Source organism: Siniperca chuatsi, linkage group LG8 (genome assembly GCF_020085105.1).
Source record: "Siniperca chuatsi isolate FFG_IHB_CAS linkage group LG8, ASM2008510v1, whole genome shotgun sequence".
Lineage (NCBI taxonomy): Eukaryota > Metazoa > Chordata > Actinopteri > Centrarchiformes > Sinipercidae > Siniperca > Siniperca chuatsi.
This window is the reverse complement of record NC_058049.1, coordinates 22,637,921-22,698,059: the sequence shown is the minus strand read 5'-3', so window position 1 is coordinate 22,698,059 and position 60,139 is coordinate 22,637,921. Positions and strand designations below refer to the sequence as shown.

At 41.1% G+C, this 60,139-nt stretch overlaps 5 protein-coding genes across 10 annotated transcripts; 2 read left to right on the top strand and 3 right to left on the bottom strand.

Moving 5' to 3' along the window:
- Positions 1-1,519: 1,519 nt before the first annotated feature.
- On the bottom strand, positions 1,520-3,975 carry fgf20b (fibroblast growth factor 20b). The gene is made up of 3 exons (XM_044204251.1): positions 3,274-3,975; positions 2,877-2,980; positions 1,520-2,666 (listed from the first exon to the last, which is right to left on the bottom strand). Exons 1-3 carry the CDS (start codon positions 3,554-3,556, stop codon positions 2,421-2,423), a joined length of 633 nt encoding a protein of 210 aa, XP_044060186.1. The 5' UTR covers positions 3,557-3,975; the 3' UTR covers positions 1,520-2,420.
- Positions 3,976-4,245: 270 nt separating this feature from the next.
- Positions 4,246-23,219, top strand: micu3b (mitochondrial calcium uptake family, member 3b). Of its 4 annotated transcripts, none has more exons than XM_044204248.1 (15): positions 4,246-4,670; positions 6,528-6,675; positions 8,865-8,896; positions 9,064-9,142; positions 11,829-11,876; positions 11,962-12,044; positions 12,136-12,207; positions 13,674-13,715; positions 15,518-15,613; positions 16,134-16,222; positions 16,427-16,622; positions 18,083-18,191; positions 19,135-19,292; positions 19,974-20,042; positions 21,561-23,219. In XM_044204248.1, the coding sequence occupies exons 1-14, from the start codon at positions 4,416-4,418 to the stop codon at positions 20,040-20,042; spliced, it is 1,476 nt and encodes a 491-aa protein (XP_044060183.1). In that variant the 5' UTR covers positions 4,246-4,415; the 3' UTR covers positions 21,561-23,219. The 4 variants fall into 4 exon arrangements, with proteins under 4 accessions (XP_044060183.1, XP_044060185.1, XP_044060184.1 ...); XM_044204247.1 differs by having other exon boundaries at positions 4,398-4,670; positions 16,451-16,622; XM_044204250.1 differs by lacking the exon at positions 15,518-15,613 and having other exon boundaries at positions 16,451-16,622.
- Positions 23,220-25,872: 2,653 nt separating this feature from the next.
- zdhhc2 (zinc finger DHHC-type palmitoyltransferase 2) lies at positions 25,873-39,003 on the top strand. Of its 2 annotated transcripts, XM_044204243.1 has the most exons (14): positions 25,873-26,280; positions 29,890-29,916; positions 31,265-31,359; positions 32,100-32,220; positions 32,386-32,455; positions 32,568-32,600; positions 33,341-33,461; positions 33,616-33,654; positions 33,825-33,957; positions 34,583-34,709; positions 37,176-37,268; positions 37,562-37,677; positions 37,806-37,886; positions 37,967-39,003. In XM_044204243.1, the coding sequence occupies exons 1-13, from the start codon at positions 26,154-26,156 to the stop codon at positions 37,844-37,846; spliced, it is 1,143 nt and encodes a 380-aa protein (XP_044060178.1). In that variant the 5' UTR covers positions 25,873-26,153; the 3' UTR covers positions 37,847-37,886; positions 37,967-39,003. The 2 variants fall into 2 exon arrangements, with proteins under 2 accessions (XP_044060178.1, XP_044060179.1); XM_044204244.1 differs by lacking the exon at positions 33,616-33,654 and having other exon boundaries at positions 25,875-26,280.
- Positions 39,004-39,067: 64 nt separating this feature from the next.
- On the bottom strand, positions 39,068-45,804 carry cnot7 (CCR4-NOT transcription complex, subunit 7). 2 transcript variants are annotated; one of them, XM_044204245.1, is made up of 7 exons: positions 45,600-45,804; positions 44,790-44,913; positions 44,512-44,705; positions 43,859-44,020; positions 42,487-42,631; positions 42,209-42,319; positions 39,068-40,817 (listed from the first exon to the last, which is right to left on the bottom strand). In XM_044204245.1, exons 2-7 carry the CDS (start codon positions 44,904-44,906, stop codon positions 40,686-40,688), a joined length of 861 nt encoding a protein of 286 aa, XP_044060180.1. In that variant the 5' UTR covers positions 44,907-44,913; positions 45,600-45,804; the 3' UTR covers positions 39,068-40,685. The 2 variants fall into 2 exon arrangements, with proteins under 2 accessions (XP_044060180.1, XP_044060181.1); XM_044204246.1 differs by lacking the exon at positions 45,600-45,804 and adding an exon at positions 45,405-45,593.
- A 1,151-nt stretch (positions 45,805-46,955) lies between these two features.
- mtmr7a (myotubularin related protein 7a) lies at positions 46,956-59,451 on the bottom strand. The gene is made up of 14 exons (XM_044204241.1): positions 59,215-59,451; positions 58,752-58,874; positions 58,325-58,487; positions 57,738-57,895; positions 57,518-57,646; positions 55,178-55,312; positions 54,773-54,905; positions 52,550-52,659; positions 50,662-50,787; positions 50,177-50,226; positions 49,899-50,099; positions 49,494-49,628; positions 49,158-49,284; positions 46,956-49,041 (listed from the first exon to the last, which is right to left on the bottom strand). The coding sequence occupies exons 1-14, from the start codon at positions 59,236-59,238 to the stop codon at positions 48,700-48,702; spliced, it is 1,956 nt and encodes a 651-aa protein (XP_044060176.1). The 5' UTR covers positions 59,239-59,451; the 3' UTR covers positions 46,956-48,699.
- Positions 59,452-60,139: the final 688 nt, after the last annotated feature.

Genomic DNA, 60,139 nt, shown 5'->3' with positions numbered 1-60,139 from the left:
TAAGGCCGCTGCTGAGGAGGTGATGAAAGTCAGGGAGCGTCCATTAAGCGTGTGAGACGGCCCTCCAGAGTGCGTGCGGATGAGGGCTTTAAGTGTTTTCAGCGAGGAGCCACGGACCACCTGGAGGAGGAGGAGGAGTAGGGGGAACAAAAGCATCTGTCTCAGGGCAAGGTAGACTCCAAAAACATCGGTTAAACAAGTGCCAAAGAGCACTTCTGGGCATCAGGTATCACAAGTCAGGGTTTCCAGCGTGTTTAGAGAGATGACCTTCAAAATGTCAAAAGGGGGGCGGCGGGGGTTACGCTCTTAGATTTGCACAAAGTGTGCTTTTCATGGCCAGAAGGGTAATGGCGACGAGCCCTGCACTGAGACTTTTGTCTCTTTTGGAGGTAGTGCAACGACAAGAAAGCTGCAGGTCAAAGTCATGGACAAACTATTGTGGCAACACACTCTTGGAAAGATGGGATAGGACAGGAATGAATCACGCCCTGTCCATCATTTTCATGCTGGTTAACTTTTCTATGAAGCTACAGAAAGACGAGCAGTTGACAGCATCTTTTTCGTGTTGTAATAGGCTTGCGTGTGTTTAACCGGTGGACAGGGGATGCCCACGCAGGTTATAATACACTCTGGGATGCTGTCATTAATCGACGAAAGAAGAGTGTCGACGTTCAAGGTGTGCATGCGGGAAAGTCCCACAGTCTCACGCTGCAGACGGGAGAGAGTTGGCAGCAGGATTGACTCCCCGTATCGAGACACCCCCACTGGCTCGCCATCACACACACACACTCTGAGATCACAGGCTGAGCTTTCATGCTTCAACACAGATCTTCCCCCAACCGTGGAGGAAACTGTGCACAGATATGAGATAGTGGCTTTTTAAAAAATAAATGAGCAATTCAGCTGCTTTGTGCAACCTAACTCCAACTATAACATGCTTTCAGTTAGTTCTTCTGTTGTTAAAAATGACAGTAAAGCCATCTTTCCATTTAACACTGTTAACACAAAGAAACAGAAGCTGTCTGAAGACAAGAGAACGAGACATTACATAGAAATGTCTTGGCCACCTTGACTTCCATTATTTAATAAGACATTTCAGCAAGTCTACCATCCTCAAACTGTCAGCGAGAGAGGTTACTTAATCCTTATCGCTCTGACCTCCACTTTTATACAGCAGCTAAAGTTGCTGGGTCTGAGCTAAAGGTCACATTTTATTTGGCTCTGATCGTGTTGTTGCGCAGCATCTACATTCAGAGGATTCAGGAGGGAGGCTTTGAAGTTTTATGCGTGCATCAGGTCTAAGACTCGTCTCTCGGCATAATGGTGTCCATAAAGAAAGACAACATTGTCCTCGTAAGCGGGTTTATATGTTTAAACTCTGAAAGACAAAGGCAACCAGTAAAGTATGCTTCTCTTAAAATATTGCTCTGTTAAAAGTAAAAAAGTGGGTTGTTTAAAAGGAACATTGGTAAGAAGTGGACACATACTGAGAAACTAACAAAATACCTTTAAAAAAGCATTTTGATCACATTTTGAGTAATTTATTATTTGTATTGTCAGTTTGTTGACTCAGATTCGCCCCGTAACACATGTAACAGTAGTTTGGTTATAATGAATATGTCAACATTACAAAGATTTTTTTTTAAAATTGATTCACAGTTGCCATATTGTGATAAAATACATTTCAGATGTGGGGATCTTTTCCAAATTATGCCGATATGTTTCATATTTTTGGTCATATTACAGTATATCACTAGCTCAGCTTTTTTCAGAATAAAAGACAAAATGGTACAGTGTCTCAGTCTTTATATAATCGATACAGTTTCTAGTGGTTTTTCTATATTGCATATATCTAACTGTAAAAATATATTCTCAAATAAATAAATATATAACATAAATATATGTATCTAAAATGAATAAATAAATTGTTACATTTTTGCTCTTTTCAAACAGGTCTAGACACAGGTAAGAAAAAAATAACTGAATTCCTTCAAAGTCCTTCTGAACAAACTACGGCTCTCTGACACAGTACCCAAATTAAAAGTACCATTTCATGACAGTACAGATTCCCACGGACTCCACGTCAGCTGACGTCTCCGTCTGAGATGCTCTATGACTATTCAGCTCCGTTTCCCATTCGTCTCCTATTCCACGCAGGTCCTTTTTAGGGTCGTCCAGCCTCTAAAACAAACGACCCCCTCATGCCGAGTGTGCAGGCATTCTGGCCTGTCTTCCTGGCTGCTGAGAGATGGCCCGTGCATTCCTACAAGAGGCCCCGGTGCCTTTATCCCTGCTGGTCGGGCTGCTGTCCACCAGCCTGCACTGGCCACATCCCCATGCCTGCGTCCCTCTTCTCTTCTCTGCTCCCTGCCTGCCAGGGCTTTAGCAGCTATTCCCGAACTGGACCAGACCTCCAGGTCTCAGCTGTGTCCCAGGATATCCCTGTACAGCTCTGGCACACGGTCGGGATCCACAGGCCTGGGCAAGAAGTGTGTAAATTTCTGGTGCCGCCTGGATTTAGTCCCATCCCTTGGTGTTCCGTCTTTATTTAATGCCACAAAGTAACGCGTCCCTCTGTCTCCGTGTTTGTAGAGGTTGGAGGAGTATGTGTTGTACCAGTTCTCCTCAAACTGCTCCCTGAAGACACATTCAGCTGTGAGCTTCTCCTGAAAACAAAAGGTACAACATAAGAGAAGTCTCTCAGACTTATGATGCAGACATAGAAAAGCACGTGCAACATTTAATTATTTCTCTAAATTTATCTTCCTGAAAAACAAAATCTCCAAATATGACAAATGAAAAAAAGCTCCTTGTGGGTCGTCACATAGTCAAAAATGAGGATTTGGGCAATACGAATAAGCAAAGATGGTACTTACAGAGCCATACAGCTCTCCTTTGTCGTTCATCCCCAGGTAGAGTCCACTGTCCACCCCTCTAATGCTTATCAACCCAACAGCAAGGCTTATGAATTCCAAAATACCTGGAGAAGAATAACACAGTTGTTCTGTACAGACTTTAACAAAGATGAAAGAATATTATCAAAGAAGCTCAAAAATTCTAATTCAGCTCTGACAGCAGCCTTCTGGCACAATTAATAAATTTTAATAAAAACAATTATATCATAAGCTTGTTATTTTCATCATTCTTATTCACTCTTTCCTTGTTGCCGATTATTTTAATAATTATTTGTTTTATTATAACTGTTGGCCATTTTCCATTGCCTTATATATTTTGCTACCAAAATATATTAAAAATAATTCTCTCAGTATTTACCAGAACGACTGTGGTCCTTCCTCGTCCCTTGCACTGTGCCATCCGGAAGTATTTCCAGATGAAAGCCAGTTCTGCAGTATAACTGTCTCCTCCTGAGAATCCCTTTGAGGTGCGTTAAATCCGCCGTGGTGCTCCGGGAGAGCCTGTCCCCAGGTATGAGGTGCTCCCCCAGCAGCGTCGGACTGTCCCCAAGAGGGGTCAGGAAGAAATGGGACCCGACCTGTGCGACACCGTCGATGCCGTGCAAGACGCCTCCAACTTCTCCCAGAGCGGCAGCAGCCATCGCGTCAAAGCTCAGCGGGTAAAGTTCAGTGAGGAGGTCCGGAGGGAGCGCTCTTGCGTAGTAGACTACCTGGTTGCCACTGTCACTTATTGCATGTTTACGTCCACCTCCTCCGTTACTTAGCACATGTACAGGGACACGCGGACGCGCAGATTTCGATCCCCTGTCATGAAACACTCACCAGATCTCCGCTGCCGGCTGCACCGATTTCTCCCCTTTTTTTTTTTTTTTCACCGCTGCGTCTTCATCAGTTGGGGCTGGGCTGCAGTTGCTGCTCAGATAGCCCTCATGTTGCATACCTGTTCACAGCGGATGGTGATACCTCAGTGGAGCCGCGGGGCAGACAGAGGAGGATTCAGTAGTGAGGGCTGAATAAACGCTGCAGTGCAGGTACAGGAGCTCCTGGAGGTTTTGCGCTCAAAGTGGCAGGGGTGGTGAGGCAGGTGCAAAACCACAGGACTAGTAATGGGCGGGGCTGTCACAGTTCAGACGTGCCCTGGCAGGGATTTTTTTTTTCCCTTCTCCCAAGGCATAAAATAAGAGATACACGGGGGAGGGAGAGAGAGTTGGTGGTGGGCGGTGTGCTTAAACTGAGCACTTACTTCACTTAAAATTCTAATTAAATCTCTAAACACAAAATATATGACACTTTAAATCAACCCGCGAGAGGTGAGAAATAACTAAGTGTCTGTTTCTATGTTTATCCAAAGATTTCAACATTTCCTTCCCTCTCACGCCCTTTAATCCCAGAGTGAGTTGAAATACCCACGGCATGTCTCGCGAGCTCGGAGCAGCGGGCGGCTCGAGCCGCTCTGCTCTGCTCTGTAGGTTACGACACAACACCTCAGTGTAAACAGCCATGGCTGCCCTGCGCAGGCTTATCCCTTCACTCACTAACAGCTCTAAAACAGGGACGTTTACGTCGCGGAAACAACAAACATCCTCGAAGGCGACGAGAGCGCTGAAAGTTATCGCAGCTGGGGCGTGCGTCACCGCCGCGGCCGGTGCTGCTTATTACGGCTGCTCGTTTGTCGGCAGGCGCTCCGGATTGAAGAGCCATGTGGAGGCTCGACTCGTTCATCTGGCGTTGCCATCAGTTTCTGCCACCGATAAGGTACAGTGGGACATTTGTCAAGCTGCGCGGCTGTAGTGACAACATTCAGCACGTACAGTCTGACTAAAACACCTGCAGTCGTTCAAAATGAACAGTTTTAGTTTTTCTCATGTGAACATAGCTGTAATGACGGCCAGCATCGCGTCGTGCACATGAAACTACAGTAACGTGGATGTGTCGTCACCATAAGGAGCTATCCCCGACCTTTGGTGCTGAAATGGCAAAATGGTCAAAGGCAGTTCATAGATCACGTGCCCCAACTGCAGCCATAACTGAGGGGTTTGCCTGCTTTTTTCTGTATATATGTTGCATGATTAGTACTCACCTTAAGAAAACTAAGAGACGATCCTATACTACTTATGTATGTATTGTTCTGTATTTACATTTTTTTACGAGGTGGACAAAATAACAAAAACACCGATATAATGTAATCCAATACAATAGCTTAGCAATGGCTTGTGGCTTTGGGAAGCCTTTAGTGTGTGGTTTGTGTTCATACTTTATCAGTATCACTTGAGTTTTTGATTCAAGTTTCTGGTAGTTTTTGAGACCATACCTGGATGTTGGTGCTGGATTTAGGTTGTTCCTATTATTTTATCCCCTAAGTATCCACAGAGGTGGACAAACTACAGCTACAAAGGGCTCCAACTAATGAGTATTTCCATAAAGATTAATGTATTCCTTATTTGTTTAAATAATTGATTAATTGTTTAGTCCAAAAAACATCAGAAACTAGCGGCATCACAACTTCCCAGAGGTCAAGGTGACATCTTCGTGTTGCTTGTTTTGTCCCAAACCCAAAGATATAGAAATTTACAGTGATATATACCAGAAAAGCCGAAAATCCTGGTTCCAGTTTCTTTTCTCTATTAAACATCATTGTAGATAAAAAATGTGGGGTGGTTTTGGACTCTTAGTTGGACAAAACAACGTCGCCCACTTCCAAGGTGCAGGAAGAAGGTAAATAATGTTAAAGTGTCAAAATTCCAGAAACAAAATAATCGCTAGTTGCCGCCCTGGAGACCAGAAAATGTTGGAATATTTTCTTGAGAAATGTGTTACCCAGTTAATTGATTATTGAAGTGGTGTTGATGAATGTTCTTTTGATTGATTAACCAATTAATTGATTAATCATTCCAGCGGTAATCATTAGCTATTGTCAGTTGTTCAAGTTATTTTGTCCGCCTCCTGTACAATGTGTATTTGGCCCTACTAGCCCACATACCAGCACTTCTACAGTAAGCCTCTTTAGCTCAGACATGTGCTGACATTGTTGACGAGATTTTCATGGATCACAGGGGATGTAAACAAACATGTAAACCATGTAAACCAGGTCTGCTTTGCACACTTCTAGCTACAGAAGATTCCTTGTTTCATATCTGCGGGTAGGAGGGAGGAAACCTTGACTGGTGTTCACAGGCAGCAGGAATCCAGGGACACAGGAAACTGGACACTGGGACTTGGCGGAGGGGCTGACATTTGATGAGAGGCGGGGGTGGTTAGAGGGGGTTTAATGGTTAAGCAGAGGGGGGCACACATTCCCTGGGTGTTTGCTCTGTGCCCAGTGGACCTGGCACTGTGCCACCTGACAGAGAGATCCACTCTGTCTTCACCAATCCAGCCTTCTGATCTGGCTGAGTCTGAACAGTTGTAGGGACATTATCTGGTGCACAGAGATGAAAAATAGGGCTGACATAACATGCGCCCCATTACTGAATTAAAGCTTGGGCCTCTTTGTTGTTCCATGTGAGCGAGGCTTTTCGTGACAAGAAAAGCTTCTGTGGATTTCATAAATGATATGATTTGCAATATTTCATGATTGTGTGTGTGTGTGTGTGTGTGTGTGTGAGTTTACAGGCCAGGACCTATGGTCTGGATGATGGAGATGTGTACATGTCGTCCTATGAGAACAGGTTTCGCCTGTTCAGTTCGGTGGAGTACGAGGGCCAGCTCTACATGACGCCACTCAACTTCATCGAGTCCATCATTTTGAATGAACCCAAGAGTGAGTGCACTACTATTACTACTACTATCAGCTCCTTTCCACAATACTAAACATCCTTTGGAGGAAGGAAGGAAACATTAGTGATGTTTAGAGCTTAAACAGTTAATTGACAATTTTGACAATCAATTAATTGTTATAGCTTCTGAAATGTGAGGATTTGCTCGTTTTTCTCTTTTTCATGGTCGGAAATTGAATGTTTTTGTGATTTTGGGCTGGTGATCTGACAAACAACTTTTTCTGTCATGTCACAATTAATCAATGAATTGTAGATCAGTAGATGAATTAATAATGAAAATATCAACACAGAGTCATTGAGCCTTTCTCTGTATTTACTATTGTGCAACTGAGGTTGAATGTAATGAATGGATTCAATGGAGACATGCAGATCTTGTTTCTGTCTCCAAAGCAGACAAACTGCTGAGTGTTTTACCTTTTATTTATGTCTTTAGGGCATAACTGCATTGACTCAAATAGCAAATTAAATTTAGTTTCTCTCCTTCGCTTGCTTGTTGTCTCACAGTTTTTATAGTCGACTATGTAAACGTCAATAATCTTTACAAGAACTCGTTCTAATATTGATTCTAGTGGCACTCTGTGCTTGCTGACTGTGTGAATATATTCTGTACACAACTTGCAGCAGCCTGGACTTTGTGTTTGACCAGTGAGCGACATTCAGCCCCACAAACTCTGCCCCAATAGTTCCTGGGCCATCAGAAAGTCCTATCCCCAGAGAGAGGGTTTTTTTGGGGTCAGGAACTATGGGAGAGGAACTATATTTAGACCGTGGTTTCTCTCAAGCTTGACTTCCTAAGAAGGTACCTAAAAGTTCCTGCATGGGACCAGGCTACTTCAGTAAGTCTAAAATGCAGAGGACACAGTCTCTGATGTGCTTTCAATACTTGAAGGCTTAAGTGTCTGTATATTTTTTTGTGCTAAAATGTTAAAATTAGTTTCACATTTTTGCTATCAATCATTTTGTAAGAGAAGGTAGCCTCCCATTTTCCTTCATGAAGACTGTAACAGTGTGCTGCACTGCAGATGCTACACTGCCTCTATAATCTTTGCAGCTCTGTGGAGAAATCAGCCACATTTGTCAGCAGCCATTTGCTTAATTACACTTCCGTCAAGTCATCAGATAAATCCCTGCTCCTTCACCCTCCAATTACCTGAGATTGGAAAAAAGTCCCAGTGTTGTTTCCTGGAACATTATCTGTTGCTGAGGGCCTGTAAAGTGTCATCGGACAATAAGTTGTGGCTTGAAGAGCTTCAGTCATAACACCTGCATAAAGATAGACATCTTTACCAGCAACCCCACTTTTATGGCTCATTTATGTGGCAACAAACTCGCTGAGACCCGGAGAGACCAAACAACTTTGTATGAATATCATAAATGTAATGATAAGACATTCTGATTACTGTGGTTAATTATGATTTAAGGTCAGTGGCTAGCTGTAATGTTTTGGACAGGGATTCACTGGCATCTAATGAGGAAGGTAAATTAGGAGCGTCACTGTTCTCTGGTGGCTAATGGCTAATGTGTTGCAAAAATAGTAATCATGGTGTTTTATGGTTATATTGTGGCTGTAAAAAGAGCTGTGTTTTTGCCATTCCTATGGATGTTTAGGACCTCGGACATGACCATTATGTAACACTGATGGTTTCATTTCAGAGACAGCCCATGAAGCAGAGGATGGTGGAGTTACGGTCATTTAGAAGAGAACCATTTGAGTCCATGCTTAAAGTGCTAAATTATTCATATCGGATCCATAAGGTTTGCTGGTTATGAAACATTGATTGAAAGCATCAAATACATACTAACATCGAGGACAATATCCCCCTTTTATCTTCACATGCTCACTCAGACGCTTCGCACATGGCAATCATAATCCCAGCTTTAGACACAGGCTTTAAAATGTGTCAGTGGAGGGTTATTGTCACTGTTATCGATGTGATTTCCCGGCCAGTTTTTTTTTTTTTTTTTTTTTTTTTTTACAACGCCTCCATCTTATCTTCTGCTTTATTGACCATTGGCATGCGTTCACGGAGATACGCAGCTTGTGTTTCTGTCCACATAAACACTTGTTTTCACTTTCCCAGGTCCACATCCCCAGTACAGAAGTCACTATTGGAACATATTATTATAAGTCAGACATATATCATCCACTAACTGTTAACCTTGTTTTGTTTAGGTAGGAGAGTATGGAAGTCCCTCACAAAAAAGGTGAGTTGTTCTGTCATCAAAGCACTTGCTGCTGTTTTACAGAATCTCCTCCTCATCTGTGTAAAACCTCTGTAACTACTGCAATGCCAACAAACACTGCATTACGTTGTGATTACCCAGGATTTAGAAATGAACGAGTGATTTGGGATTTTCTTCTATTCTCTCAGGAATTAGACAACATGCTGGCTGATACCCCGCCTGTTTGCAAAGGATCATCTAATTTGTTTAGAAATCTTCGTGAACAAGGTGAAGTAACCCACTTGATGTACTACAGCTCTACACATAAAGCCATTGAATTTAAGTCGTTCCCCTTTATGCTCCATGTGTTGTTCAGAGTGTGTCTGTTGTGCATGTCAACCTCGTATAATCCAGAGCAGTGAGTATGTTGTAAATACTTTCTTATCTTCAGACCATCAGTCTGGTAACATGTTGTAGATTTATTCTCACGTAACCTCTGCAGAAGGTTGATAATATTGATAATATACATATGGATCCCCCCGGGTTTCTCGGTATAAACCATATAAATGCGATAACTATAAAGTTTCCTGATAAGATCTATATAATTTGGTACTAATTGTAGAGAAAGTAGGAATTTCCTTGATAGAAAAGGTCCTTTTAAAGTTAATAAATCATGATTTTGGAAACTTTATTATCATATATGTTGAATTGTATGCTTGCTTATAGACAAATTTCACATTTTTGCATGTTCATCTGAGCTATTAAGACTCTCTAGGTTACACTAGCAATGCATTGGAATTGATAAATTGCAAGGGCAATTAAACACCTTCTCTATTTTCCCTATAATTAGTACCAAATTGCAATAGTTTTTTTTCTTTTCAGAAAACTAGAAAAACAAGATTGTAAATTATTCTAAACTTTTTGACCCTTAAAATAAAGCGTTACCTAAAAGGCTAAAAATGGCACTGATTCGACTTGAGTAAAGTTTTTGCATCATTTTGCGTCACAAATCTCCATCGAACCTTGGATAGGAAAGGTGAAAATGCTTGCTACTGCTAATGAAAGTATGTTTTTTTTTCTCCTTTTCCCATTTTTACTTATGTGCATTATACTATGCACAAGAATTTTTTTTTAGAGCTGAAGTAGTCAGACCACGGTCAATCATTCGATTAGTCGACCGTTTGGATAACCGATTAATCTTTTCAGTAATTTTTCTCTGGTTCCAGCTGCTGAAATGTGGGGATGTTCTTTGTCATACATGAAAATTAACTGAATGTTTCGGGGTTTTGGACTGTTGGTCGGACATTTGATAGTTGATAGACAAAATGATTAACTGATTAATCGAGCAAATAACGCTAGTTTAATTGATTGATTTGATTGATCGTTAGTTGTTGCCCTAAACATTTTGACAGACCTATTAGGCTGTGTGTCCTCTATGCTGTTGCTCATCCCGACTGCTTTGGGAGGGAAGGGGTACGACTTGGCTTGAGGACTTTCCAATCTGTCACTGTGTTAATTGACATTCACTGTACAGACTTCACATATGAGCAATGCACTTAGAGTCCTCATGGGTGTGATAATAACTGCACTCTTCACCTGCAAACCTCAGTTCATAGTAACGTTGCATGGAGAAAATGAAGTTGTCGATGTCAGTGAAGACCTTTTTAATTTTCCCACCTGGGCCTGCACACTCAGTAGGTCATACGAGCCAGTGGAGCATCAGATCTCACTGTTCTGCTCTCCCCTCTGTTGCTTTAGCTAAGTGCCAATGCTGGGATTTGGGGCTTTTAATCCTGCTGTTAAACGTTGCGGCTTTGTCAGGGAAAAAAGGACTGGATTGATCTGTGAACAAAGCGTTGCTTTAGAGAATGAGGGAGCTGTTTGAACCCAGCTATGTTGAGACATGTCCCGCTGGCCACCCCCCTGATCACCATGGACATTATGAAGCCTAAGAATGGCATTGGATTACATCTCCGGGACTGCCACTCTGTATGAAGTGTTTCTGTGGAATTCTTTGTATTGTCTAACAACATCTACTTGAGCTCAGAGACTGAGCTTGGGGGGGCTCCCTTCAGGAGAGAAGGTGTGTGGTATTGGTGGAAGTTTTTTCTCTCTCCTCAACTCATTTAAGCTTTAAAGGCTTTGAAGCTAGAGATCTGTTGTCATTATAGGGCCGTACCTGCCAAACAGAGAGAGCTCGGGTGAGAAGATGGAGCACTTTGTGATTTTTAGATGAACTCTGTCTAATGGCACGCATAACTAATTCTCTTTTCACACCTCGGTTTGAATAAAAATGACATCTTTGTTTGCCAGTTTTGTTTTTTTCCCCTTGAGTGTTCCTCTCTTTGGAAATATCTCCCCGCAGCAAACCCTGTACCTGAATTCTTTTCCCATAACACCAAGAGCAGTCACCCAGAACTATCTGTGCTCGATTCTCTATCTTCCCGAGCAAACAAAAGCTTGGGAATGCTTTCAGAGTCAGAGGGGAGAAGCCTCCTGAGTCGACTGAGCTGTCTCCTGACACTTACTCTTCCCTTCTCCGTGTCACACAACAAAGGGAGCTGAAGGACGCGACACAAAACCTGAATCGGCCATTCTCAATCAGTGACAGATCACTTGAGAATGTATTACACCTTGTTACCCAAATGCGATCAGAAGCCGTAGGCCTTAAATTTGTTTGGGTTTGTGTCCAGATAGGTCAGCTCAGTTGTAAAGCCTTTGTTTGTGTGAGGGGAACACCAAGCATGAAGTAAAAGGCACCTTTTAAGATGTTATCAGTGAGCGAGAGAGGATTACTCTTGTATGAAGGCGTGCACTGTTTCTTTGGATAGCCTATTCATCTCGGGCACATGACTTTGAACATCTGTAAACACCTTCAGCTAACTGCTTAATGCTATTTGATGCTTTCTTGTGTGGAAAAGGGAACATTTAGGTTTTTGTTTCTCCGCTTGACAAATCTTTCTCTTTTTTACAGGTGTCATCAGTTACACAGAATACCTCTTCCTGCTCTGCATTTTAACAAGTAAGTATATATTTTAACTGACTTAGGCAGAATAATCTTGAAAATTATTTAGAGATTAAAAGGTGACTTTCCAATGTGATTTCAGAGCCCCATGCAGGCTTCAGGATTGCTTTCAACATGTTTGATGCAAATGGGAATGAAATGGTGGACAAAAGGGAGTTCTTGGTGGTACGGCCCTCATCTTGATAATCAGAGAAAATAAAATGCATTTGATCCATTACGTTGCATTCTGCATAATAACGTATCATCTTCTCACCAGCTGGAAGAGATTTTCCGTAAGAAAAAGGACAGAAAGGAAGTTGCTGAAGACGTGCAAAGATTTGACCAGCAGGTATGAGGTGCTTTCAAATGCCTGTTAACGGTTATTAAAGCTACTGTAATCAATCTTTTTTAATATTAATGATGGCCCAAATCACTATGCGTAATGTAAAAGACGTTGCTAATAATTATGAACCCACAGAGGGTTAATGCCAACTTTGCAGTTTCACGCATTTTTTAGCTTTATAGCCTCTTAAGCTCATTGTTTTGGTTTTCTATTGCCTGCAAATTACACTCTCAACATTGTTTCCAGCAACAGCAGGCAGATGTTTTCAGCAAAAAAGCTCAGATAAATCTACTGTACACTGCTTGTCCAGTACCAAATGCCAGACAGACAAAGTTAGCAACTAGCAAGCTAAAGGGCAGATATCTTTCTCAGGAGTTGGTGTAGACTAAAACAGAGTTGAAAGAAGAGTGAATATTGGACTTACATTGGTCAGGTGGCAGAAACACAAGACTAAATGAATGCTAATATGTCTGCTAGATGTGTAGATAAGTAACTGTTGGCTAACACATTCCCTGTAACAACTTTATATGTCAGGTGTTGTGTTTTCAGCTTGGTCTGCTGCCCCCAAGTGGTCAAAAAATCTCTTGATTTAATTTAAACCTGCTTTAATTAGTTTGGCCACTTGGGGGTAGCGGAACAAACTGTAAATACAACAAGGACATGTTATCACGGTATGAAGTTAATAATATGGCTAACGTGTTAGCAAGCAGTTGCCTATTTAATCGTCCAGAGTCATTTATAGTCGTGTCTCTGCCACCTGACTTTTTTCACTGAAAAAAGCTGCCTGTTGCATCTGTTGGAAATGAGGCTGATTAGATTCATGAGAAGGAATCAAAACAGTAAAGTTTCAGGCCGGAAAACCAGAACAATGAACTGAAAGTCACTCCATTGTTAATAAAAGAAACTAACGATTAGTGCAGCTTGATATTGACCTGAATCTTAAATTTAACCAATGTCTAACATGACAGGGTTTTTGCTTGCAACCCTTGCAGTGTTCCTAGAGAGAACACAGGCTGCACAGAGGTGAATGTGGTCATACAGGGTAAAACATGCCTGAGGCTTTCATCTCTTTAGGGCTGTCTTATGCCGCATGCAGGTGGATGTAAACAGGCAGAGCTGAATTGAGCGATAAGAGCAACTCTTTGAGGTCTTATCGCCCAAACACAACATGGAGGACCTTACTCTGCCGGGACAAACGTTTGCATCTCTGGACAGTCTTGCATTAATCTGAAGCCCGTATAACCATCAAAAAGATCATTAGAATGGGTACTCTAGATTTGGAAATATAATGAAGCTTTGCAAAAAGACAAAGACTCTGGGTGCATTCACAAAGCTTAAGAATAAGAATCTTGGATCGCTGGTAAAGTCACGTCATATATAAACTAAACTAAACTCATAAACTAATTTCCTGTTCTAAAATACTTAGTGAATTATGAATGAATCTTCTCTTTCTGCTCTCTTTTGCATTTCAGAGCCTGCAGCTGTATGGTCGTCACAAATCCCAGCCGCACACTGTATGTATTGTTCCCTTTCCCTGAAGGAAAATGAACTGTTCTGCTTGTTGCATGTATTTTTGGCATGTGCTCCTTTCTAACCTGAAAATGTTTAGCACAGAAAACACACATGCATCTCAGGGGCTGACACCACCCGTATTTGTGTCTGTTCACACCAGATAACCTTATTCACACTCACTGGAATTGAAATACACCACTGAGTACTTCAACATTATCTGACATATTGTCTTTGTGTGTGTGTGTGTGTGTGTGTGTGTAGTGTGGGGGGTGCACCACAGATGATTTATGTACTCGCCTTTTGTCAGTGTTGGGCGAGAGATTCCACTTCCAAAAAGCTCTTACCTGAAGACTGACAACGACCCCCATGTTTTATTTTTACAGTTTCTTGAGGAGTGGTATTTGGGCTCAGGTTACCTTTTGTAATTGGTTTGACCATGAAGATGCCAGTCAGAGAGGACTGTGAAAGCACTCAACACACACACGTAGAAGAGCCCACAGCTAACAGAGGGGCAGACCCATCTTTTCAGAGTGCTGTTTGAAGACTTTACCTTTAGGTGTGTCTTTTTTGTTTTGGTTTCTTCTGCCGTACTGTCGGTATCGTTCCAGCAAAAAGTTCAAAAGTCGAATCTTTTCAAAAAACACATAACATGCACGTCTTCAGTGCTGCGGTTGGGCTTTCCCCGGCATATTCTAATTACAAGTGTATCAGGACCTTTTCATGGGGATGAGATGGGAACAGCGCGGTGCATTAAAGAGTTGTTCCATAATTAGCTGTGGGATCATGTCGTAAATCTCTCTCTCTGGTGAAAAGCGATGAGGCGCAGAGGAAGAGCTGTTTTATCAGCTGTCTCACATTCCCCCTCAGGCTTGAGAGATGAAAAAAACGGAATAAGATAAATAAATATTATGAAATGAAGCAAGCCATACTTAAGAACACGTGTCAACGGCGGCTGGCTGTGTGCTGGTTGTTGCTTTCGAATGAGGTGATGTTGAGACTTGAGAAACATCTAGACTGAAGAAATGATAGGTTGAAAAAACAGAATGAGAGTGAGAGAGACACCAACATGGTTTGGTCTCTAACTGGGAGTTAGAAATCCTAGTTTTTCTTAACTACTGACAGATTTCCTGTGATCTTTTTATTGCACATGACACCACTTACAGGAAAATTGTTGTTGACAGTTGCGTTTCAGTGTAGCTGTAGTTATAGTAGTCCCACAGCAGCTGGGAGAGTGAAGGGAGCAGCGTAAACTGTAATAATAATAATGATTGGTTAATCCCAGATCAGGAGCATGACCTCATCGAGAAAAATAGCAGAGAGTGGCTTCTTTGTTCCAGACAACATTGAGCAGGAAATGCGTTTGAGTTTTTGTGCATTTTAGCGTATTGCTATCTTTCATATTCACCCAAATTCTTTCAGAAAATGTATCTATTTGAAATCTGAACCTATTTCACAGCAGTAGATGAAAGGTGTCTGATAACCTGCATTTACCTCACAGCATAGCATCAAATGATGATGTATTGGGTGGATTCAGTTACATAGTTAACCTGGCATGAATCACCCTTCAGGTCTCACTCCCTGCATGCTTTGGACATGTGTTGGCTGTGTTGGCTCGATGTCCTGCCAAGAGGCTGCATGCATCGCTGCAGAGCAGGCACATGTCAGGGCTGATGGACCTTTCAGATACTCCGGTGTCAGCCCCAGTCTGTTTCTGCCTGTTTGAGTGTGGATGGATGTCAGTCTGTCTGTCCCTCTGTCTCTGACTTTTTGTTTTCTAACAGCTGTGCTTCAACTGCTGCCACAGGTTCTTAAAAAAGACAGTCAGCATGTGGAGGCCCGGGGCATGTGGGATGTTCTCAGACGTGGCACAAGTCAAGTTCTGTTTTCTGATCTCCCTGAGGTAGCCATGCCCTCGTTAAGATGCTTCTTCATTACTTTGGTTATACAGTAATACTATGCACCAGGTTCTGACTGCTTGGTTTCTCATAGAAGTTCCTGTAGCTTCCGTGTTAGCGAGCACTATTGAACAGGTTCTTGATTAAAGCATCTACCTTCTTGTTAGTAAGAGTAAATACTCAAAGAGAGCTCCTCTAATATTTCCTCTGCAGCATGAATCTGTTGCATGGCACGTGTTCGTGTCGTGCAGAAATGAGAAATGTTGGACCAGTGGCAAAGTGAAAAATTAACCATTAACTCTGAGCAATTATTCAATAGCAGAATCTGGGAACGGGTATTAACTAACATCTTTACTTAAAGCTTTCAGCATGGTTAAATAAATGTCATTGTTAATGTTTACCTGGTGTTGCCATGACACACTTTTTTTTTGCAAATTTGCTCAATGTTTGGCCGAATCGTTACTGAGGTGGACACTTAATTTCTATGAGGAGTTATAATGCAGTCACTTTTTCCCCCTCTGATAGCATGTGGATGAGAAAACAGAGACAACGCTGCTGGTGCATTTCTTTGGGAAAAAAGGCAAAGCCGAGTTGAAATTTGAAGATTTTTACGAGTGAGTTGAAAACCCTTTTGTCTGCTGTGTGATGCATCATGATGTCCCGGAGAAAATGATTATCTCCCAGTGTAATATGGCCATTAATGATTTTCATACCACAGTGAACCTCCAACAGCTCAACCTTTAGTGGTTTTGTTTGTGACTATGTGAAGTGTTCCTTTGTGCATGTAAGTTTCTGCTGGTGGCGTTTCCTGTCAGCAGCTGCCGTCCGTCTCGCTCCTCCAGGTTCATGGACAACCTGCAGACAGAGGTGCTTGAGATAGAGTTCCTCTCCTACTCCAAAGGCCTGCCCACCATCAGCGAGGAAGACTTTGCTCGGATCCTCCTGCGCTACACCAATGTGGACGACGTCAGTGGGTATTTGGACAATGTGCGCCACAGCATGCCGGACGAAAAGGTTCGCTGTTTTTTCCTTGTCATCACATATTACCTCTGACGGATCCCATTCCTCGTCTTTAGGTACAAGGGGTAGACAAAGTAATAGGAACGCCATACAATATGATGTAATCCAATACAACATCAAAAACTGGAGCCTCAAACAATGCAGGAGAGATTAATCAGCTCCTCTCTTCAGCATTATAAGATTGACAAAGGTTGTAGGTCAATTAAATTGGACCTCATTATATTGGTGTTCAGGGTATTTTGTCCTGGGATATTTAAAGGAGTAGTTCAACATTTTAGGAAGTATGCTTATTTGCTTTCTTTCTGAGAGTGAGATGAGAAGATCGATATCAATCTCATGCCTGTGCGCTAAGCTGAGGCACCCTCAGAGAGTTAGGCTAGCTCTCTCCCCCTGTTTCGAGTCTTTATGCTAAGCTAACCTAACTGCCTGCTGGGTATAAATCAAGCTTGTCATCTAACTCACTAACTAAATGAAATTTAGCTTTCAACAGACTTTGAAACAACAAAGTTTAGTTTGTCGTCCCCCAGTGACAGCAACGATAAAAATGCTCGAACAGAACTAGTTCGTAATGCGTTCGGCCGTCATAGAAATGTTTAAATAATGATAACAATAACAAATATGAGGGTAACAGCACACATTTTCAGACAGTCACACCTTGAAGGTATTTATTGTGCCGTTCTTGGTTGTTTTGTGTGAGAACGGGAGTATTTTAGTCCTCTGTTTCTTTTGATACCGCTCTGTGAATAAACTGTTGAGTGAAGCATCCTCATTTTAGCTTTAATTTGTTTTTCCTCTTGGCACGGCGACCCGCTCCTCAGCCACCTTGAGTAGCCTGTTGCTAGATCTCCATTGATTATCAAGTGGGTCTCATCGTTAGGCTAAGAGATATTTTATGGCCCTCACCTTGTTAAAACAGCAAAGCGTCACAGATTAGTCATTACTCCAATTGTTCGGCTGTGTGTGTTGCCAGTTTGCCGGGGCCCCCGGTGAGAGAAGGAGCTAGTAGCAGCGGGATGGTTGAGTGGAGATCAATAGGCTCAGTGTTTGAGTCATCAGCCAAGCCTGAGATGTTTGGGGATTCATCACTTTTGTTGTTTTTGTTTATTCAAGCATCAGGTTAATCTGCCTTAGAAAAGTCTGCAAACGGCCTGACCTCTTCCCAAAAGCTACAATCCTCCCCCTGCTGCTGACAGCTCAGCGTGTCCATACTGCGCAGGGAAAATCCAGCAATGTATACTTTGTCTGTTTGGGTGTGTTATCTATCTGATGGCTTCAAGGTCCCACACACACTAAAGGATTCCCCGCAGGATGAAAGGAAGTAGATTATGTGTTGTGTGAATTGTAGCACTATCCTTTGCTGGAGTGCTGACACATGCAGCCGTTTTTTTTATGTGGCACTTTATAAGCTTTATTTAATAAAGCCATTGTTTTATTGTTGTTATATCTCTTTGCAGGGAATCACATTTGAGGAGTTCAGGTCCTTCTTCCAGTTCCTAAACAACCTGGAGGATTTTACCATCGCCATGAAAATGTACAACTTTGCCAACCGCTCCATTGGTCAAGGTAAAGTCTCACAGTTTGTAGTCACATACTAGTTGTACAACACTTAAACTTGTGCCTGATCTTATGAACACATTTACTGTTTAAGGAAACTGAATTTCTATGTCTCCAACTTGCTTTGGGTGATTCTTCGTGGTATCATGCACATGTCTTCTGTAGAATCTACACTACATGGCCAAAAGTACGTGGACCCCTGAGCATTGATCGATTGTGATTGTCAGACATCTCATTCCATGAACATAATATGCCTCTATAACAGCCTCCACTCTTCTGGGAAGGATGTCTACAAGATTTTGGAACCTGGCTGCAGGGATTTGCTCCCATTCAGCTACAAGAGCATAAGTCAGAATCAGAATCAGAAATACTTTATTGATCCCCGAGGGGAAACCTCAGTGTCAGACACTGATGACGGCCGTAAAGCCCCTTAAGGTCAGGGCTCTGTGCAGGCCAGTCAAGTTCTTTCACACCTGGTTTGTTCATGGGGGCATTGTCATGTTGAAACAGGCAAGGCTTTCCCCAAACTGTTGCCACAAAATTGGAAGCACCTTATTATCTAAGATATCATCGTGTGCTGTTGCGTTAGGTTTTAAGATATAACTTTGTTGCTCAAAACACGAAAAACTAACCCCAAATCAAAAGTACACAAAAGTATGTGGACAGGCGTATGTGCATTTGCTGTCATTTATTTGTCAGATGTCATCTTATACCACAAAAATGTCTGAAATAATAAATCATATTTAACATGTTGCTATAAGTATTTGAAAGTATATGAAAACAAGATTGTTTTCCAAAAAAATAATCACCTTTCAAACACTAATATCACTTTGATTTTAGTTTTATTTCAAGCTGAATTGTTGAAGACAGCATTTAATCCCGCAGGGGTCTAAAGACTACTCCCCGCTTCGATGGGGATTTATTGTTCACTTCTGTTTTTCTTCCCTCTCAGATGAGTTTACCCGGGCGGTCTACGTGGCTACGGGCATCAGGCTGACCCGCCACTTGGTCAACACAATCTTCAAGATCTTCGACGAGGATCACGACGATAAACTCAGCCACAAGGAGTTTGTCGGCGTCATGAAGGACCGGCTGCACCGCGGCGGCGGGGTGAGACAGCAGAGATCATTTAAATGCCATCCATCTCTCTTTTATGACACAGAAGGTGACAATCTCCTCCTCCCTCGTCAGTCTGGGAGAGCAGCTTCTTATTGGGTAAAAAACAAGGGAAGCAGCACAGAGGTGTTGGTGTTTGGACTCCACAGCAGCAATGACTGATGTGAAAGATACCAGCATTGTCAGTCTTTGTCAGCTACTTCTTAATGTTTAATCTGATTTAACAGGATGAAGGTCAAAAAGGCAACTATGGGTGCTGAGCACAGAAATACATGTTTATTTTCAAAACAGAGTACTTTTACACAATTAGGCCTACTTAAGCAACTATTAGCATCACAAACACCACCTTTCCTGTTTAATCACAACTTTGAGTAAGCACTAATTATGTCTCTTTGTTCTTTAGTTAGTGGTATACTTAAATACCTCCATACCATAATGTCTAAATTACACTACTGCCACTTTTTATTACTGAAACACATCTCACCTCTGAGTTGGAGATTAGTGAAATTATACTGCCATCTAGCGGGACATCATGAAATTGGTTTTCTCATGGTATTCCTCTTTTTCGATTTCCCCCACTTGCTCTCTCTCTCTCTCTCTTTCACACACACACACACACACACACACACACACACACACACACACACACACACACACACACACACACACACACAGGGCGTCAGAGTGGAGGAGAAGTTCACCTCTTTTAAGTCCTGCATGAAGAAGGAGCTCTCAGGCAAATAGGTAAAGTCTTTTCTCACACTGTCAGCTTTCTCTGTTTAATGGGGGAAGGAATAAAATTATACTAACAATGTTTAATGTGAGGTTGAAAAATATTTTTTTAAACTGTTCCCTAACAGAGTCTCCCAGGCACACTATCCTACTATATAGTCAGTCTTTTCAGATGTGTTTTGAGGCCCACACTTTGCTCGCCCGTAGCATTGAGTTACACTGTAATATTAACGCCTGATCAACTGCCACCAGATACCAGCTTAAGTCTGCATACATGAGCAGTGAGCAGTGCAGTTTAAAGCTGTATAAATGTTTCAAAGGGAATGCACCTCTTGGGAAAGGGCCTGATAAATCTTAGGAAAGGAACTGATCTGTATGTTTTTGCAGACAGTGCTGCAATATGAAAAATGTCTGTTTTGAGAGAAAAGAGAAAATTTGCCACTATTTAGCCCCATTACTGTGAGATTTTGATCAGGATGAAAGTGCAGTGAACAGTAGATATTTCACTGCGGTACAGCATTTATATTTTCTGACATGAATGTTACCTTGTCAGCAGTTAAAGGAGTAGTTCGACATTTTGGGAAATACACTTTCCTGCCAAGACTTAGGTGAGAATATCAATACTACTGTTATGATACTGATATGTCTGTTGAATAAGAAGCTACAGCTGGTTAGCTTAGCTTAGCACAAAGACTGGAAACAGGGGGAAACAGCTAGCCTGGCTCTGTCCAAAGGTAACAAAATCCAAATTACCAGCAACTCTAAAGCTCATTAATTAACATGTTATATCTCGTTTGTTTAATCCGTCCAAAGTGTAAAAAGGACAAGTTGTGGTTGTGCGGTGGGTTATATGCGTCTTGTGTGGGTTATTATTGTCTTTACATTTCAGTTTTATCTTATGCTGGGCTAAGCTAACTGGCTGTAGCTTCATATTTACCGTACAGATATGAACCATGGTATCAATCTTCTCATCTAACTCTCGACAAGAAAGCGTATAAGCGTATTTACCCAAAATCTTGAATTGTTCGTTTCAGCATAAGCCGCCACAATAATTCGCATTTTCTACCAATTATGATGATTGTATTAACCTCTGCTATTTTCAATAATTTTACATATGTAAACTAACTTCTGTGCTGGAAATACTTCCCATGTTATTTTTTAGATTAAAGTAAATTAGTGAAATCTGTAGATATTTGGGAGAACTTTAGCTGGTTGCTGCCTTGCCTGTATGCTGAAAATCCACAGCTGTAGTCACTGCAGAGGACCCAGTTTTTTTTTTCTTCTGCATACTTGCAGAACTACTGCAGGACTCTGTGATTAAGAGGTGTAAAGGTTTTTGTTTCTCTGTAGTCTAATATATTGTTGTTTTTCAGTATTTAATTTCTGCCATGTAATATACAAGAAAGAATTGACTGCAGTTCTAATGTAAGAACGATACAGATTATTCATGGCAGCACAGTGTTTTAGTTTACATGTACAAAGTGTCACACTGGACTTGTATTTATCATTTTCTCTCTGTTTTGTCACCAGGTGAAAAACCTATCATCAGTGCATGTCTTACAAACGATGATGAGCCGTGCCTCCTCTTTGCTTTCTACCCGGACAGAAGGGTTAATGCATGTTGCAGCATCTTATTGCGCTGTTAGAAGTTTTAAAATAAACAGGATGTGGTACAAACAGGATGTGGTCAGCCTAATGGGAAGCTGTTGCAAGTGGTTGAACAAACAAGAATAACCCATTATGAACCTACAGAAAATCCACTTTTGTCGCAGGAAATTGGACTAATTAGTTTGTCCAACTCTTGCCTGCTCAATAGATATTTAACTATTTATTGATTCATCTACTTGTAAATATATTTATTGGTTTACGATTGTTAACACTGATGTTATTTATTTACCTAAAAGTCCAACGTTGTCTTACTACTGCTCTGCCAATGTGTATATTGTTCAGTTTGATTCTCCTTTTGTCCCGAGCCTTATTCTGTACGGCATTGCTCACATACTTTGTCCTTCTGTTGGCTCTGCAGCCCCCTGCACAGATCAGCTCAGGACAGCACCTCCCCTTCTCTTTATCCTCCTCCTCTCCCTCTCTCCCAAAGCGCTGCAGCTAAAATCCACCAGGATCCTCCAGAGCCAGCAGGCCTGAACAAACTCAGTCTTTTTCACTGTTTAACTACAGGCAGCTAACATTAATGTTAATCATTTCTTGGCTAGTAAAGACAAGTGCTATTTTCATGCCACTGGCAGGGACAAAATATTGAAGCCATATGTTTGTTCTACTCTTGGGACACTTGCTGGTTTTAAAAGGAGCTATATATATATATATATATATATATATAAATAAAATCACACATTCAGTTCAAAAGGAGGACCCAAATGCAAGACTCCAGGCAGGCAGGTTGAAGAACCAAAAACAAGCTTTAATAACTAAAGCTAACACAAGTCCCAAAAATAGGCAGGCAACAGAACAGACGGAGCAGACTGAGGCACAATCCAAAAACAAGGAGACATACAAAACTAAAGTAAAGACAAACTGGTAGGCACTAGGAACACAGGCAGTGAGGTGCATACACAGGACTGGGGATCAAACGCAGGGCATACGGTACAACAACGATCTGACACAGAACAAAGGAAGAACCCAGAATAAATACACTCAGGTAGGGGAGACACCGAGACGCAGGTGGAACCAATGAAAGCAATCAAAGACAGGAAGCAAAACTACCAGACACAAGAGGGAGGGAGAATAATACAAAATAAAACAGGAAATAACAGGACAAAAACCCCAAACCATGACAATATATATAATATATATACTTCCCTTTAGGCTCTGTAAGTAAGAGTTTACACTTTATCTTCTTCTTTACAGAAATCCTCACTTGTACTACTGCACAGTATGTTACTGAGGAATTCATGATGTCTGTTTCCTGGTGTAATGTTTGCTTTGGTTGGAGTTACTGAAAAAAGAAGATATCAACATGTTACATGCTAATATTATTATAATGATGATATTACCCAGACTAATGCATTTGTATTTCAGTCAGTCTGTTTTAATCTTGGATGTTCTGATTAATTAGTCTATCTCTTGAAGAGTTTAGGAAACTTCTGGTCATATGTCATTCTTTGAAATCAGGCCTTGACTGTTACACATGTCATTTTTAATGACATTGTGCAATAAATATAATATAAAATATTTGGATTCTTGGTTATTTTTGTGACAAACACACACATGCCAACAATGTCTTGCTTTGTTGCCGTTACGGCCACTGTTTTTCACACAAGTCAGCTAATAAACTGTGAACTGCTCACACCGTCCTCACCAGGCAAACCGCTGCTACCTTCTTGTCTTTGTAACTACAGTGGACTGATGGCAGGAGCACAGAAGAATAAATTAGCTGTTTTATTCCCAAACTGAAGGCAAATCATTAACAGTATTAATCATCAGGAACCTGGAGCTATGTGGGTGTTCGGGACTCTAATCAGGGACTTTTTATCTTTAAATGATTCATTCAGCAGGGTAATAATTTGCAGTCTCACACTCTAATCCTGCACTGCTTGAAATAAGATCCAGGAGGCCCGTCACAGACTCTGTAAAAGACCCTTGAAATGTAGAGAAAAGTTTCAGTTACAGCTGCATTAAACATCACTGATACAATTTTCTGAACTTTGCCTGTTAGTTGAGTGACAGGAAAATGAATGGCCCGCTTACTTGACCATCATATCTGCACATTGCTAATAATTTTCCCACGGACATCACATCACCCACCCCTGTTTTGTGAGAAAGTACTGGTAGTTTCACCCACAATTGCCCAGTTCTAGTTTGTTTTGAGGGAACAGGTTTCTCTTTCCATTCAGTATGAACAATCCAGTTCATATCAACGACAATAATCTCTGAAGGGAAGTCTAAAGGGGCACACCAGCAATTCAGCATTTCACCTCCATAAAGTTGGCAGACTTACAAGAGACAGATTAAAGAAAGAATTGTCAAAATTGATGCAGCAGAGGCTTTTTTGTCCTTGTTTTGGTTGAAACTCAAAGGATGCTGGATCCTACAATTCCCATAATGCAACTCAATAGCGTCTTTCATTAGACCCTCCCGACCTGGTAAATGCCCACATCTTTTGATGACATCATCAGGGTTATTTTCTTAGATTTAAAAAAAGAATCCGTTCAGAGCCTCAGAAGACACCAAACAGCTGTTTTCACAGGCTGGATAGTACTCCTTATGACAAGTGAATCAATCCTGATGTGTAAAGTCAGTGACGTGGCCGTCAGGTTAGCTCAGGTTATAAAGGTCTGTCTGTTTTGGACCCTTTTGCTCAGTAGTTTCTGAACAACATCGAAACTAGTTGAGTTTTGACATGTTACTGAGCCTTCTGTCCTTACTGTAAGGCTGAGATGTGCGTATTATTGGTGGTGTACATTGTTAGTTTGCTGCAGCATGCCACCCACCCACAAAGTTGGCAACAGGTGGAAAATCATTGCTTAAATCTTTCACACATTCAGACAGCATTTATGTTACGTTTGAAAGACATTTGCAATCAGACAGTAGAAGTTAATCTGTGAAATGTGATGGTAAAGAACAGTTAGAGTGTAGCTTGGCAGAGGGAGACTTGTTCAATGTTTTGTACTGCAGGATTGCAAAATATTTTGCAGGTGCAGTTCTGCATCAAGCAGCAGAAGCAGGTGGATCTTGCAGACCTCCGCCTACACTGTCAAGTAATGATAAAACACAATATGCAAGCAAAATGTATTATGGCCTGGAAAACAGTAATCAGACCAACCACTAGTTTAATATAGTCACACAACAACTATTCAAAATACGGTAGAAGGGGAGAAAATACTAAGAAATGGTTCAAAAAATACTTAAACGTAAAGGTCCTGCATTGAAAATGTTAATTAAGTAATAGTATATAATCAGGAAAATGTACTTAAAGTATTAGAAGTAAAAGTACTAAATGCAGAAAAATGTCTCCTGTCACTGTTATACTTACTATATGTATCATTAGATTATTATTACTCATGCATTCATGTAAAAGCAGTATTTTACTGTTGGTTGATGTGGAGCTCATTTTGAACCATTTTGTATCAGACTGCTACTAACGATTATTTTCATTAAGGATTAATCTGCTGATTACTTTCTCCATTAATCGATTGATTGTTCGGTTTCTAAAAATTCAGAAAATAGTGAGAAATGCCGTCACAATTACCCAGAGCCCAAAGTGACTTCTTCACAGTGCTTGTTTTTGTCCAACCAATAGTACAAGCCTCAAATATAAAAAAACCCAGAAATATTGTAAAAAAACCCCCAAAGTAAAATAACTAAAAGGAAAAGCAGCAAATCCTCACATTTGAGAAGGTGGATTAATAATTTCAGCTGTACAGCTGTTTTGTATGCAAAACTCTTAATTTGTAAAGTAACTAGTAACTAAAGCTGTCAGATAAATGTCCTGGAGTGAGTACAATATTTCCTCTGAAATGTAGCGGAAGTATAGGCATACAAAGTGGCATGAAAAGAAAATACTCATGTGAAGTACACGTACCTCAAATTTCTACTTAAAGGCAGTACTTGAGTAAATGTAGCCTGCTTAGTTACATTCCACCACTGGTGTGCGTGCGTGTGTGTGTGTGTGTGTGTGTGTGTGTGTGTGTGTGTGTGTGTGTGTGAACAGACCCCTGTTTCAACACTCGCCAGTTTGAACTTATTGAGCCTATCTGCTCGAGGTGAAAAATGTGCCAGGCTTGCAGCATCCCGCGGACGTCATGGCAACCTGTGGGGAGGCAGCAGGGGCGGTCCTGCCTCTGTACGTGTGTGTGTGTGAGCTGTCTGATATTTTGTTGTAGTCTGTGCTAGTGGCTGAGCAGGACGGTCAGAGGGGAGCAGTGCAGCAGCAGCAGCAGCAGCATCAGAGGCGGGTGGGAGGCTGGTAGGATGTTGCGTCTGCGCTGCCGATTAGGCTGATCATAGCCGGAGCAACGATGCAGTGACAGTCTACAAGAAGACACGGGCGCGCGCGCACACACACACACACACACACACACACACACACACAGAGAGAGAGAGAGAGAGAGGGAGGGAGGGAGAGTAACACACGATTGCGCACGAGAGATGATCCGCTCCTAGACTATGGCACCGTCGGGCTCGCGTAGTATCAAGAAGGGCTGTCAGAGAGTTTTGTACTGGATCCCGGTCCTGTTCATCGCCCTCATAGTCGCTTGGTCATACTACGCCTATGTTTTGCAGCTTTGCATAGGTAAGAAACCAGCTGTCTGGGTAGTATGAGGAGGAGGTGTGTGTGTGTGTGAGAGAGAGAGAGAGAGGGGGAAATGCCTCTGACTGGTGTGTGTATTTTTTTTTTTTTTTTGTAATGGGGTGGGGAGACATTTCTGTTTCAGCAGTTTGTGGTCCAAGCTGATTTTTTGGATGCAGAAGACTGGCTTGTTGTTTATGCAGTGTGTGGACAGTGTCAGTCACATGACAGCAACAGTTCAACCAGGAATTGTCATCATATTATTGCACAAAGAAGTGGCAATGATGTCTTTTTGCATGAAAAACAGAAGTTCAATATTTGCAAATCCAAAGTATTTGACAACCTGCTTTTATTGTGAAGGAGCTTTTATGGCACATACATTATCACAGGATACAGAATATGATTAGGATAGGATCCACCACTGCCACTCTATCAGCACTATCTTAAAGACTTACTGTAATGCCTTCAGGCTCATGTAGTCGCTGAGTTTCATTATCTGAATTTATACCCTCCACCACAACACCAGCAACTTTATCTTTTGGCAAGAAGTCTGACTGTAATGGCTTTTGAGCCAGGTCTGCCTCCTTCCTTCACGATGCCTCCAGCTGCTGAGCATTGGATGGTGCGGTTACAGACAGTGAGCCTTCTCGGTGAACGGTGAGCACAGAGTTGACCTGGATAGTGAGTAATGGTTTCTAGGATGTCTCAGAGGAGTCTCAGCAGCCTACTCCTGTGCTCCATTTGGCAGCTTGTCAGACCACTAGGAAAGCAGTTCGCTTCTGTCAAAAGGGGGATGAAATGGAGACGGTTTAATGAGACCAAACAGAGGAAAACACAGGGAGGGAGGGTTTGATGTTCAGACTGTTTGTTCCTAAGTCTGATCTTCTCCAAATTTAGCCAGACATGCGATCCAGCTTGAACTGAAAGGGTACACCTTTACATTTGCCTTTACACCTAATCAGTGAGACTTAAGTATGCTGCAGGAGTCATAGTGCCATGTCACTGGGTTCACCAGCACGGGTGGGGCCAGAGGGGTGGAGCCCCCTGAAATCTAATCTACCAGAGTCAGAAAGTGATAGGTTGGTATCATTAATGGATGACTAAAAAGGGCCTACTGGGTACAGGCCCAGGGCCCCTGGACCAGAACCTCTGTATGACTGTTAAAATTTCTTGCTGTAAAAAGACCACAAAGAGACGCAAAATGACCACAAAGAGATGCAAAACGACCACAAAGAGATGCAAAACGACCACAAAGAGATGCAAAACGACCACACAGAGACAAACAGCGATCACATAGAGATGCAAAATGACCACAAAGAGACAAAAAATGACCACATAGAGACTCAAAAGAACCATAGAGACAAAAAACAGAGATGCAAAATGACCACAAAGAGACAAAAAACAACCACAAAGAGACAAACAGTGATCGCACAGAGATGCAAAATGACCACAAAGAGACAAAAAACAAACAGAGATGCAAAACGACCACAAAGAGACAAAAAATGACCACATAGAGACTCAAAAGAACCATAGAGACAAAAAACAGAGATGCAAAATGACCACAAAGAGACAAAAAACAACCACAAAGAGACAAACAGTGATCGCACAGAGATGCAAAATGACCACAAAGAGACAAAAAACAAACAGAGATGCAAAACGACCACAAAGAGATAAAAAAATGACCACAAAGAGACAAAAACAACCACAAAGAGCCAAAAAACGACCACAGAGACGAAAAACAGCAATAAAGATGTGAAAAAGACTATACAGAGATGCAAAGCTACCAAAAGAGATGCAAAACGACCCCAAAGAGACAAAAACTGACCAGAAAGAGAAGAAAAACAACAACAAAGATGTGAGAAAAGGCCACACAGAGACGGAAAACGACCACAAAGAGAAAAAAAACAACCGCTGCGTTTCTCATAATCCATCCATGACTGAAAGCTATTTTGAGTTACTATAATAAATAGCAGCTATTTATTGATATTATTTCATGTTAGAGTATTTAAAGTTGTTTATTTGGCATTCAGTTATTAAACGCAATGAACAATGTAACATTTAATAATGTACAATTTATTATTGCCAAGAAGCAGGGCTTTAAATGTGACTCGTAACACATTTTTACTAATTTTACAAATGTGTCCCTTTTCTTTAAATCTGTGCCCTAGTCTGACCCCTCCCCAAATAAAATCCGCCCCTGTTCACCAGAGAGGGCAGCCAGTGTCTGTTCCAGGATGAACCTCTTCTAGAGTTACAGGACGCCATGTGTCTGCTGCCACCCATGAGATATTGAGGCGTCCTTCATTACTGCAGGGTGACAGAAAAGCAAAATCAGTTTCGGCAGGCTTTTTAAAAACCATCTTGTTTTGTATCCTGCAGAACAAGAGCCAGATTGTGATGCATTCGAGTCACATGGGAAGGACAGATGAAAACAGCAGCAGCAGGGCAGGATAGCGGTTGCTCAGGGGCTAGCATGTGCTCTGCAGACAGACACACAGACAGTTGTGTGAAAGTATCAGCTGATACCTCTCATTCGGCAGCTCAGTTAATCCCATTGTCTGGCTTACATAATTCACCCTAAGCAATCTGCCGTTGACCCACTTTCTTTTGAAGCACCGAATGTCAGCCTTTGAACAGTTGGTCCTTTTTTGTTAAAAATGTGAAATCAGGTGGTCACCTGATTTCACATCCATGAAAATCCATGTATTGTTGGAAATGTACCTTGCAAGAATGCAGAGGGAAAGAGAAAGAGAGTACGGTCGTGACCATAATGCTCTCATAGACACTTTAATATATACAGTACATCCTTGCACAAGCCCTTAATCACACACACACTGTCAGACTCTGGAGCTTTTATGCTGGCAAGGAGGCATGCACACGATTTTTGGCGGCATGCCTTGATTCAGCATCTTGGCTTACCTTTCCTCAGTTCCTGCTGTGTGCATATGTGTGTGTGTGTGTGTGTGTGTGTGTGTGTGTGTGTGCTGCTTTACAGGCTAATTGCTAAAGATGGATGATTCTGTATGCTCAACTAATCATTGCTTAGGACAAATATAAAACAGTGTCAGGTCTCCACGTTTATCTTTTTATGTTTGAGTCCAGATCTTTAGGTGTGCGTTTGGGAAGATTTTGGGGTGCTCATCAAGTGTGTGGGTGCTGATGTCGGCCTGCAATCAGCAGCTTCGCCCGGTCCCCTCTGTGGGAGTTGTTGCAGCTGTCAGCATTCACATACACACACACACAAACTGTGCGCGATGTTCCTGTTGTTTTCAATGTCTTTTGTCAATGTACAGTAATGCTTATCTATATGAGAGGAACAATGAGTCGAACTAGTGTGCTGTACATTGATTTTGTGACTAGTGTGGTATTGGACACTGGGATTAAGGGTTTACGGAGTCAGCATTTCCCAGTTTTTCTAATTTGAATTCAGACATTGACTGTCAGTCAAACACATGTCATGTAAAATACACCATAAAATTAAAAGACAAATAAAACAAATTTTCCCCATGTTGACCTACAAATTTGGGAACATCCTAAAATGCTCCACAGTGTCTTTCACCTTCTTTTATTCAACACAGACCTGACTGCGTCTTCTCATTTTTAATTTTTCAGAGTCCATTGAAGACACAGGAGAAAAGGGTAAGTGTTGCTGTTTAACATCAAGAGGAATCACAAGTGTCTTCAGCTGTTCTGTATCTGTTAAGATGTGGAGTAGAGTTTAGGCCAGAGAGGCAGGCAGCCCACATCAAAACACTATAATCAGCCTGTATCAGCTGGAAGTGTGTCATAAGATTTGTTTTCATTAACTCAGTTATATGTTTAAATGCAGGCTTTTATTCAGTGTGCATTTTGTATCTATCTTGAGTCTAGAGATGCATCGAAAGAGACCAAACCACAATTATCTTTGATTTTCAGACATGCTAGCAGCATGGTTCCAGCAATGTCAGTCTGACAGTCAGTCAGCAACAATTAGATGTATTTCCATGAAATTATGTACAGACATTCATCCCGACATTCGTCCCAGGAGGATGAATCCCAGTGATTCTGGTGACCCTCTGACTTGCCACCATGAGGTTCACATTTGTGGTTTTGAGTTATTAGACAACTATTGGATGGATTGCCACGAAATCTGGTCTAACACTGTCCCCCTAAGGATGAATTAGAATCACTTTAGTGATCTGACTTTTCATCTAGCGCCACCATCAAAGTAAAATTTCAGTTTGTCAAATACTTTTGGTTTATGACCAAATACCTGCAAAAATAACTGTGTTTAGTGCTAATTAGCAAATGTTAGCATGCTGACATGGTAAACATTGTACCTACTAAATATCAGCAAGTTAGCATTTGTCATTGTGAGCATGTTAGCGTGCTGACGTTAGCGTTTACCTCAACGCACCACTGTGTTATCCTAAGTGCAGAGCCGCTAGCATGGCTGTAGAATATAAATGAGTCACTGTTGCTGCCTTATCGTGCAAAAAAAGAGAACTAAATGTAACATGTAAACTTCATTGTCCTGGTCAGATAGGAGTGCAGTTACACAAAACGGATGTCTTTACAAAATAGTGTACAAATCAGCACCAAAATGACACCAATGCAACTGCTCAGTCTGAGATACCCTATATAAATATTTGTCCCACCCCACAATTTAAGAAATGATTAGATTCTAATCAAAGTCATGTTGATCTCAGTGAAGCTGACTTTGTGCATTTGGTCCTGTTTCTTTTTTCGGACCCTATTTTTTTCTTTTTTTTTTCTTTTTTTTTTTTAGATTTTTACACTGACCCAGCGTGCATAACATGATTGGATACTGATTTTGACATAATTGGAATATTTTTCATTTGCCAGTGAAAACAAAACAAATTACATTGAATCACACCAATATTATTAATATTCGATGAAGCTGCAAACTGTGAGTAAAAGGTTAAATACACACCACTCATGATAGACGATAGATGAGGATGACTTGTTTATGTTTTTCTGCTTTCAGTTGTATACTTGCTGGTGTACCATGTAATTTTCATCATGTTCGTGTGGGCGTACTGGCAAACCATCTTCACCAAGCCCATGAACCCCCTGAAGGAGGTTAGTGTGTCTGACTGCGACGCAGCGTTATTGCCGGCTGGGATGATGAGGCATGGTGGGAAGTGCAGATGTAGGTTACACAGCCTCCCTGTGTGATTGAACGCTGCATTTAGACTAATAATACTTTCCAGTGGAAGCGCCTGGAGCTGCATTGTAATGGTTTTGATCCTGACCGCAGCACTTCAGCTCTGCAGGGTGAACACACGCATGCATACATCTTGGAGTGGACACTCAGAGAAAAGCCACAATTGCGTTTGCATTTCAGTTTGAACTGAGGCGAAGCACACATGCAGGCAATAATCACCTCATATGAAAGGTTTCCTTTAGGAGATGTGATCGCTGGATCACTCGAGGTTTTGAAATTGTAATAAAAGTCGAATTTCAGCTGTGCTGTGCTGTTTGTTATCAGCAGAGTTATTTGTTTCCGTTGTTCAATCATAAATCGCCTGAGCGGCTGAAAGTAATATCGCAGCTCTCTGCTGCTTTGCTCCCATTTGCCTGCTGGGGCAGAAAGACCCCAAACAAATGGAAGATACAGAAATACCCGTCACTGCCTGATGAGCTGCAGCTTCACAGTAACAGACATCACTGCATTAGACACTAACACAGCTTGTTTATCTCACAAACAGTTTGAATCTGTGTTACCTAATGTAAGGATGTGATTAATCAGAAATACAGATAGAGCTATTGATAAATCGCAAGCGTTGTTTGTCTTTCCCTCTGTGTTCTGCCCTACATAGTTTCACCTGTCCTACTCTGACAAAGAGCTGCTGGAGCGTGAAGATCGGGGAGAGTCTCAGCAGGAGATCCTGAGGAGGATAGCCAAGGATCTGCCCATCTACACCCGCACCAACTCTGGAGGTACAGTACAGCACACGCTGCTGCTGATGCGGAACAACAGGAGCAGTCTAGACTGACATGCAGCTCTCAGAGCTCATTTCACCCCCGTCACCTTGTTAGTGTGGTCAAGTGTTAGGAGAGGCTGCTGCTGACGGCTGTGTGATTGAATTGGCTGTGTCTCCTCAGCAATCCGTTTCTGTGATCGCTGCCAGCTGCTGAAGCCTGATCGATGTCACCATTGTTCAGTGTGTGATAAGTATGGCTCTCTGCTCATGCACCTATAGAGAAAAGACCACACCATATATATTGCATTCTGGCAGGCAGAGTAAGATTCAATTACACTGACGTCTGACCCTGCTGTGTTACAGATGCATCCTGAAGATGGATCACCACTGCCCGTGGTATGTAGTGGCACTCTTTCATAAACCAGCCGATAGCAAATATCAGTGACACTACCAATGTATCACTCTACTCGCATGGTGTTGTTAGTATATCCTTGTGATTACATCATTTCCTTTTCATTAAAGGGCCCACAGTATTCAGGTTTCATGGTTTCATGGAAAAGGTTTTTTTTTTTACTTCAGCACCACACTGCCCAGTGACATTCAAGTCAACGGGGCTTGTAAACATATGGAAACACAAAGAGCTTGTTTACTGGACACAATTTGACACAGTAACCTCTCATCCTGCCAGATGACAGATTTTGGCAGCAGAGGGAGACAAAACAAATTTCACTTGGTGTAATTTTTTTGTTCAACATGATCGGTTTGTCTGCTCTCTGTGCAATTATGTACCGTGTCTGGGAGAAATTCAGGAAAAAAAGCTGAATATAAGAATAAGTCACAATGCAATATGCCATTGGATCATAAAGCAATAAGATCCAGTTGTTTCCTGTAATGCTCTCCAAAAATGCCTAGTGTGAACATGTCCTTAGCCTTCTTACACACAACGTAATCACTACTGGTCCCTGATTGGCTGAAAATACCTCTAATTCACATGAAACAAACCTTCTGATAGAAATATTTCTTGTTAAGTTCTGCCGACCAGTTGTGATGCATTTACCTGTTTTCCAGTCTGAAACGGGCTGTATTAATGATGCCGTTTTCCCACACTGACCTGCATCCTTTCATTCTTGTTGCAGGGTGAATAACTGTGTGGGATTCTCCAACTACAAGTTTTTCATGCTGTTCTTGGCATATTCGCTACTCTACTGCCTTTTTATAACTGCTACAGATCTTCAATACTTCATTAAATTTTGGACAGTAAGTATGGCTTCTCCACCACAACGTGAACCACTGATTATATGATGCCATTTTTTTTGTGTGTTAGCACAAAATATCCCTAGTCGAATCTGAATGGACATCTGAAAACATGCATTCTGTGTTAAATATGTGTTATTTGATTTCTTTTCACAAGGCTGGAGGTAGAGCACATTTCCGTCTGAAAGAATACCTGGTATGAGCCAACCAACTAGTTAGTGGCCCTGATATACAAACAGTTTACTAAGTTCCCCTAGAATAGTTGAGTAGAAATCTCTCAGCTCCCACTCAGTCTCAGAGTGTCTTAGTGTCCCGCTCTGTTTTGGTGCAGTTGTGTTGATTGTTTGTTTGTTGTTTCCCCCTCAGAACGGCCTCCCAGACACTCAGGCGAAGTTCCACATCCTGTTCCTCTTCTTCTCGGCCTCCATGTTTTCAGTCAGCCTGGCTTCGCTTTTCATCTATCACTGCTGGCTCGTCTGCAAGAACAGATCCACCCTCGGTAGGTGGCGTGCTTCACGCCTGCATATGCGTGTGTGTTTGCGCGTTCCGTTTGGGGATGCAGTAATTATACAGCCTCTGTTGGACGGCAGCTCTCTCATCTTTGTGCACGTTATGTTTCTGCTCTCAGTTATGGTGTCGTCTTTGCGCTAACGATGAAGGATGTTTCATTGCATTTTTCCCACCGTCAGTCACCGTCCTCATCAGCGCAATGACTTGATGAGCCTCTCTGGGCCGTTATCAGACAGAGCGCTTTCTCATTATGTGTGCACAGTGGCACACTTTGTCTGTGTGTTGAGGAGGGGGGATTATCCGGAGGAGTATGTTACAGTGTAATGCAAAGACACAAGGCTCAGAGCAGTAAGCAGCTTAGTAACAGACACTGCTAAGAAGAGAAGTCACACATGGCGGCACAGTCTGAGATCTGCTTTTCCTGTACAACAAAGACACTTTCATTCAGAGTCGTTCCATTGATGCAGCCGTTCAGCAGGAATCGTTCGTGTGTTGATCCGTTGTCTGAATGAGCTCCTGTTAATAGTCTGAATAATAGATTATGTAAAGGCTGAGAGGGAGTGCTGTATTTATTCATCTTCATGTCAGACTGACTCTTCTTCTTCTCCTCGCAGAGGCCGTGCGTTCTCCAGTGTTTCGCCACGGCACAGATAAGAACGGTTTCAGTCTGGGCTTCAGTAAGAACTTCCGCCAGGTCTTTGGTGATGAAGCTAAATACTGGCCTATTCCCATTTTCTCCAGGTAAGGTCTTATGGGCGTTTGTTAAAGGCAGTTCAAAAGAAAATCATCTAAATTATATATCAAATAAAAATTAAGAAACATAATTAGACTTAAGGAAAGCAAACTAAAGAAACAAATCCAATAAAGCAAGTCTGTGTGTTAAGAAATGATTTATAACTTTCTACTGGCAGTTTAGGAGCCCTGATGTCATTTTTTGTATGTTCTGTTTATTCTCAAAAACACAAAAAGCACAATCATACACCATACGCGTAATTTTCCATTTTCTCCCCCTCAATCATTCCCCCAAACACAGAACTAATCACACTGCCTCAAATGTCAGCACTTTAGCAGTATTAATACCTCAAGGAGTATGCACAAAATAAATAAAGAAAGAAAATGCAGGAAGGTATTAAAGATGGAAAAACAGATAAACAAGTAATGGGTTAAAAAGGAGCCTAAGGTAACAGAAAAGAGTTATGAATCTAGAGCGAGAGTCTTCAATTTATCAAAGTATTGTATGGTTGGACCCCAAGTAGATCTGAATTTCTCAAGATGCCCCCGCAGCAAAAACTTTATTTTCTCTAGTTTTAGAAAGAACACTGGATCCCTCAGCCACATAGAAGAATTTGGGGTATGAGGTGACTTCCGATCCATTAGGATTTTCTTATGTGCCAAAAGGTTTGAGAAAGCAATTATGTTTTTGTGTTTATTTTTTAAAGTCTGATCTTTGTCCCCCTGAACGCCAAAGATGCACATCCAGGCGTTGGGTTGAAGATTTAGACTAAAGGACTTTGAATATTGTATTCCAGTAATTTGTTAGTTGTGGGTTGAAACCACAACAGGTGCAAGATCTGCTGGTGAATTGTGATGACCTGTAATTTTGTGTCTAGACTGAAGGACAATCAGGTCAAAGACTTCAGGCTCCACAACTCTGCAATGTGGCTGATCTAAAAATTAGATCAGTAAAATCAAATCCAACTCATAACCTGTGGAGAAGCTAAGATTTGGGTTATATGGTGTCTTAGATTGTAAGACCTGACTGTAAGGCGTCTAAAAATGATGTCAAGGGCATCCTTACATCTCTCTACTGTCAACTCTAATAAAGGCATAAAATGGCCAAAAAATATATGTATAGAAAATTGTGTAAAAGAAATCTGAAGCAGAGAACGTGTGAATTGTTTAGTGCACACTGATCACCTGTACAGAAGCACATTATGTTGATATGTACAGTTTATGAGTTATATAATGCATTAATATTTGTGGAGGCCAATTGAGTCCAGTTGTATTTATAACACAGCATCTGTATACAGTACAAACTCCATTCAGATTTCAAAATGGTGTCTATTGCTCACTGATCTATTGTAAATAAGGTCATTATGACGATGTGTGTGTATATATATATATATATATATATATATATATATATATATATATATATATATATATATATATATATATATATATATAAGGTCAATGAGTTTTCACATTAATTATACAGTCAGCATCGATGTGCAGCAATGGCACACATTTTCTTCAGAAAATGCTTCTGTAGTTCAGAGAAGTCTTGAATGAATGAAGTCACCATTCAGTTTGGGGATTAGTGAACCCTGTCACTTAGTCTGAAACAAAGTGGTTCAAAAGAGGGAGCTGTCCCAAAGGAGACGAGAGAGTATTCACTTCAGTAAACAACAACATCACCACTGTGAATTAATGCAGAAGCTCCATCTTTGCAAAATGAGTAATTCATGCTGACAGAATGACTAATATTATGAATATACATATATACTTTTTGGCAACCACAGTCGCATTATTAGAACAGAAACCCCCAAACGTTACATTTGTGAGTGTGTAAACAAAAGACTGTTGTTGCGAAGAACAAAAATCAGAGACAGTTGTGATTGGATACAGAAGCCCATTTTGTTCCATTATTTGCAACAACTAGTTACTACGTATGTATTTATTCTGTAAACTAAACCACTGTAATACTCAAACACATGGAAAGGTTTTTTTTGGAGTTGTTTTGCAAAACTATTTTTTTGTGTGGAAATACTGACATTACAGTGAGACTATGTGACATTTAAAAGACGAAATAACACAACCCTCCTCTTATAAATGAAAAGCTAAATTCATAAGCAACCTTACTTGGTCTGGTATGACCAGTAGCTTATGGGCTGATGTTAGCTAATCTTAGATAGATATTGCTGTATATGTAACATTACTGAGGCAGTTCACTCTTCTCTACTTGTGCTACTGTTACACTATGTTTTAGCATTTACCATTATCCCATAATTGCCACTGGTAGTTACATAGACTTGCATTAATATAATCTGCAGTCTTTATTAGCCATCATTTCCACATACATAAAATAAAATACATCAATAGAGACTTCAATAATTCTGTTGACGTTTAAAATATCCCCTACATTGAACAGATTTATTACCAGCTAGTTATTTAAACATCAAGCTGTTCTTTCTGCTGGCTCTCCAGTTTAGGGGACGGTTGCTCGTTCCCAACCTGTCTGGTGAATCTGGACCCCGAGCAGCCCTCCTCACCCACTGGCTCCAACCCTGCCAACAAGGGGTGAGTAAAAAAAAAAAAGAAGAACACACACATCCATAAAAAGGTAACTATAGGTACAGCGCAGAAACAAGTCAGCCCCTAGTGGTTTATTAGCCCTGTTGGTTTAATGATGCAGGAAAATCACCTTGCAGCAGTTATGACCTTGCAGTTTTAAATGAATCATCCAGATTATGGGGGTTAAAGGATCTAGGAATATTTTATTTAAAGAAGGATGTGAGCCCAGAAAAACTCCTCAGTGGGCCCAAGATTCCTGGCTTCATCCCTGCTCATGTGTAGGTTTTGTGTGTTTCCAGTGCAGCAGAGGGCCGCCAGTTCCCCTCCAAGCCGCTGAGGGAGTCTCAGAGCCGACTGCTCACCAGCACCCCCTCCTGGACGGAGAGTGACAGTGCAACAGACAAAGACAAGAATGGTAAAATAATCTTATACTCCTTAGAATGGGTTTCTCCCATTACAACCCTAAGAAAACAAATTACAGAGTTAAAACAGATTTCTAATTACTAAAATGATGGCTTTTATTCCACCTGTGTGTTTGTTTAGGTGCCAGCAACCAAGGGATGACCATAGAAAATGAGGCGTAACCAGAGTTAGAGATACACGTGACACCTTCAACCCAGAAAAGTAAGTGTACAGTCATATAGACACTATCCACATATCAACATATAAAATCAACATCTGTTACTATGTGTTTCACCCAACAGGTCTATGCTGCCCCCTCCTCGGTGTTTGTGCCTATCAGAACGTAACGTGGTGGTGACATCATCAGTATTTGTTGTTTTCCATACTGCACCCTGCTTCTGAGAGGTTTACATGACTGATATCACGTACAAAATGACTATTATCACCAGTATTGCTGTTATTGTTATAAGCAACCATATCTGCTGCTATCTGAAAGTACAAGAACAAGTGGATTGAAATTGCTTTCCAACAATCACGTTTTCTTTTGTTTGCATATGAATAAGCACAGAGCAGCAATGGAAGAGACGTTTTTTCACTTTGTATACTACAAGATCAATCCGAACTTCTTTTGTATGTTACAGTAGAATTACTTGTTTTATGTTGTTTTCATAGCTTAGCACAAAAGTAAATGCTGTTATGAGTTTGCCAAATGTTTGCAGATTAAGTATAGATTTGTAGTGGTGTTAATGTGACGTAACTGATATTCCTTTAGTCTTTTTTTTTTTTTTTTCCCAGTGGAGTTTTTTTTGTGCAGGGTGGCAGGTTTTCCACTCACCATGCTGAGTGTCATGGAAGTTCAAATGATGCATGCTCTCATCTCAGGATGTCAACACAAACACACCTTGTTGTAGTGATCTGTACCACAAGATGTTCTCTCCTTTTGCTTGGAAACAACAAAAAAAAAAAAAGTGGATTAATTAGTCATTTGAATAAGGGCTCTTCTGACTTGTTATAGCATGAGTGAGGATGTTGCTGTCACACTGAAACACCTGTGACAGCGTGTCCCTCTGCCAAATATCTAAACTGCTGTCTGGTAGCATGCAGCACACGTCAAACTGCCGGCCAAAAGCTTCCTGACTGTCTCTGGATGATTAAACCATCACTGAAAACTAGTTGGGAGAATGTATGCTTGTTTCAAAAAAGCTTCATGGGGACAAGTCAGTGTCAATCTATATTTTTCTATTCTTCTGTCTGTATGACTGAAGAGACAATATGGATGTGTGAGGCAATGTACTGTACAGTCGTGATGCCTTATAAGAATAAAAGGAGCTCATCTTCAGCCTCTTAATTCAGCTCTTTGTTGCACGTCGAGAGTCATTAAAGAGATGTGATGGCCAAGAGCATTTTATGGTAGAAAACTTTCAAGCCTTTATTTACAAAATAATCTAAAAACAATCCTCTTGTATATTGCATATTCTTCTTTTACTCCTTTAAAGTGTGAAAGATGTGCTGCAAAAAGAAAGAAAAGTGTTTCAGTTATCAGCTTTTGTCACAGACGGAGGTTAATAAGTCGTGAACCTACACTTCAACACACACCTATGGAAGTTCAGGATACTATTCAACAACACAGCATTTATTCAAACGTTTTAGTACATGCGGCTGTTCTACGCAGCATGATTTAACTGGAAAGCAATTCAAAACACAAATAAATTAAAAAACAGCACAAAAATGTCATTCAAAGGCCAGAACTACAAGTGAAATGAACTCCACTGGAACAAAATTTTGCTTGTTAAAAGGCAATGTTTTTTTTTTCCCCCCAATGAGAAAAAAGTTTTTTCTTCTTTTATTACAACACTAAAACTACAGAACCTTAATATGAATTAAAAATGAAAATTTACTCTCAACAGAGTACTGATTAACCTCAGAATGTCTTGCAGCAAGCGAGCATTATTTTTTAAATACATTTTAATTGTGTTTTAAGGTCTGGTGAATTTGGTTGAAACCAGCGCACGACCATGTAGAGAGGTGATGCATCTGTGTTCGTGTGTGCTTGTGTCAATGAGGGTGTTTACATGCACAAATAATCCACATTCCTCCAACTTAAGTATGCATCTAGTACTTACTGTATATATATATATATATGTCCTTGAATGTGACTACTCTGAGCATTATCATAAATACAAAAAGGAAAACAGCATCTAATAGTAAGGAGGAAATGGTGTTTTAGTATCCCATCTACGTATAAGCAGAATACACCAGCTTGCTAGTTAAAGGCTTCTCACAGTGGGATTAGAGCTTATTCAGGTCATTAGAAACAATATCTTTATATGTACAAATGAAAAAAGAAACTTCAATGAGATATTCATGTGCAAGTAAACAGACTCACTGAGAGCTCCCTTTCTCATTATCGTACAAGAAATCCAATGACAGAGGGCGAGCATACTGACATGTGGTGTATTCGTGTTGAATGGGGCGTCCATTCGATGTCAGATAACCAGCACAATAAATTAAAGTTTAAAAGATAAGAATGCAGCTAATTTTAAGGCTGAGCGTGGTGAGAGCGGCTGTTGTGATAGTAAAGATTTACATGTTCACAATGTAAAACGGGAACGTAGAGAAGGCAACAAAGAGGAGAGAGACACCAGAAACATTTTCAGCTTTCCATATAAAATCAGGTTAGAGCTTTAAAGTGCAAAACATTTCTACAGAACATTTTAGGAAAACTAAAATCCCATCTTTTCAAGCATGTTAAATGATCCAACCAGACCGTCTACACCGCTTCATAGGAATAAGACTAAATTCACACACACAGCCAGCAGGGGCATGTGTGAGGACAGCTGTGATTTTTTTTTTTTGACCATCATACTCAGTTGTCTACGGTGCCTATGAGAAACAACTTGCTAAAATGATGTGTGTATGTTTTGTGTTCTTCCATTATTATCATTCGGTTGGCGAAGCTTGGCTTCAGCGCCACACTGATTGTGCATGTGAACCGCAGGATGGGAGAGTTTCAGAGCGATGTCACGACTGCTGCTTGTTAGCCTCCTCTTCGTAAGCGTTCCCTGTTCCGTTCTGGACGTAGGCCGAGCCGGAGCCGAGCCCATACAAGTGACCACAGTACTTTGCATCATCGATATGATCCTCAAAGAACATCTGCGGGGACAAATAACAAACAGCGGATACTGAGAACAGACACGTACACATTTAACAACATATAGTTAAATGCATCATAATTCATATATAAGTTTATGTTTAAAACGCTATGATAGCATCATCATGTGAAATACAGGCATTGATGTGTTTCTTCCCAACTCTATTTATTGTGGTGGTAAGCTGTGCTGTAAAGTGACTAGCACAGTGGTTAAGGCAGAATCCTTTAACTGTGTCATCAGTTGTTTTCTTCCCCCTGTCTTTTTCATCTTTACCAGCCTTGCAAAGCATTTCAGAAGCTCGGATTTCACAAGGAGAGCATTCTGAGAAATGGATACATTTCAGCGGACATTTCAGTTTCTAGAGAGCCACAATGTTTTAAAAAAAATAAAAAATTGAAAGTTTGAAGCCAAGACCAACGAGAGAGGCAAGGGACTGGTTCATTAGTCCAATTCAATCAGGTGCTGGAAGGGTTTTGGGGCGGAAACGATTTTTCTATTAATTGATTAGACTAGCGACAGAAAAATTATCATCTACAATTTTTATAAACAAACATTCAACTAAATATTCACTGTTTCCTGTTCTCAAAATGCACAGATTTGCTGTTTTTTTATTTTGTAAATTAAATATCTTTGGGTTTTGGACTGTTTGTATCTGAAGATGCCAACTTAAAAATAATTGACAAATCAATAGTGAATAATGACAATAATCTTTAGCTGCAGCCCGAGAGGGTTTCAAATGTTTTTGCGAAGCAGAGCACTTAAATCCATCCCAGAGAGAGAGAGAGAGAGAGCGGAGAGTTGAAAATGTTATTATAGCGAGGAAGAAAAATGTTTTCTGTTCCATCAATTTCATCATTTAATGTCATTAGAGAGTGAATTCTGCTGCTTGTTTTATCTTATCTGACAGTGCACAAGCACCGAAAGACAGGACAAGTTGGGACTCTCTGCTGCTGTATGCATCCATGCAGTCGACATGAATAAACATTGGGAAAAAAATAAAATAAATAATGATAAATAAATAATAACAATAACAAATACACACACACACACACACACACACACACACATATACACAGCTGATTTTGTGCATAAGAGATGATGATTGCGATTACAAATTAATTGAAGTGATCTTTCTGACTGATTCAATTCTGACTTGTGCTGTCGTGTTGACAGTTATACAGAAAAGTTACAGGTCCAACCTAGTAAGATTGCCGACGTGACTTTTACGTAAATGTGACCAGGGTGCTTATTCAGACTTGAGACCTACACGTTAAATTGCTATCAGATTAACATAAGGGGGTGCACGTCTGAAAGAGGTTTAATTAATACCTTGGGTTTGAGTTTCACCACACTCACACTACTTAACTCCTCTCTGTGACTTGAGGAGCCTACCTCTCTCATCTTGAAGAAAGCCATGCCTGTGAGTAAAGAGTCAGAGCCAGCCTGATGCTGTGGTCCGATCCTCTCCAGCTCCAGTTGCTCAGCTACTTCCTGCAGCCCGCCCTGACAACAAAACACCGTCTGTCACTCAAGATCCACGTTTCTAGTCAAAGTAAAACCTGAGGGCCCCCCTCACAAGAGATCACAACAGAAAACAAAGTGTAAAGCTTTAAATGAATAAAACAGTAGATACTCTGTGCTACCTGCTGCTGACATATTTGTTTAAGTACCTTCAGGTTTTTACAGCTCTTCATGAGGTACTTGACATCATAAATGACTGGAAAGTACAAGCGAAGAATCTCAAAGAAGTCCACCTCCTCCTCAGGCAGGTTAGCGTTGGACAGAATCTTGATCAGGTATCCAAAGTCATAGCCACTGCAAAACACACATACACAAACACATGCACACCTTTTAACTGTGTTTTTAAAGAGCACACAGCTAGAGGCTCCAAGAGATTTTGTCACTTCCAATCTGCCATGACACAAAGATAATTAAAGACAGCCTGACTGGCTTTCTTTTGCTTATGCCTGTTCCTGCTTGCCCTTAAGTCAAGTGTAATAGACTACTACACAAGCAAGGGCAAATGACTACACAAAGCCACTGCATTGTCCCCAAAAAGATTTGTGATTTGGGACTTTACAACAAGTACCATAGTAATCAATGGCTAATAGGGACTGAAAGAAGATGATTGAGATGCTCAGTTTATTCACAACAGACCAATTATCCAATAACACTGAATTTACAAGAAAACAATGAAAAATAGGATCAATTAAAGAAATACGATGATAAAAACTAAATCAACAAAATGAGCAAGAACATAAATTAAAACAACATGACATAAAAGCCTGCTGGTAAAGGTGTGTTCTAAATACCTGAAACAGATGACAGTGGTGTTTCAAACCTAAGCTTTGTTTATTTTCCAAAGCCCATGTAGACACTGTGGGAAACTGAGTATGAAATGAAGATGTTAAGCAGCAGAGTGTAGAAAATACTGGCAAAAAGTTGCTTCGTCACTGGAGATCAATATAACAACAACAGCAAATTTAACAGGATATTTTTTGTTTTGTTTTAACATGTTTGTACTGTAGGAAAACGATCACAGTTCTGCGTAACATCTTACCTCTCACTAAAAGCCCAAAAAATGACAATAAATAAATAAATAAAAATACAAACATTTTGTTGTTCCTTCTGAAAGGCCACAGCAAATATCACAGTAAACATTTAAACACAGGAGGAAGTCTGTGTGCAAACATGACAAAATATACCATACATTGAGAAATAATATGCTTTCAAACACATAACACACTGATAATACACAGTCAAATGATAATCTATGATACTAAAAACAACACAATGTGTTTCTGATATGTGCATACTGTCTGATAAGTGCTTGTTTATCAACTTACTGACAAGCAAAACATAAGAGATGTTACACCTGGGACAGACAATTTGTGATTTCTGTACATTTTCCAATTTTTCTGAATACTGTGGGCACAACGAACATGATTCCTGTTGTTATGCAGCTGTCTACAGTATAGCTGCCACAATTCAAACATACTTGACCGCACACAAAAATAGCTACTAATCGCAAAAGCAGAATACCTGTGAAAAGACAGCCACTTGACCCCATCACAGAGCACCACTCCTGATGTCATCAGCAGCTCTGCAAAGTACAGCGTCTCGATGCCTTCATCCTCGTGCTTCTTGAACTGAATGCCTGAAGTGGTCAGGAGCTCAATGGAGTCCTGTGCATACATATCTTCTCTGGTGACAAAGACAAACACACACGTCACACTGTTATTATTTCTACCACAAAAGACAATCAAGTAGGTATGAGAGCAGTAACTGAACATCATAGTCATAAAAAATAGTCTACATTTTGTAAGCTGTGGCTGAGGTGTTGTGCTCTGTCAGTGTTTGTAGTTTAAAGAGTTCTAAATGTTGTCTTCGAACAGCATCTAAACTGAAAATATGCATTTTGACAGGGCAGTTTTAACAATGAACACTGTTTAACTTCCTCTAATGTCTCATCGGTGTGTGCTCTAAACAAGCTGAGACACCCTTCCCTTAGCTAGTACGACCATAAAAGGTGAACAAATCATGCCAATTCTAATTTGACACAAGTACATGTTGCATTCGAATCCGTGTTGCTAAAACCATTCGTTTTCTATTAACTGTAAATACCAGTCATTCACACGGGACCAAATACTCAAATACATGCCGTGGAAGTGAGAGAAGCACAAAAGTCATCTTACGTGAGGTTAAACTTAAAGTTGAACTGCCATGTTGATGTTCCTGGAGGGTATTCCCCTTGTTCATTCATAAACGTGAGGCCCAGCTGGATTATCTTGAGCAAATCCACATTGCAGCGCAGTAACTGGTACTGATAGTCAGCGTTGCTTCTGAACTCTCCGATTGGTCTGGCTACTACACCTGGAAACTCTGTGTCCTGTAAAAAGACAGACAACTCACTTTGCACAATGGAAATCTGGGTGTGTCAGACAGTTTTGTCCCCTCCATGTGCATCACTCACCATGGCAATATAGTTGTATTTTCGGATGACATGTCGGATCCTCTTCAGCTCCTCCTCCAGGTTGTTGGCCCAAACCTCACATATTCTTTGGCTGTGATCCACAGTAGCTGCGGGCATAGTGCCACTTCACAATGCAAACAGAAAGATGCAACAAAAAACAAAGAAGACAGAAGCTTCAAGAAGACAGTTGGTTCATAGATCTAGCCCAATATGCTGACCTGTGACAGACCAAATAAGATACCCAAGAAATGCTGACAAACCATTTGGCTAACAATATATAACGTTATAATGTTCATTTCGAGAAATACAACCTGCTCAGGGTATGAAATCAGATATCTCAATGTCAGTCTCAAAATTGGGGAAGCTAACTCAATCTCAGGGCGGTTTGTGCTTCCTTTCAGCTGGGATACTTCCCGTTACCTGCTAAATTAACAAGTTACATCAACGCAAACAGACATGGGAACAGCAGTTGTCTATTCAAGATATGCAGGACGTGCTTGACTGGCTGGCTGGCTGCTGTTAACATTAGCTCGTCGCAGGCAGTTTTCAGCAGCACTTTGGGCTAGCTCGGTGACCTGTAGCAGTTAGCAGGCTACAGACTTAGCGTTTGCTTACATGAGCAGGACAGTGGAGGCTCTCAGGTGGGAGGCTGTGTACAGTTTCAACACACTTCTCAGGTAGACAGCTAGCTCGACAGATAAATAAGAGTGTGTGCAAAACGTGAGAGACGAGTAACTAGCAGCACACACACACACACACACTCGGCGTCACTTTGATACTGCAAAGCTCACTGTAGCTTCGTCAACTTACCGTTCCCCAAACCGGGCAGGTGTGTTTTAAGTGTGTACTATCTGACAACTGTTAATTTGTTCTACGTTATTGTGTCGGGGGTTTTCCGCTAACTTTTAAATAGTTTATATTCAGTATTGTATCGATGTCAACCTACGGCTGCCATCATAGCGGAGCCTACAACAAACGTCATTACGTAAAACAGAAACGTCATGTGCGTATGTACTGTATGCATTGGCCCACGTCCTATTTGTTCGGTGCTGCTGCTTCAATAACTGAAAAAAAGAAAGAAATCATTTGTTCACTGAGAGAAGAAAAGGGTTAAATTGCAGATTTGTGTTTAAACAAATTATTACATGAACGAATTGATCAAAAGTAAATTAAACCTTTAAACTTTTAAAAATGGGACCAGCTAGGTTCCCCATCAGTTTTCCTATTTCTCATTATACACACACTATTCTATGTTTGTCCATATGAATTAGCCTAATCTTGGAGTTTTATTTTTTACTTAGACACTTTGGTTTAACACTAATATATTTTGGAAAGACTGTAATGCCACAAGGAATGTAAACAAAACAAAGATGCATTGTTGGTCCCCAAAGTAAAGTTCTCTTTGCTTTCATTTATTATCTACAAGCAGACAGCTGGATGAGCCACCGAGCAGCACTACTGGTGTTGACATGGCTTCTCGGTCTGGCTCATGGCCAGTACAGCTGGGCAGATGTTCCTCATTTTAGGGTTCCAGCTCCAAATCCCTGTTGTTGATTGACAGTCCTTGCTGCCATTGACTGAACCTGATTGATAATATTATAAACTCTGGTAGAGGCCTACTAATGCCAGTCAGCACGATAAGTATCGTTGCCGTAAGTAAATTAAGATGATTTTGCCTATTGTAAACAGAGTATACAAATGCTGGATGCTTACACAGTTGGTGTAAACCCCCCCCCCATCATTTCTCACTTTGTGGTATAGTCATGCAGACAGTTTTGGTTTTATTGGTCCAGGAATTGAGATATTAGTCTCTGAAATTTCTGCCTACACCCCAACACAATCGAGCAAAGAAAAATTACCTTTCAAAAATTCAACAGCAACATATTTCTACAGTGTCCCAGTTATTCTGGATAATCCACAGATCGCACTATCAACATTTTTGACTGGAACTACTTTCTACTGAAAAAGCAATCCTTATGAAAACTATTCAGTGTTTTCTGTAGATTATACAGAAATCTCAAACCCTGGCAAATAAAACCAAACCTATCTGTATTGCTACATACCACTAGGCATTGGTGAGAAAATATGTTTTTTTGTAATTTGGGCGAACTGACCCTTTAAAGGTCAGGCAAAAACACAACAGAGTATTACTAGAACATTATAGCATTATGATGACAATAACGTATTTATTTATTTCAAAAGAAAGTTGACACAAATTACACAACTTTGCATTTAGATCAGTTTGATTTGGCTCCTATTCCACTGGAACAATTAAACGCAGCAATATAAAGCTCTTTCTTTCATACAAGGTTAGAATTCCTTAAGACTGGACATTTTAGACCCTCTGATACAAATAAAAACAACATGCATTAAAGCGAGATTACAGTAGTCAAAAAAAAAATTGGTCATAGTACAAAAATATCTTAACATGCTTAGCTTGATAATCTCTGCCTTGTTCATTTGTCATATTGGAGTGCACCTAATGTGTACTACACTATACTAAACTCAGCAGTTTTAATGCTAATTTTACAGTTGAGATGGCACAAATATTCAAAAAGTCAGTCAGTAATCTGCTGCCCAAAGCAGCAGTACATTTGTGTTCACATGCTCTAGTCAGTATTCAGTAGTCCCATCATTTACTCTTTGGTAAGAATTGTGGTTTGATCACATCAAATCTGGCGTTGAAATATTGTGGACAGAAGTGTATAAAGTTGCCTTGTCTTCAATAAAATCTTCAACACTTATTTTTCACATCTTGTAGTGTAAATATCACAATATTGTGTATCTAGTTGAAACACCCAGGTGTGGACCACAAGGTGCCAATCAACCACAACTAACCACTGGTTATTGTAGTGTAATGACTCCAAAACCCAGCTGAGGTCACTGTGGTGTGCTGAGTGAGTTTAGCTCAGGCGTGTGTCCTGTGGGGTTGAAACACAGCTACGTTGCCATTTGAACAAAATTTTGGGTAGAATGGGATTACTGCTGCTCTTTCAGGCCAGACTGAAATCTTGAATCCAGACTGCCTGGGAGCAGCAGTGACCATAAGGTGCGACAGCATTTAAAATCAGGTGTTAGGACAAAATTGTCAAAACACTTTATGGAAAAGGACTTAAGGAGACAAATCTTTGCAAACACTGGGACAAAGACGAGTCATTCTGAATGCCAATTAGCACCATGTGACCATCTGTCCACATTTGTCATATCCTTGTTGATGAGCTTCAACTTGAGTCTGCTGGGGCTTTTTTTTTTAATCTCTGCAGTTTGTCTATTTGTTGTTTTATCATGTGTGATCGTTTGATCTGTTTAATTCTGTTCTAATTTCCCCCTTTATTACATAATTTTACTGTCTTTAAGATCAATGCACCTAAAATGATGATTTGGTCTCTTTGGACCTCTGTTAATTATTTCATGTTGCTGTGAAAACGCAATATCAAAGTGCTGCTGAATTCTTGATGTCTTTTTTCATAAGGTGTTTACATTATAAAGCCAAATGAATAAACAAAGTATATGGAAGACCATAGTAAAAAGTAAGCACACAGCTAAATGGCTTATCGTGAATTTGATGAGTTGACGCTCTGCATTGAATTGTTCACAATTATTCTTAACTTGTTCTTAACTCTGGTAAACTAGTTTATGTTCACCTTTGCTATTACTTTTAGAATCTTAATTTAAATTAAAATGTGCTCAGCTACAGCAAACAGCTATTAACTAGTATGTATGTGGCAACAAGGAGAATCTGCCACACCACATGCAAACAAAAGTGCAAGTCAATTGTGTAACCCGAAAAAGACTTTTCACGGGAGTGAGCCAATGGCCGGGTTACTTGGGGAATGTAAAGGTAGTGTTTGTTCAGTGGCCCTGTGGACGGCTGGTCGGTGCTGCACCTTCCGCCAAATGCTACATTTGCTCAGGCAGCTGAGTAGGCAGCCTCATCAGAGTCTGGATCCCTGGTGCTGTCCTCGCTGAGAGGTGAACGACAGCTCAGGTCTGCAATCCCAGACTCCTGGTCGCTGCCGTTGGAGAGGTTGGATTCCGATGTTTGCTTCAAGTCCTGGGGCAGGAGGATCAGGCTGCTGTCGGGCGCTTTAGGCTGAAGGGGGCTGCTGGTGATGAAGCCCCCAGTGTAGTCCTGAGGGGTGTTGGCCAGACCGAGGTCATTACTACGAGCCCACGCTGTGGGGCTCTTATCAAAGGTGGCTGCTTTCTGGGTTACACTCCACCCCTGCTCCTGCTCCAGCTGAGCAATTTTCTATTGATAATGTAAGGCATGAAGACTACAGTCATCTTCTACATCCAGGAAAAACACTGCATTTTTTTTTTCTCATGAGAAATGACGAGCAGTATGAACTTATAGCCCTGTCCTACCTGTTTGTGGGAAGCCAGCTGCTCCTCCAGCTGCTGTGTCTCCTCTTGGATGGCACTCAGATAATCCTCCACAGACTGTCGAGGATGCATCCCTCGGTCAAAACGGTTGTACAGCCCTCTCCAAAACCTGTACGAAGCAAGAGATTTCCAACTCTGAAATGAACACATCATCAGCTCTTGTTCCCTCCTTTGTTTCATTTAGCATTTACATGGATTTATTACAAAACAGTCTAACTCTTAGACTTGCATTCTTAACATACATGCAATAGGAAATAGATGTGTATACCAGATTTTAAACCGAAGTTGCATGTGTCGTTACTGTTTGTGAGAACCTACTTAAAGCAGTAGGGGGCAGTAGATGGCCGGAGGAGCCCCTGTGTCTGGCTGTGGTCTGGTCGGTACAAAGGGTTGATGTAGTCTGCCTGGTTCGTCATTAGATAACTCCACAAATTGTGAGTCTTCTCACGCAATCTGTATGAATGTCAAGTGGCAGTCAAAAGATAAAGGCATAATTAATGGGCTTCTGATAAAAGAAAGAAACTGATTTAGATAAATCAAATCTGTTTTTTTGTTGTTTCTAGCATAGAGTCGCCTCTATTTGCATGAGCCCGGTGATGTAAAATACTACCGGCTCTTACGTCTCTTCAGTACTCAGTCTTCTCTCAGAGCGGTGGCTCTGACAAGATGTCTGTGCTGTGAAAAGGAAAGGAAAGTGATGGTGGCTGCAGGTGTAAATCTCACCCCAGCTCTATCTTCTCCCGCTGGTTGTTGCCAATGAAGTTGCCATACTGGCAGGAGTAGATGTGGCTGTGAATGGTGATGAGGAACCTCTCGTTGAACTCAAAGGCGCAGGGGAACTGCTCCATGAGCTGCCACACACACTCCAGGAACTGATCGATGATGGGCGATACCTCTTTAGGGTCTCCGACCAGGTGGTTGCATCTAGAGAAGAGGTGAGGACAGTTTGATCAAAACATCTGAATCATAGATGCTATGACAGTAATATTGTAGAGTCAAACCTGTGAGAGAACTTGTGTCCAAATGAGACCCAGTCTTTCTCGATGAGAACCTACGTGCAGAAAAAAAAAACAAAAAAAAAAACAGAGCTTTTTTGTACATGCTGAATTTCTGTATGTCATGATTAAAAAGTTCAGACATAGTGCACAGTGGATCCCTGCAGAATGACTGAACCTCTCCATCCGCTGTGTGGGGTCATGTTCCTCTGACTTTAGGGGCAATTCTTAAAAGCAGGCTTCTCTATTATATTTATTTCCCATAGTGGCTCTTGGTAGATTCGAAGTTAGCCTGTGCAAATGCTTCTGATCAAAGAGCCAAGCCTCATGAGCCCAGTATGGTCTACTATCAGCTAAAGCCAGAATGTAACTGGATATATCAATATCATACAGAGTGTATCAGAGGGGTACGTTACATTCACAGTGCTACTGAAAAGATGCAATTCTACACTGTAACTTCGACACAAAAAAGGAAAAGATTCAGTATCTACCATGAGTCCTCTGAGGGTCCTGTAGTAAGGATCCAGCAGCACACAGGCCACTGAACACACCTGGGCAGTGCGGTCCCAACCGTCTGAACAGTGAACCAGGACACTGACACCCTCCTCTGCAACAGCCTGTGCGCGCACACACACACACACACACACACACACACACACACACACACAAATACACAGTCTGTGCAGTGCCACAGCACAATCAGGGTAAAATAATACAAGTGCAAAAATCAGCATGCCAGAATTGTAGCCAGAAAGTTCCACCATTTGGTAGATGTAGATTTCTTATGGCATTTTTAGTTGCCAAAAGCGGAGCAGAGTACACATTTCTAAAAGCTAGCAACTTTTGGTGAATCACCCTGATGAAGGCCCTGTGCCGAAAACGTGTTGGAGAAATGTTTTAACACATTTTCTCCCAGTTTTTTTTAATCATATAGTAATATTTCTAAATGAAAACAGCTATCAAATAAAATGATACAAATATACCAACAGAAAAATCAGACTCAGTAATGACACCAGTAGTGTCAATGCTTTGAGATGGAATTGACCTTAAAATTCAAAACCTCAAGGCCAAAATGTTATAGGTACCTTGTGGAGTTAGTACTAGTTAGCTACTAGTGTGACCACTAGTAGAACTATTGAGCAATGTTTTACGAGTTGGTCCCCGATGTGTATATTGTGCATGAGTGACAAATTCCTGCCCACTCATGGTACTCCACTGATTGACAGGCGGTGGTGGTAACGTGTGAAAAACGTAGCAATACGTCAGAAAAGGCAAGGAAGGAGAAGGCAGCTAGCAAGCAAAGATGGATGAAAACAATGCACAATTTAATATATATTATTCTGAATATCAAAAATAAATCTGCTTTGCAGTTTTATGAGGAAGGAAGTGCATTCAACATGTTATTTAGACCTCAAGGATTTTGGTGAGAAACACTTCATGAAAACAGAAGTTTGTTTGTTTACAAGAAAACTCCACAGGGCACCTTTAAAAGCTTTAGACCCGCTGAAGGACCTGAGGCAGCACGCTGACTCACAAGGGGTTAACAGATCTGAGATCCAGCCTGGGGTCAGACACAACTGTGCTTTAAAATGAATCAGTAAATAATGGTAATCACTGAAGAAATGCCACCACTGAGATATTGAGAGTTCACCTGTTTGCGCCAGTTAAAATCCTACAATAAGTTGTAGAAATCAAAACATGCAGAAGTTTAGGGAATAGACAGATATTTTGCTTTTATTGTGATTACATTGTGTTGGGTTTCTGTATGATTGCTGTGTCATGTTCCTGTTTTTATCTGCCTTGAAAATTGTGACACTGTTGTGGTATTTTATCAGTAATTAAAAGCTCTCCGGTAAATGGCAGTTTCGAGAAGGGAAACTGCTCTGTACTTCCTGTTAGGCTGCATACAAATGATGCCTCCGTCTGTTGAATTAATTGACCCTAACGATAGCTGTTTCCTAAACTTAACCATGTACAACTATAAATATTTGACAGGTGGAGCCTGAGAGCAAATGCTGTCTGAGAAGCGCAATGTAGGAGCTAATGGTCATCTAATTATATATCATGCTTGACCCAGCCAGAGGGGAGAGATCTGAATTACTCAATGTGAAAGCTGTAGTTTGTGGTGCTGTTGAATTGTAATGTCTTATACTGACAGGTGTTTCTATTCTATTATACTCTATATCTTGTCCACCCCATTTATATCTATGAGGGTAGCCGCCTAAAGGATTTATTGCAGGACTGATGTATCAGTGCCATAACTGGAAACTGAGTGTACACAGACAATATCACACACACACAAACACAAACACACACACACCTAAGCTAATATTGAGTGCAGTGGTGAAGCAGACAGCAGGGATTAACCTCCAGACTGACCTTGGCGATGAAGATGCCTGCATCCAAAACAGCTTTGATGTGCTTCAGCCAGCCTGAGCTCTCCAGACCTTCCAGGAAGTCGGACATGGAGGGGGAACGCAGCTCACACACTGTAACCACAACACAGCTGTCTCACAGGCAGGAAACATGGAGCATACCTGATTCACTGGACTTTATTAAACCTCACATTACTAAGAACATTCATGACAATGAATTCATAGGGAATCTGTGCATGGCATGAGAAGATATGGGTCACACGAGCATATTTTATTTTTCAAAACAGATTTCCTGCAGCTTCTCATGTGATGGTTCATTTGGACCCCAGCCAATGATTTTAGTAACGCTGGCAGCGTGGCTCTAGGGATGGCAATGTCTGTCTGTCTGTTGGTCTGTCCAACACTTTGGTTCAAATTGAAATATCTCAACAACTGCTTGATGGACTGCCATGACATTTTGAACAGACATTCATGGTCCCCAGAGGATGAACCCTACTGACTTTGGTGATCCCCTGACTTTTCCTTTAGAGTCACCAGCAGGTCAAAGTTTTCACTTTTCTTGTGAAATATCTCAACATCTACTGCATGGATTGGTACAAAATGTTGTACAGATATTCATGGTTCCCAGATGATGTATCTTAATGACTTTGGAGATATGTAACTTTTCCTCTAGCACCAGCATGAGGCTCACTTGTGGTTTTGAGTGAATTGCCTTAGCAACTGCTTAATGCATTACCATGATATTTGGCGCAGACATTAATGTTCCCCTCATGATGAATTTTAATCACTTTGGTGATCTCTTAACTTCCTTAATCTAGCACCATCATTAGGTCAAAATGTTTATTTGTCCAACACACTTTGGTTTATGACCAAGTACCTGCTAAACTAATGACATACCCATCAGCCTCAGCTGTACTTTGTGTTTAGTGCTAATTAGCAATTGTTAGCATGCTAACATGCTAAACTAAGACGGTGAACATAATAAAATAAATATTATATAGTAAATATAACTGCTAAACATCAACATAGCATTGTCATTGTGAACATGTTAGCATGCTGAAGTTAGCATTTAGCTAAAAAGAACCAATATGTGTTAAGTATAGCCTCCCAGAGCTGCTAGCATGGCTCTGGACTGTTAGTCTTGTCATTGTGTATTTTAAAATATGAATGTAAGACAAAGCACAGACAATGCCCACAATAACACAGGCAAGGCAGACAATTAAATACAGATCTATTTCTGTGCCATAACGCGTACTGCATTATGTTTGTTTATCTTGTAAAACTGAATCTAAAATTTACTTTTCCATCTTCAGAGTTCAACATAAACATTTGCAAATTCACTGAGGGGCAGAGTGACATGAACCTGTTTCTCCACAGCTGACATTTCATCTGCTCAGGACATTTCATCACATTAACATTCAAAGTGCAGACACACCTTTAGATAACTGCATGAAAACACCTCACTCCTCGCTCATTACGGTGTTGACAGAGGTGACAAAGTGTTTTTTGCTGACACTTCTACATCAGTGTGGTGACCTTTTAAGAGTGCTCTGTGGCCACCGATAGGACCGCGAGCAGGTGAATGGGTTCACGCAACCTTTTATAACACTTAGTAGAGCGGACTTCCACCTAGAAGAAATGTTTGAGCTAATACTGCCAGGCGGGGGGTCTTCAAAATCTTATTAAAATGTACAATCGGGTAAAGAGAGGCAGGCAGGCGCTGTCTGCAGCATTTAAAGACATCCCTTGTGCTGCCATGGGGCAAAGAGTTATCACAACTAAGAAAAGCTATAACTTTTCAGGCTTGAAATCACATCATTCTCACGCCCTCGGTCTCTCTTTGGGGGATAAGGTCCATGATTGTCAACTCCGGGAAACCAAAATAGCTCAGAAATAAAATCCAGATGGATTCAAAGTCTTCCTAGGAGCACCCTGCACAATACCCAGAAATTCTCCTGTGGGCTCATTTGAGGCCTGATTGCAGCACAGTCCGGTCTGCATGAGTGCATATGAAAGCCACAGGGGTAGCATGGGGTCCCTCTCTGCTTTAGTAATGTGAAGAAGCTGTGGGCTTTAACAACAGACAATGCCAGAAAATATACATTTCGTTCCACAAACACTGCTGTGGTGAAACATTTCTGACACTGCGGTGGCTTCCAAACAGTTTCTACAGTAAATAAATCAACAATCAGTGTGAGAAATCATTTCAGGAGGACGTGATAATTACCTTCTAGCATTTTCTGTTGGCTGTTTCTCATAACGTGGATGTTCTCGATGCCGATGAACTGGAATTTAATGTTGGAGTAGTTGTCTTCATTTTCGTAGCCTTTTCCTGCAGCTCGGTTTGCGATTGCATTCAGCTAGAAAGACATTTGATTCATCGTCAGAACAGACTTTTTCAAGAGCAAAATAAGAAGAGCCAAAAAGAAGATATGGTTTTACACGAATGTCTGTTACATAATATTGATCATGATTCAAAAGGCAGACATAGTCAGGATGTTTCCAAGGCTTTTGCTGTGAGCATATCCAGCTGGCAAAACGCAGTATGGAAAATAAAGCCCACCTGAACATACAGCATAGTACTGTAAGACTTATATTTTCGCAGGCCGTTCCTTAGGCACAAAGGGCTCACCTTAGGCCTGGTGTCCACCACATACATGAAGTCGCTGCGGGGGTTAGACCTCAAGATGGCCTCCAGCATCTGTTCATCCTCCAGGCAGCGAGCGCTGAAACCTGACAGGGGCTGGCTGCTACGGCAGATGGCAGCCTGGGAGGAGGCAAGAGGCACTCAGGCTTCATACAGGAATGTTTACTCGTCTTGACAGTTGACTTTAAGTGAATTATTACTTTGGATGACATTTAGAACAACAACAAAAAAAATCCAATGTGTGAGAATCAGGGTGAACACAAATTCACAGTACATTTTCTTTCCTTGCATGTTCAATTTAAATTAATCAACCACACAATTTCTCATATCTCCATTTAGTAGCCACAAGGGGAAAGGGCCAGAGACCGTTTGTGTGAGTCTCCCTTTTGGCTCATGAACCAGAGCGGAGCCCCTTTGTACGAACTCAACTCCACACACTGGACCCTCAACCCTGGGAAGCTGACCTCTAACACACACATAAAGCACTCCCAACTGTCCAGTCAAGGATTAATAGAATGGATTATGAATGGTCAGGCTTACTCCTGATGCAGATAAAGAAAATGGTCATGATTCATGCTTTGATTTAATGACAGAATGGACATCTCCTCACAGGACCTTTTTTGAACTTGACAAAGCGCCTGTGTAGATTTAATGGCTAAGAATCTCATGGGTCCATAGGTTTTCTTTCCATTTAGTTTCATTGTTGACTGACTCTCGTACTTTTGTATGTGTTCCTTATTTTTATTTATACATTTTCTATTCCATATCTTTTAGTCTACTCCTATAACCCTGCCACGATGAAGATCTACTTGTTGCCAAGTACCAAGCCATTTTTTTGGAAATCAATAAAAACCGATGTGGCAAAAAAGAAAAATCTGTTTTTGCTCTATATTTTATTTTATATTGCCCGGTAGCTTGGCTGTGTTGTAGGAGACATACATTATTAGAAGAAAGCTCATGTGATCAGTAAGTCAGTCTCAGCCGAACACAATCAGAGGAAATTATACCAAACCAAAAAGAGAATCTGGTGCTACTTTGGTGCCATCAGAGCATCATCAATTTCACTTGTTTTATTTCAGGCTCAGTGTCAATAGCTGATGTACAGTTATGTCAATTTCAGTAATTCTGGAACTTCAAAAGATGGTTAAAGTCTGGTTTCAAAATCAAAAATATGTTTACATGTTTACTGGCCAACTGCAAAAAATGGCCAGAATAAGGTGGCCCTGAGAGCTCAACACATAAAGAAACTTAAGAAAACACGTGCAAAGAAACACAACCATATACAGAAATGCGCTGCAAGTAGCACAGACGACAACAGAAACGGTTTCCAGGGGACACTGAAAAGTGATGCACACGGCTGGGACACACTTGTTGTTGCCATAGTTTGTGACTCATGAAGTTATTGAAGTCGGCTATCTGTAAGTGGTGTTGAAAAATGAGCTAAAATGTAAGTTTTTTTCCGGTGGGACAACAAGCGTGTCCCAGCTGTGTGCATCACTCTTTAGTGTCCCCGGAAAACAGTTTCTATTGTCTGTGCTACTTGCAGCATTTCTGTATTTGGCTGTGTTTTCTCACTTTGCAGCATCTTTTCTAAATGCTGCACACGTGTTGTCAAACTGGTTGGTGAAGATGTTTTCTTAATTTTCTTGTGTTTTGTCTATTTGCGTGTGTTTTCTTAACTTGCAGTGTATTGAGCTCTCAGGGCCACCGTACCAGAATACATCTGCATGCAGTAACAATAACTCAACAGCGGGATGCTGAGGATGACAGACCAGTTTTAACAAGTCATTTCAGCAACAAAAACTGGCCAAGCAAAGCAAGCAAAAAAGAAGACATTTTACATCTTAATATATGATCTCTGATAAGAGATCATATATTAAAATGTATTTGTCTGCCAAATAACTGCTTTGATAGGCTTTCCACTAACAAGCTTCATACCATTCCTGTGCACGGTCTGAGTCAGAGAGATTGGTTCTGTCAGTGTTGCTACAATCCTCACTCATCACTGACAGACTTTGAGAAGCGGCAATGGCATTAACATAAGTCGTCCTAGGAAGCATATGGAAAATTTTCTTCTTTTCCTTTCGGCTGTTCCCTTTCAAGGGTCGCCACAGCGAATCATGTGCCTCCATCTAACCCTGTCCTCTGCATCCTCTTCACTCACACCAATTAACTTCATGTCCTCTCTCACTACATCCATAAATCTCCTCTTTGATCTTCCTCTAGACCTCCTGCCTGGCAGCTCCAACCTCAGCATCCTTCTACCAATATATTCACAGTCTCTCCTCTGAACATAAAAAGAGGAAATGTATGCAGTCAACTTACATGATTTTCTTTTGAGTAGTACGACAGAGTTGGAAATCTTCCTCTGCTTCTGAACTTGGAGCTCCCCACTATGACCGGAGGTGTGGCGGACTCGGGTACAAACAGGTCAGCGGGGTAAGTGTCACTCACCTTTGAGAACAACATGACAAAAGTCTAAGCTGCTGCCATGTCCATAATAGGATAAAATAGTACAACTGGTCATAGATGTCGGCTCACTGACCTTGTAGTGTTGGTTGACAGGGGAGAGTTTCCACAGGGAGTTTGGGAGTCCCATTCTGATGTAATCAGCCTTGAGGTCCATGAAGTCCCATTCCTGCCGTCTCTCCTCCTCAGCCACGTTAGGCTTGTAGGAGAAGCAATACAGCTCCTCGTAACTCTCTGCAAGTTTGATGCGCAAAACCTCCAATTTGTAGGAGTTAGACAGACAAAAGTGTTGCAAAAGCAGAGGAAATGAAAACTAGAGCCTGACCAATACTGGATTTTGAAGCTGGTATTGATACAAATAGTAGGGAGTAACATTTCTCATAACAACATATCAGCAGAATTTTTTTTTCTTTTTTTAATGTATCCTTGTTAAAAACATACATACATCTTTAACAAGGATCCCTCAAATTTGATTAAAGATTTATGGTGGAGGCAGGATATTTTATACTTGTTCAAAAATCCAACCTGAAATCGATATATAGCTGTAAAAAGCCAGTATCGGAGGATAATATTGAACTGTAGATATACCGGTGTGGTTCTAAGCCACATTTGAGCAATAACATCACCAAACTGATCCTCTGTCGCCATGATAACGCCGTTTACCTGGCTGGGAGAGACGCTGTAGGGACAGGTGAACATCGTGGCACTCCCGCTCTCGAGGTATGACAAAATGAAGAACCTGGAAGTTCTTGCAGTGAATGAGCAGAGGACATCCTGACGCTGTGGCGGCTTGTTTCTCCACACTGCACACCAAACTGTGAAGCACCTGGTAAGATAAATGAAAGGCAAATATAGACCTTTTATTGTATGTTTTATATTGCAAACACATTGCACAGCATGATGAAGTAAAAATCATGTATTGTCTACAGCATATGTACTCTTTTGAGCATTGCATTATATTTTAGGCCTTCTGACAACATCTCACCAAGAAACACTTTCTGTACTGTACTGTACTGTACACTTACTGTACTTCAGTGTTTATCCTAACTGATTGATTTCTGGTCCTTCAATGCACTGAGCTGCTGCCTACCCATGTTTCATTGCGCACACCAGCCTCGTTCTCCACGAAGATGGTGTGAGTGGCTGTCAAGTAGACGGTGCCCAGCCTACTTCTTCTGGGGGAGACTCTGTCAAGCAGCCTGACATTCTCCACCTGGAGGAGGAAGAGGAAGAACACCATCAGACAGCCTCATCCTCAGCACATGAGCAGCTACTCATACAGGAGCTATGACACAGCTGTACTCTCATATGTTAACTACGCTGATACGCAAACACACCCAGCGGTCAAATGTGGCTGATAGCAGCAGCAGGACCCTGGCTGCCTACGTGGCCGACACAGAACACACCCTTTTAATTAAGCCCGTGTGTTTGTTTAATGATTTGAATTCAAACTGGGCAGTCATCGTGAGCGCACGGAAGGGCTTGCGTTGGAGTGACAGTGGAGGTACAGCGCGGAAATTGTAGCTAATCGCTGCAATCAGATCCGCGGTTACCTTTGGTAGTCGGATGTGCTCCATCGGCAGCTGAGAGACGAGCCGCAGCTTCCTGCGATTACTGAACCTGTCACAATACACCTACCAACAGTACAACACGTGTACAATAGTGTTATAATATGCTGTAGCTTAGCTTAAATTGTTAATTCGTCCGTAGCGCGCAGGTAAACCTGCCATGATGTTGCTACTGCCGCCTTCATGGGAGCTGCACCGCTGGGTCCTAAAGCCCGCCGGCCGGCCGTGCAGCTGCGGCCTGTGTAAAATGTTAAAGGTCATTTCAGGCTGCTGCTGACCAAAGTTACATACTGAGCTATCTAATATCAAGTATTCACTGCGAAAAGTAGGTAAATTCAAGACATTTACTGACCTCAAGTCATGTAAGAGAAATATGTCATACTGCACATCTAAACTGTTTACTTATTACGAATAAGATATAAAGTTACTGCTTAATTAAGTGGTTTATTAATAAATATGCTAGCTTAAAGTTAAGCTAACCTAATGATGGTGAGAGTAATTTAGCTTTGTTCAGGAAAATGTTTCTTTACAGAAAGGACAATGTCATTAGTTACTTCCAGCATAAGGACTTTCATCCCAGCTATCAAATTAATTAACAATTGACAATTAACAGCGGTGATGCCAGATGAATCCAATTAGCTACCTGGCATGGACAGACCCTGAGCCAATACTCTGCTTCCAAGAGAGTTTCAAGATTAATTTCCTTATTTTGCATTACTCTGATATTTGGCGCAGACATTAATGTTCCCCTCATGATGAATTTTAATCTCTTTGGTGATCTCTTAACTTCCTTAATCTAGCACCATCATTAGGTCAAAATGTTTATTTGTCCAACACACTTTGGTTTACTTTGGTTATGTATATTCAAATTATTTTAACTTGTTTATAAAAGAGCCAGTCATAGACCCTA

Excerpts from the sequence above, each read along its gene's own strand:
- fgf20b (XM_044204251.1), bottom strand. The coding sequence starts at position 3,556 with ATGGCTGCTGCCGCTCTGGGAGAAGTTGGAGGCGTCTTGCACGGCATC. Across the intron at positions 2,981-3,273 it reads GAAGGACCACAGTCGTTCTG|GTATTTTGGAATTCATAAGC; the intron begins GTAAATACTGAG and ends ATTCTTCTCCAG. Across the intron at positions 2,667-2,876 it reads AAGGAGAGCTGTATGGCTCT|GAGAAGCTCACAGCTGAATG; the intron begins GTAAGTACCATC and ends TTTTGTTTTCAG.
- micu3b (XM_044204248.1), top strand. The coding sequence starts at position 4,416 with ATGGCTGCCCTGCGCAGGCTTATCCCTTCACTCACTAACAGCTCTAAA. Across the intron at positions 13,716-15,517 it reads ACAAATCCCAGCCGCACACT|GTTCTTAAAAAAGACAGTCA; the intron begins GTATGTATTGTT and ends CTGCTGCCACAG. Across the intron at positions 16,223-16,426 it reads AAATTTGAAGATTTTTACGA|CTGCCGTCCGTCTCGCTCCT; the intron begins GTGAGTTGAAAA and ends TCCTGTCAGCAG.
- zdhhc2 (XM_044204243.1), top strand. The coding sequence starts at position 26,154 with ATGGCACCGTCGGGCTCGCGTAGTATCAAGAAGGGCTGTCAGAGAGTT. Across the intron at positions 32,456-32,567 it reads CATTGTTCAGTGTGTGATAA|ATGCATCCTGAAGATGGATC; the intron begins GTATGGCTCTCT and ends GCTGTGTTACAG. Across the intron at positions 37,678-37,805 it reads AACAGACAAAGACAAGAATG|GTGCCAGCAACCAAGGGATG; the intron begins GTAAAATAATCT and ends GTGTTTGTTTAG.
- cnot7 (XM_044204245.1), bottom strand. The coding sequence starts at position 44,906 with ATGCCCGCAGCTACTGTGGATCACAGCCAAAGAATATGTGAGGTTTGG. Across the intron at positions 42,320-42,486 it reads AGAGCTGTAAAAACCTGAAG|GGCGGGCTGCAGGAAGTAGC; the intron begins GTACTTAAACAA and ends TTTTGTTGTCAG. Across the intron at positions 40,818-42,208 it reads CTTTCTTCAAGATGAGAGAG|ATGTTCTTTGAGGATCATAT; the intron begins GTAGGCTCCTCA and ends TTGTCCCCGCAG.
- mtmr7a (XM_044204241.1), bottom strand. The coding sequence starts at position 59,238 with ATGGAGCACATCCGACTACCAAAG. Across the intron at positions 54,906-55,177 it reads TGGTGGACACCAGGCCTAAG|CTGAATGCAATCGCAAACCG; the intron begins GTGAGCCCTTTG and ends ATGTCTTTCTAG. Across the intron at positions 52,660-54,772 it reads CCAACAGAAAATGCTAGAAG|TGTGTGAGCTGCGTTCCCCC; the intron begins GTAATTATCACG and ends TTGTGGTTACAG.